The following is a 72,089-nucleotide window of genomic DNA, read 5'->3' as shown; positions in this document are numbered from 1 at the left end:
TCTGAGGAAGATCAAGACGGAAGGAAACGGGATTGATGACGGACAAGATCTTGTAAGGCCCAATAAACTTAGGACTCAACTTCCAGGAGGCAACCTTCAGTTTGATATTCTTTGTAGGCAACCACACCAGATCACCCACATTCAGGTCCGGACCAGGCACACGTCTCCTATCCGCCACATGCTTATATCTCTTACTCATCCTCTTCAGATTACCCTGAATCTTTTTCCAAATAAATGACAAAGACGAGGAAAATCTCTCCTCGTCAGGTAGACCAGAAGACCCCTCTCCAGAGAATGTCCCAAACTGCGGATGAAAGCCATATGCAACAAAAAATGGTGACTTATCAGAGGACTCCTGGCGACGGTTATTTAAAGCAAACTCAGCAAGGGACAAAAGAGAACACCAATCCTCCTGATTCTCCGCCACAAAACAGCGCAGATATGTCTCCAGATTCTGATTGACGTAAGTGCGGTCTGACCATTCGACTGCAGGTGAAAAGCAGAAGAGAACAACAACCGAATCCCCAAGCGAGAACAGAAGGCCTTCCAGAATCTGGAAACAAATTGCGTGCCCCTATCAGAAATGATGTCTTAAGGAATGCCATGCAATTTAACAATGTGATCAACAAACGCTTGCGCCAACGTCTTAGCATTGGGTAACCCAGGAAATGGAATGAAATGCGCCATTTTTGCTAAAACGGTCCACTACCACCAAAATCACAGTCTTCCCCGAGGAACGAGGCAGGTCCGTAATGAAGTCCATGGACAGATGCGTCCAAGGACGGGAAGGAATGGGTAACGGGAGGAGAGAACCCGATGGCCGTGAATGAGGGACCTTGGCACAAGCGCAGGTCTCGCAGTCTGCCACAAAACCCTCAACCGTCTTACGAAGAGCCGGCCACCAGAATCTCCGAGCAATGAGATCCACTGTGGCTCTACTCCCCGGGTGCCCAGCAAGGACCGTATCGTGGTGCTCAATAAAAACCTTGTGTCATAAAGCGAGAAGCACAAACAACCTCCCAGGAGGACAAAGATCAGGAGCCTCTGCCTGGGCTGCCAAAACCTCTGCCTCCGAATCAGGATAAAGAGCAGAGACGACCACCCCTTCAGCCAAAATGGGACCCGGGTCTTCAAAGTTCCCCCCTCCCGGAAAACAACGTGACAGGGCATCCGCCTTCACATTTTTAACCCCAGGGTGGAACGTGACAACAAAATTAAACCTAGAGAAGAACAAAGACCATCTGGCCTGTCTCGGGTTCAGATGCTTGGCAGATTCCAAGTAGGTCAGATTCTTATGGTCAGTAAACACGGTAATAGGGTGTCTGGCTCCCTCCAACCAATGACGCCATTCCTCAAAAGCTAATTTGATGGCCAACAACTCCCTATCTCCCACATCGTAATTTCTCTCTGCAGAGGAGAGTTTCCTTGAGAAAAAGGCACACGGTCGCCATTTGGCAGGAAAGGGACCCTGAGATAAGACCGCATCCCACACCCACCTCAGAAGCGTCCACCTCAACAATAAAAGGTAGAGAGACATCAGGATGTACCAAAATGGGAGCGGAAGCAAAACTCTCTTTAAAACTAGAAAAGGCTTTAAGCGCATCTACCGACCACGAGGAAAAATCTACCCCCTTTTTAGTCATATCAGTGAGCGGTTTAACAACAGAGGAATAATTCAAAATTACTTTCTGTAATAATTGACAAAACCCTAAAACCGCATCAGCACCTTCTGATTCTCAGGAAGCTCCCAATCAAGCACAGCACGGACCTTCTCAGGGTCCATGCGAAAACCAGAAGCGGAGAGAAGAAAACCAAGAAATTTAATCTCCGGAACCGCAAACACACATTTTTCCAGTTTAGCGTACAATTTATTCTCCCGCAGAATCAGCAAGACCTGACGTAGGTGGTCTCGATGAGTCTTGAAATCAGGAGAAAAAAAAAATCAAAATGTCATCTAGATACACCAGTACAAATTTCCCCATTAAATTATAAAAGATGCTGTTCACAAAATGTTGGAAGACGGCCGGAGCATTCATCAAACCAAAGGGCATAACCAAATTCTCGAAATGACCCTCAGGGGTATTGAAGGCAGTCTTCCATTCGTCCCCTTCCCTGACCAGGTTGTATGCCCCTCTTAAATCCAACTTAGAAAAAACTTTAGCCCCCAACAATCTGGTTAAACAGGTCCGGGATCAGAGGAAGTGGATATGGGTCACAAATTGTGGTACGGTTCAGCTCCCTGAAATCCAGACAAGGTCATAAAGAAGCATCTTTTTTCTTAACAAAAAAAAAAAAAAAAAAAAGTGGCAACAGGTGACTTCGAGGGTCGGATGTGTCCCTTTCTCAGGCTCTCAGAGATACAAGTACACATAGCGACTCTTTCAGGTTAGGAGAGATTGTATAAACGTGATTTGGGCAGCTTGGCGCCTGGGAAGAGATTAATAGGGCAGTCCCGGTGAGGAGGGAACTCCTGGACACCACTCTCGGAAAACACATCCGAAAATTCAGAGAGAAAAGATGGTACAGTCTTGGTAGAAACCTCTGAAAGACGCCGTGAGGAAATTCTCTCTGCAAAACTCACTCCAACCATTTATTTGCCTTGCTTGCCAATCAATGGCAGGGTTATGTTTAATGAGCCAGGGTAGCCCCAACACTAGAGGAGTAGGTAATCCACTTAGGACGAAACATGACACATCCTCAACATGAGCGTCACCCACAGTCAAACGGATATTGTGAACTATGCCCTTTAACGATCTTTGAGAAAGTGGAGCGGAATCGATAGCAAAAACAGGTATATCCTTTTCCAAAGTGCATACCTGGAAACCATGCGTTATTGCAAATTGATTATCAATGAGATTGACAGCTGCTCCACTATCTACAAAAATCTCACAAACAATGTTCTTGCTCTCTAACGCCACCCTGGCAGGTAGGAGAAAACGGGAACTACAAGTAAACGGCAAACCTTCAATTTCCGCATCAACCTTGCCAATAGTAGCAAATGGAAAGTTTTTAGAGGGTTTTTTCTTTTATTAATTACCCTCAGAAAACTCCATGAATCTCCTAGAGGGGCAAACATTAGCCAAATGATTTATACCCCCCACAACAGAAACAAACCCTCCTCTGAGAGCTGAATCCTCTACTATCAGAGGCAAGCAACCCCAGCTGCATGGCCTCCTCCTCTGAGGGGATTGAGAGAGACCTGAGACCCCTGCGCACTGAATGAGACAGCCCCACTGTCCTTGGGCTGAATATGACAGGAAGGAGTGGTCTCTCCTCTCTCTCTAAGACGCCTGTCAATACGAACAGCTATAAACATGGCAGATTTTAACGATGCTGGTCTCTCATGAAAATCAAATGCATCTTTCAATCTTTCCAAAAGACCATGGCAAAATTGACTTCAGAGTGCAGCATCATTCCAACCAGTATCAGCTTCCCATCTCCGAAATTCAGAACAATATATCTCTGCGGACTGTTTACCCTGGCATAAAAGACGCAGTTTAGATTCAGCCAGAGCAATACGATCCGGGTCATCATATAACTGCCCCAGGGCTACAAAAAATTCATCCACCGATCGGAGGGGCTGTGCCCCACCGGCAGCGAAAAGGCCCAAGACTGAGCATTATCCCTGAGCAGCGATATAATGATCCCCACCCTCTGCTCCTCATCACCAGAGGAATGGGGAAGTAGGCGAAAATGGAGTTTGCAAGCCTCTCTAAAGCGAACAAAATTCTAACTACCCCCGGAGAACGTATCCGGAAGCGAGCTCTTAGGCTCGGAACAAACTCAATGAACGCCAGCAGAACCGGTCACCTGAAACTGAGACACAGTTTTACGGAGATCTGCTACCTCTAGCTAAAGACCTTGCATGCGGTCCAATCAAGGCTGAAACCGGATCCATGCTTAAGACGGTTATGGCGGTTTATAATGTCACGGATGATGTTGCAGAAAGCTAGAACTTATAAATAAACATCCGACTGGCTTGACCCCAAACTAAGGAGCATATGGGTGAGCCCTATAAAACCCCTAGAGCTCTCCCTGACTGCTATGCCCATGCAAGGGTCTCTATGGTAGACTGATTGCATGCCCACGTACCTAATACTGTGTGACACGTGAAAAAACTATAATAGTGAGGGGACACGACCACCGACTCCCTGCACTTAATACGGACGGAGTCAGGGTCACCTAGAATCAAGCCAGCAAGGAAACACAAATAAAGGAAAAAGACTTATCTGAGGAAACAGCAGCAGCAGCCTCCAGCAGTGAACACCTCATCCAGGAAGTAGTATAAACCGCAAAGTGAGGCAGTATGGGAGGGAAAATAAAGGGAGACAATTAGTCTAAATAGGTGACACCTGGGAGGAGGACAGGAGATGACAAAGTGAAACCAAAGCAAAGAAGGTCATGCAAGAGGTAGAGAAGAACGTCTGCCAGACCTTCTCACAGAACTGGCGGTGACACATGGCTTCACTCTCCATTTTTCCCCTCACTGTTAACCTTTACACCTCTGTGGTTGTCAGCAGGTTCTCCTGTTCAGAAGTCGCATGAGGTAGGTTACACTCTCTTCTCTGGAGGAATGGCTAGGAGGAGTCTCAGGAGAAGATGTAGGTCACTACAAGGCACTGGATACTGTATCTCCAGTCTGCTACTGGTATCAAGTCTATTGGGGGCAAGGAAGAGGACATGTAGTGGTCTCTATAGGTGAAGAAAGTGAAGGCCATGGCTCTTATCCTCCTCATCACTCACCACTTGATCTGGATGTTGGCTAACACTTGGTAGGCTGCATTAGTAATCCAGCGCCACTGTGCTTCATACCGTAGATGTCTCGAAGCACTTTACATTGTTGGACTGTTGAAAGGTCCTTTGGAGCTGGTAGCAGGAGTTGGACCAGTGGTGATTACTTTGTTCAGCACATTATAAATGATAAATAAGTTGATGCCTGGAATACCCCTTTAATTAATTATCTCTTGCTATAACAATTGCCAGCATATCGCCTTCACCGATGCTTGTTATTCTCAAGAAAAATGTAGAAAATGTAAACGACTTCAAGGACAGAACATCCTATCAGCCAGAAATGAACAGCCTGAAGTCCAGACGTCGCTAAAGGCGATGTACACAGCAAAGTGTGTTACAGGAAAGAGAAGTGGAAAATACTTGTCGTCATTTATTACTTTGGTCATGGATGGTTCCCTCTGGTCTGGGAAGGAGCAATAAAATATATTAGAAACCCTCCAACATGAAGTTTTTATAAGGACGTTTCCACACTTTTCTTAATGGGGGGGGGGGGGGGACCTCAAACCTAGAAGTGGAGCCAGCAGGAGGAGATGTGCGAGTCCTTTCTTTGTTTCTCCCATTCCTTTGGAATCCGCTTCTAACTTTGGCTAAAACAAAAAAGCATAAAAAAAGTGTCACAAAAAACTGCTCCTCCGCCCTCCTTGTTCCTATAATGTAAAACTCCTCTGACTCACACTGCCTGTTCATACTATTTGAGTTTGCTGTGTGCAGAATCTCCAGTGTATCCTATTAGATGCAACTTCACACTGCTTCCTGCTTTGTAAGAGATGACAGGAAGAAACCTATCACAAGCAGGAGGCAGAGGAGACAGGCTGAAGCTGCATAAGATCCATATCCGCAGTTCTGGGTCACTGATCTATCACTTGCTGAACTCACTGCTCTTTATCACCAGTAATTTTATTCCTGTTGTTCTGATGAATTATAGGAGCAGAACAATGAAAATAACGGAAGTGCCGGATTCGGTACATAACTGATAGGAAGGGAGCCAAACAGATCCTATTGACAATAATGGGATCTGCTCAGTTTGGCAGAACTCTTATTAGTGCAGGCAGGACTTTTCTCTCCACCATTTTTGACTAAAATCTGTGACAGAGGCCCCGAATGGAGCCTCCAACGCAGATGTGAACATGCCCTTAGAACTCTGTCCCCTGTGTTTCTGAAGACTGCATTAGGGGTAGCACATTAGTGGAGAAGAAGGAGGCAAGATGGCAGACAACCCGTACATCAGGTAAAACAGGTATACACAAGAGCCTCTAGATTTTTCTTTACTAATAGTCCATACTGCAATAGATAAAATGTTGTTTACTTCTCGTGATCCCTGATAACGTATCGGATCTGGGTAAAATGTGAAGGAAGCGGTTTATCATATGTAAGAAATTACTTTCATAGGTGACGATAATAAACTGCATCCTTGCTGTCAGGGTAGAGGTCACTTCTCACCAGCCCTGCCTGTGAGTAAAGGTAGAGTCCAAAGTCAGGTAGAAGGTATAATCTAGGTTCAGTTTAGGGGAGCTTACACTAAATACTGTATATACTGACGAGAGTCATGCACACAAACGTATTTTCTTTCCGTGTCCTATTCCGTATGCATTCCATTTCCGTTCCGAAAATAAATAAATAAAAACAGAAAGACCTATTATTGTCCGCATAATGGACAAGGATAGGACTCTTGTATTAGGGGCCAGCTGTTCCGTTCCACAAAATACGGAATGCACACGGACGTCATCCGTATTTTTTGCGGATCTGCGTTTTGTGGACAGCAAAATACATACGACAAAAGTAGGGCATTTTTTTGCGGAACACACATGGAGTCATTTCCATATTTTTTTTTTAAACACCACTAAAATGAATGGTTCCACATACGGACATGTAAAAAAACGCAACAGAAACGGAAGAAAAGTCCGTGCCTGTATTGCAGCCTGCAAAATCACTTGAATGGGTACTCAATCCAGAGGATGCGGAATGTAGGCACGGAACCCCATGAACGCACTATGGAGTACTTCCGTGGGGTTTCTCTCCGTGCCTCTGCACAGCAAAAAATGAGTTAATTATTATTTTTATTTCTTCAATCTTTTGCGTTGCTGACAGATCACAAACCCATTGAAGTTGAATAGGTCTGGATCCATCTGTGGAATTCGTACAGATGTTGCCCTTGCGTTGGGGACCGCAAATTGCTCGGCCGGATGCATGAGCCCTTAGGCCTCATGCACACGAACGTTGTTTTGGTCCGCAACAGAGCCGCAGTTTTTGCGGCTTGGATGCAGGCCCATGCACTTCAATTTGGCAGCAAAAGATGCGGACAGCACTCTGTGCTCCGTGCCGTGGTCCGCAAATAAATAAATAAATATATATAAAACCTGTTCTATTCTTGTCCGTTTTGCAGTCCAGAATAGGCAGTTATATCAATGGCTGTCCGTGCCGTTCCGCAAATTGCGGAACGCACACGGACGCCATCCGCAACGGTCGTGCGCATTTAGCCTTAAGCAGAGTTTTAAATTCCCTGAGAAATCACCACAAGACACCAGGCAGTTTTATGGCAACGTATGTCCCATCAAGGCCTCACGCACACGACTGTATGCCATTTTGCATTCCTCCGTTGCAGATGCAGCATTTTTCTACTAGAACTGGCTATTACTGCCTGCAAAACGGATAAAAATGTTCTATAATTTGGAGAACGGCCTCATGTTTGTGGATAGCACCCGGATAACTGCAGTCCGCGTTTTTTTGCAGGCCTCATAGAAATTCATGGGTCCACGTGCGATCTTCAAAGAATATAGATCTGACTCGGACTGAAACTACGGTCATGTGCATGACGTCTAATGGACCATATAAGTTGGATAAATGTCTGTCAAACTCTAATGTATATGGAGGCCTTCCAGATCTCCTCCTAAGGGCTTAAGCACAATTGCGGATGCATGAAATACGGATACCGCCCGTGTGCATTCCTCGTTTTGTGGAACAGAAGGGCCAGCTTCTAATAGAACAGTGCTATTACTGTGCAGACAATAGAAACATAGAATGTGTCGGCAGATAAGAACCATTTGGCCCATCTAGTCTGCCCAATATACTGAATACTATGGATAGCCCCTGGCCCTATCTTATATGAAGGATGGCCTTATGCCTATCCCATGCATGCTTAAACTCCTCCACTGTATTTGCAGCTACCACTTCTGCAGGAAGGCTATTCCATGCATCCACTACTCTCTCAGTAAAGTAATACTTCCTGATATTACTTTTAAACCTTTGCCCCTCTAATTTAAAACTATGTCCCCTTGTAGCAGTTTTTCTTCTTTTAAATCTTCTCTCCTCTTTTACCTTGTTGATTCCCTTTATGTATTTAGCAGTTTCTATCATATCCCCTCGGTCTCGTCTTTCTTCCAAGCTATACATGTTAGGGTGCTTTTATCTTTCCTGGTAAGTTTTATCCTGCAATCCATGTACTAGTTTAGTTGCTCTTCTCTGAACTCTCTCCAAAGTATCGATATCCTTCTGGAGATATGGTCTCCAGTACTGAGCACAATACTCCAAATGAGGTCTCACTAGTGCTCTGTAGAGCGGCATGAGCGCCCCCCTCTGTCTACTGGTAATGCCTCTCCCTATACACCCAAGCATTCTGCTAGCATCTCCTGCTGCTCTATGACATGGTCTGCCTACCTTTAAGTCTTCTGAAATAATGACCCCTTACGCTGGGTTCAGACCTGAGCGTTCGCGATAGAGCGCTCTGTATGCGCGATTGTACCAGCGTTTGCAATCGCGCATACAGAGACAAGCGAACGCCCATCGTCGCACGTTCCCGAAAGTCTATGTACGGGAACGCGCGACAAGACGCCCCAAAGAAGCTCATGTACTTCTTGGGGCGTCGGGCGTTTTACAGCTCGATTGTACGCGCTGTAAAACGCCCAGGTGAGAACCATGCCGATAGGGAAGCATTGGTTTCTCCTTGTTGAGCGTTTTACAGCACGTAGAAACGCGCTGTAAAACGCTCAGGTGTGAACCCAGCCTGTATCCCTTTCCTCCATGGGCGTAGGAATCCAGGGGGGGGCGGGGGGGGTAGGGGGGGGGGTGCCAGAGAAAGTACCCGGAATAACTGAAATATATGCCAAACGTTTGGTTAATTTCTGTGAACTGATAAACAAATAACTGGTCCTTTTGCATATTTTTTTTGTTGTGAGATTTTTCACACACACACACACACACACACACACACACACACACACACACTTAAAATTTAACGATATAAACTCGCAGTTGACTGAATAAGAATATACCCGGCGAGCAAAAATGCTGTCCCCCCCCCAGATTTTTGGGGGTTCCTAGACCCATGCTTTCCTCAGATACTAAAGTTAGGACTGTGTCACTGATTTTATATTCTGCTCTTGGGTTTTTACGCCCCAGGTGCATTATATGGCACTTATCAACATAAAATTTTAGTTGCCAGATTTTTGACTATTCCTCTAGTTTTCCTAAATCCTTTTCCATTTGGTGTATCCCTCCAGGAACATCAACCCTGGGGCTCTATTTTTTCGCGGAATGGCCATGCGGACACAGAATGCACATAGAGGCATTTCCATATATTTTTTTTTTACAGCCCCATTGAAGTGAATGGTTCGACATATGGGCCGCAAAAAAAATAATAATAAAAAAAGTTCAGTTTTTTGCATTCCGTATACGGAACCACTCATTTCAATGGGTCCGCCAAAAAAACGGAATGTACTCTGTATTCATTCCGTTTTTCCATTCAAAGATAGAACATGTCCTATTATTGTCCGCATAACGGACAAGGATAGTACTGTTCTATCAGGGGCCAGCTGTTCCTTTCCGCAAAATACATAATGCACACGGACGTCATCCGTATTTTTTTGCGGACCGCAAAATACTGAAAAAGCCATATGGTCGTGTGCAAGAGGCTTAAGGCAGATTTTAGAAAAAATAAGGATCAGGCAGTTGGATTTTTATCTGGCCGTTCCCTTTGTTTTCAGGGAGATACGCAGCTGAGCAGTCTGGTAGCAGCTCTCTCTCTTCTCCGTGGTCAGGGCACATACATACTCTATAAATCACTGAAGAAAGTGCACCAAACGGATATGCCACTGACTATACTAGCTGGTCATACAAGCAGATATTAAAAGCTGAGACTTTTGCCAATATATTCCTGTCAGGAAGATATCGGAGCCCATCATGCACCACGTCACGGTCCTCAGCATGGCAAGGGGTCATACCACTGCGCTAACTATGGTGTGAACACGGTCTGAAGGTGATGAAATCCAGCTCACAGCCAGGCTTCCACACAACCGCCTAGCAGGACAACTAATGCAATGTGGACAAAGCAAGACTGTGAGCCACACCCATATCAGATCATGTGATGGAGGTTACCAGGTGCAAAAGAATGTTCAATTGCCAGATGAAGGCATATTCAATACTTATAAAACAAAATCACAGACATATAGTGGCCAATATGGGGGAACTGCCCAAGCTCCAAACACTGTAGCGTGTTTCTCAGTGGGCGAGCAGTCCCACCGCATGTGAACCACAGAAATACCACAAAATATCAGTTTGGTGCACTTTCTTCAGTGATTTATATAATTGTATTGTCATCCGCACAATGCTCCGGTCTGTGTAGGATGCTTTTGTGGTGCATGTGGACCGCGCTGGCGTCCTCCTTTGTACGCATAATTGCTCGGGATGGTCGTTTGCTGCGGTCCACATGCGGTGGGACTGCTCCCCCAATGAGAAACACGCTACAGTGTTTGGGGTTTGAGCAGATCCCCCATACTTGCCACGGTATTTCTGTGGTTCACATGCGGTGGGACTGCTCGCCCAATGAGAAACACGCTACAGTGTTTGGAGCTTGGGCAGTTCCCCCATATTGGCCACTATAGGTCTGTGATTTTGTTTCACATACATACTCTGCTGAAACAGAGGCGGTGTTAGTGGATATGGGATACAAATAACTATTGCTTTTTTTTTGGGCATTTTTTTTTTTAAAACAGCGCCACCCCGGTTCATGGTTTGAATCTGGTATTGCAGCTAAACCCTATTGAGCTGCAATACCAAAAACAACCTGTGGACACATGTGGCACTGTTTTTTCTGAACCTAGACACCACTTTATCCCAGAATTTCTTGGTATGGTTTTAAACGGACTACTCCATTTTAGGCATATCCATAGGATGGTCTCTGTCCTGTGCATCCTGCCGCTCTGTTGGCTGCAACAGATACTGACTATCAATATGCCATAGGTATTTGTTGATAAAATCCTATTAATGCATAGACAGGTTTTCATTTTCAGTGTGTATACTAGTTTCATTCACCGACAGCAAGCAGAAATCAGGAGAATGGCGAGGAACTGAATCACAAAGTACATTGAGATTAGGTGCAATCCCTTTAAAGGATCGATCCACTAAATTCATGAACACAATGTACAAGAGCAGCCATCCGGATGACAAACTTCATTAATTTGTCCCAGCTACGAATGGCACAAGAAATACAGTATGTGACATAGAAATCTCAAGACCTGTTCACACTGTGGCAGATTTACGTGTGCAGATCCTTACACACAATGCTTAGTTTATGCAGGCGTAGTACCTCAGACCTGAAGGTACTAGTCACGGTCCCTCAGGTGACTGATGTCAGGAAATCAAGGAGATTGGCTGAGCGTGGTGGAATCTAACAGCCTCCTTGATTTCTTTTGATTCAGTGTTGATAGGGTTAATGACCACTTCCCTTTTCTCAGCTGTTGCTCAGTGGTCATCACTTCTACCCTTTAGGCTAGGTCTACCAGTTTAGTAGCTCAATTTTTATAATGGCAGTCTATGGTGTCGCACTGCAACATGCTGCGATGCAACATGTTGCATGTTGCAGTGCGACACCATAGACTGCCATTATAAAAATTGTCGCGCGACATTGGTGCAACAAAATGACGAGCGACAAATGTCGTCGGGTAGACCTAGCCTTATAGTCTGACCCCACCCTTCTGACTATGCGGTTGATAGCTTAATTTGGGTTTGGCAGAGCTGCTGTGAGGTTGTCTCTGGTGTTCCTGTTATTCCATCTCTACAGAAGTTAAGTGTCGCGTTTGTTTGTATTTGTTATATTCCCTGTTGTTGTACCTTGGCCTGAGACAGAGACTTCCATTTGTCCATCTGGGGAGGAATGGGTTATCTCTGGTCCTATACTTCTTCCAGGGCCTTATAGGGAATTCAGGGCCTAGGTATTCTGAATATTCCTACCTTCAAGGTCTATTCATATTGTTAGGTAGTCAGGGCCCGGATTAGGGTTGTCTAGGAGGTGACCTGTTTCTTCCCTAGTTTCCAGGCAAAAAAAGTGCATTTTGTATTTTGCATAACGGAACAGCTGGCCCCTAATAGAACAGTCCTATCCTGGTCTGTATTGCGGACAATAATAGGACATGTTCTATTTTTTTGGGGAACGGACATATGGAAATGGAATGCACACGGAGTAACTTCCGTTTTTGTGTGATTTATAACTCCCCATCAGCTTTCTGATTACCCTAGAAGAAAAGAAAACATAGTGGGAAGTGAGGTCACTGCATACCGTCATGGCAGAAGAGAGACACCCCCTGCTTCTGAGAGAAATGCATCTAGCTGTGCAGCTGAAACAGGGAATAATATCATAGTTATGATTGTACAAAGAAGCACAGCTATTATGCAAAAAAAAAAAAAAAGGTTTACAACTTAGGTACGCTTTAACATCAAGAGAAAAGAGGAGAAGGGCAGAGAGACTTCAGCAACAGGAGCAGAGCTCTGACAGATTTATCTCAGATTCAGCAGCACCAGAAGATAGGTCAGGTATATATGCTCAAAATGGCTGGAAAGTTGCTAAGTTCAGCATTCATGAAGCATATGATATTAAAAAACACATATATATATATATATATACATACACACACACACACACAATGTATACAATTCACACAAATTAACTGGGAAAGGACAAATGCTACCATCTATGTCAGAGGAAGCGGCTAAGTCTGGTGGCGGTAACAATAGGGTCACAACAGGAAGCCTGGATTTAGAAATTCAAGGAATTGTTAGATTCAGACAGTTAGAATAATAAATAGGCTACTAAACAGGATGAAGAGCCGCAGCACGGTAAGTGACTTCACACCTCAGAGCACGTCCCATTCATATCTTCACATTTCTAGGACGTACTTGGCTCCTTTTTCCTACTCCCTTGCTGCGTGTTAGTATGTCAAGTGATAAACCAACAGCTGACAAACTGGGCCTACATCCAAAAAAATGAAAAAAGCAACCAGGATCGGATTCTAAAGAGGACACTTTCTTTCCTAGTTTGGGTCAAATCTATCTCCTATGTATACTACCTCTCGCATCCATCCGTCTCGCTTTTCTCCTTGAAGAAAATTTTATATCATTTTATGCTGTGAAATTGTAGGCAGGTCCAAATTGATAGAAGGCGGGACAATATAAGTAGGCGGGGCCAACAATACCTATATGGGGCACAAGATACTGCCCCAGCAGAGCCAAAGACCATAATGCAAAACAATGTACTGCCCCAGCAGAAGGAAATTTCACAGTGCAAAAATCAGCCCATGGAAACTGCGTGTACCCGCCACTTGCATACCTACCAATGTTTAAGTCGGTAAAATGGGGGCATCCAGAACCCCACCCCTGGGAACGCCCCAACTCCACCAGGACCACCCACTTAGGCTATATTCACACGACCGTATGTGTTTTGCGGTCAGCAAAACGCTGATCCGCAAAAAATACAGATGACGTCCTTTTGGCATCCGTATTGCATCATTTTTTTTTTGCAGCTCCATTGTAACAATGCCTATCCTTGTCAGCAAAACAGGACAAGAATAAGACATGCGCTATATTTTTTGTGGGGCTACAGAACGGACATGCGGACAGCACACAGTGTGCTGTCCACATTTTTTGCGGACCCGTTAAAATAAATGGGTCTTCATCCAATCTGCAAAAAAAAATATTAAAATAAATGGGACGGACACTGAAAGAAAATGCATTCGATGTGCATAAGTCCTTTGTTAGCCACGCCCATTTTCAGCCCTAATTTGGCAGGAATGTCTCTGAAAATCAGGAACAGTCCCTGCAAAATTGGGACAGGTGGAAACTATGCGCTTGTGTCTGTACCATACGTGTATATTTATGGCTTAGGAACCTACAGTAAAGGCTAAATTTAGAATATTTTAAGGAGGCGACATTTCAAAACTTTGCCACCATCTTCATATGCAACATAGCTCCCAATTACCATTCCAGCTAAATCCGCTCTCCAAGGCCCTTTATTATTTTGGTGTGACTGTCATCATGTTATATACTGCTATATGTAAGCTTCAGTATATAAACATTTATTCCTGAAGCATACATATAGCGGTACAGAGCAGCATATAACATGGTGACAGTCACACCAAGATAATAAAAGGACTTTTTTTTAAGGCAAGTGAAATGTCTCCATGTATAGATAGATAGATGACAGAAAATGTCTCTAAATATTACAAAAATTGCCCTTTATGGATTATATATAAAGCACTCAAGAAGTATTCCCTTAATTTTCCCCCTTCCTGTCACACAGGCAGGCAGGCGGCCATTTGGTGAGGTAAAGCACTGACATGGCGGCGAGGACCATCCTGACATATTTTACAATATGGAGGGATATTTTCACACGACTTCTGTATTTCTTACCATTATAACCATCACAGGTAGAAGCTCCATTTGGTGCAGACCATTAATAACTGTGTAGAAATGGCAAGTTCCAGTCAGAAACCAGTCTCTCATCCCAGTCAGAGAGATGGGGAAATACAATCCTCCTCACCGCTCATTGCTTTTCTCTTCATGTGACTAGCCTGTGAGGAAATTCCCTCTCCCTTTTCTGAGGAGACGACATCCGCTTTTATATCACATGGCTGACTGGGTCAGAGCCCCCGGATAATGTGTAGGGCCCCCCAGAGCGATCAGCTTGGGGGACTCATAAGGACACAGTCCCTGCAAATTATTGAGGTAATTTGTGGGGTGGTTTTATTGTTCTGGCTGGTAGGCTGTGGTACTGCCCCCCCATTTTGTGTTCTGTTTCCACAGGGCTTACCTGAAGTGTGAATTCCAGTTCCAGCCGCTCCAGGATCTTCCTTGCCCAGCAACGGTTCCTGATGGGTCAGCAGCTCATTGGTTCCAGTGGTCAGCAGCGGGAAGATTCTTCGTAGTTGATTGGCTGGATCCATTTGTGGCGGGAAACCTGACGTTTAATAAAGAGGACATCACTGTTAGTGCTTGTAGTGGAAGAAGAGCGGGACCAGCTTCCCGCCCTCCCTCCCTTTTATCAGTCATGTTGCCTTCATTTGGGGGATTTTGTCGCCCAGCTAATGCTGGGTGGACTTTTGGTCTATACTTATTGGTTATTGCTGAGATTAAATGATCAATTCATGATTATTTATTGGTTATTTAGTTAACTATTTATTGGTGCAATTTTGGGTAGCCAAGCAACACGGCCTGTTTTAATCCAAACTTATGTGTGTGTCCATTTTTATTAGGTGGTAACGTTATTGCTTGGTGGTTAAGGGCTGTTTCACACGAGCGGATGCCGTGCGTGGCATCCGCTCCGTGAAAGAGTGCCAAGACCCGATGCAGACTGCACAGGCACGGAGCATTAACATGACTGATAATGCTCCGTGCCTCTGCAGTCTGCATCGGGTCTTGGCACTCTTTCACGGAGCGGATGCCACGCACGGCATCCGCTCGTGTGAAACAGCCCTAAGTGTTTAGTTTTGGAGTAAGATGTGACTTGTGTCACCATGGAGGTTCACCCAGTAAAAGCAAAATGAAGAAAAACTGTCCACACAGAGCCTCAGGTGTGCCCTGCAACACGAAAATTATAACCCACCACCACCACCACCAATGCCTCCCCTCCCCCAAATATCTCACAAAATGGCTGACATCATAAGGAGAACATGACAGAGACCATTATAGTCAATGGGGCTGTTGGTTTCCATCATGTGACAGACCCGACACTTCCCTAATTTTGTTGTGCTGCTTCTATGACAGCACATACGTGAACAGAGCCTTACACGGACTCCTATAATAATGCTTGATAATTAGCTAAATTCACGGTCCAGTCATTATAGTAGCATCTCTTCATAGTAGCTTCATGGCTTCTGTCTAAAATAAAAGCCATGATACATCCGACACCTAATGGATAGACACTGGCTGATGGACCCCACTGACTTCTTTCATATTTCTGTTTTTCACATACGTGTACTATCCGCATTTTCCACAGCACACCTATCCAATGTGTCTGGTCAAACATCAGTATTTTTTTTTACTGACCAAAGGGGGGGCCATCAGTGTAAAAATCATGGAGACATGCACTACTTTGGTGAACCAAACACGGCCATTGAAGTCTATGGTTCTGTGAAAATCACGGACACAACACGGATGGCATCAGCATTGCATTCGTTTTTCACTGACCACTGATAGGAGATGCTCTGATTTTTATTTTTATTTGCAGCTGAGCAGCATCCGTGGAATACAGATGACATACGGAGGAAAAAAAACGGACACACAGATCCTTCAAGGAAATTGTCACGGATGAAATACGGACTGATCTTTTTCAAGGACATCAAACAGACACGGAAATGTGAACAATGCCTTAGGCCTCTTTCACACTGGCGTGTGCGCCCCGTTGCCGTATTGCGGCCTGCCAAATGCGGGCCACAATGCACGAGCACAGTCCGTGGGGCAGCGGATCGTGGACCAGTTCCGTGGTTCCGTTCCGCATCTCTGGATTTGCGGACCCATTCAAGTGAATGGGTCCGCATCCGTGATGCGGAATGCCCACGGAACGGCACCCATGTATTGCGGATCCGCAAATTAGGTCCGCAATACGGCAACGGGGCGCAGACGCCAGTGTGAAAGAGGCCTTATTCAGACATCAGTGACTCACGGACGTGTGCCGTGTTCTCCACAGACAGCACACGTATCCATCGGTTTTTTTACGTGTGCATTTGCACATCTGTGATTTACCGCAGTCTGGGATTACGGAAGCATGTCCTATTTGTGTCTATGTTTACGGACACACGGACCAAACACGGATCCTTCTTGGATGAACCACTGACCATCTTGTAACTGATGTCATCACAGATGTGTGAATGAGGCTTTATGATGGGGAACGACAAGGTTCCATCAAGGTTTTCACGATTTTGACAGATTTTTATTTTTATTTTTTTCTGGTTCATCTGTTTAGATTAAAATAGAAATCAATGGAGACAGACGTGATCCAAAGGCGTCCGTTACACGGACCTGTTCCAGTGCCATCTACAGAGAGTTCAATTAGAGCGAGACATTGATGAAAATAAGGCAATTTTGAGCTTTTGTATGTACTAAAGAGCGAGGATGCCAATGCAGATTACGATATGGCGCCATTAGTGCTTGGCTCAGGCCGCAGACATCCATAATGTATTATTCAGAGGCTTGATGATGAGACTTCAATAATAAATGACTGATGATCAGATTAGAACAAAGACACACGATTGCCAGGTCCTGCTCCCAGAGGTGCCGAGCATCTCTTCATAGCACCTCCTGCAAGATACTGGACAACTGGAATTAAAAAACACTCCTACAGAAAAATGTTATTCTCTGACCTGCTAGAAAGGTACAGGATATAATCTGTAGTGAAGGTAATCTCACTAGTGACTGTATTTTTAAGTTAAAACCTCCCTTCTGATCCTCAGCTGTGTCATGTGACCAGCACTCGGACTCTCCAAATAACACAGCATCTTATGTGTGGACAGGAAGCTGATTTCTCTATGTATTCCTATAGGAGCCTCGATGTCAGTCTCATAGGAATGAATAGAGAAGTAACTGACTTCCTGTCCTGGTCACATGACACAGCTGAGGATCTGAAGGGAGGTTATAACTCACAAATACAGTCACTGGTAAGATTACATTCACTGCAGTTTACATTTACGTAGCTTTCTAAAACATACATTTTTTGAGGTAGTGCTACTTTAACGGTGATGGCTTTGGCAACAGAAAAGTGCATTTTAAACCTCAGTACAGGACATTCTCCATCGCATGCTCATCTTGGCTGCAGGAGGACCACGCTGGCTTTTGCTTTGGGTTCAGTGACCTGTTCATGTGACCATGTTTGTGAGGACACAGATACATGTGACAGGGGCAGTGTCATGATGTAAGAGGATGAAAGAAAGATGTAGGATTTCCTAATATCATTGAGTAACCACGCGGGGGGGGGGGGGGGGTCTGTCTAACAGAGGGAGGAACATGGTGCTATCTAATACCCAGTGACATAAGGCTCAATACTTCAAAAAGAGTATTTCCAACTCTTGGCGGACCCTCCACATGGTCCTCATCCTCTAGGTTTTATACCAGGCATGTCTTATATAGGATGCAGGATGTGGGGTAGGTAGGCAGCTGCCTAGGGCAACTAAATGAATGATTGTTCATCTAAAACCTGGCCATACAAATTAGATCTACAGTATGTAGGTCGAACCTGCTGTTTTTTTTTTTGTTTTTTTTTTTATAAATTCTTTATTTTCAAGATTTTTTTCATAAAAAATGAACAAACATGAACAAACAGAACCTGCTGGTTTTAACGGGTTCGGCAGACCATCTGATGTGTATGGTGCCCGCCCAACTCTCCCCAGATGTCGGATGAGATATGGATCAACTACTAAGGCACACGGCCGTTGTTTTGGTCCGCATCCGAGCTGCAGTTTTGGTGGCTGGGATGAGGACCTATTCACTTCAATGAGGCCGCAAAAGATGCGGACAGCATGTGGCCCCGCAAAAAAATAAAAACAACATGTCCTATTCTTGTCCGAACTATTAAAGGCTGTCCGTGCCGTTCCGCAAATTGCAGAACGCGCACGGACGCCATCTGTGTTTTGCGGACCACCAAACACACAACGGTTGTGTGCATGTAGCCTAACAAGTAGTGTAGTTACCGGACTTTATATCAAAATTACTGAAAACTCACAAGGGGTTGTCCAGCTTTTTGGATTTTTTTTTTTTTTTTTTAAATGGTCAACCCCAGCCTTCTGTACATAAATTATATATATAATTTTTCAAGGAAAATGGCGGCACTGGTACAAACTCAGGCGAAGTTAGGGTGCACGTCCCAAGGGGAATAGGCTTCTTACCCCAATGTATAAATCCAGAAAAACGGACGGCACTCCAATGGATAAAAGTAAGTGAACCTTTATTCACCCAGGTGGTGCAACGTTTCGGCTCTACACTTGAGCCTTTTTCAACCAAGCGTGTGTGCGCGCATATATATTACACACACACACACACACACACACACACACACACACACACACCGGCTCCATTCTGCGGATTTTCTGTTCCAGTCCTGTAAACTTTCGGACTGATTGGGTCACATGCGCTGCTGCAGCCAGAGACATGTGCAGAGGCCATTAGTTGGCTGTAGCAGCGCAAGCTCAGGATGGGGACAGGAAGACCGCAGAAGGGAGCGACAGGGTATTCATTTTTTTTTTCCAGCAGGTACAACAGGCTAAAAATTTGGACAACCCTTTAAAGAGGTTGTCCCCCAAAAATATTCTACATTTTTGAAACCTGGATCTGAATACTTTTGCAATTGCATGCAATTAAACATTTTGTGTCGTTAAATGTATCCGTATTCAATAAACTGTATCTGTGCAGTGCCACCTGCCGTTTGCTCTTTTTCTAATTTCTCTGTCCTGCCGACTGAGATGGAAGCACATGCCCAGTTCTATCCTTCAACTGCCACCAGCTGCAGCAGAAAGGAGACGCCCCCTAAACTGCCAGCTTGAAATAAATCTAGCAGAATAATTAGAACAATGAATGAAAAGATCTGCAACTGTTCTGTGTTTTTGACCCTCACCTGGTTTTGGCTCAGGGTGCATTCACATGACCGTAAGTGTTTTGCAGTCCGCAAATTGTGGATTCACAAAACACGGATACCGGACGTGTGCATTCCGCATTTTGCGGACTGCACGTGGCGAGCTGTATATAGAAAATGCCTAGAACATACTCTATATTTGTGTGGGGCTGCGGAACGGACATACGGATGCGGACTGCACACGGTGTGCTGTCCACATCTTTAGCAGCCTCATTGAAATGAATGGGGCAAAATTGTGGACCCAAAATTATGGTCATGTGAATGCACCCTTAGGCCAAGTTCACACGAACGTGTGCGACCCGTGACCGTGCTGCGGCCCGCAAATTGCGGGGCGCAATGCACGATCGCCGGCCGTAGGTCAGCCGCATCGGATTGCGGACCCATTCACTTTAATGGGTCCGCGATCCGCCCGTTCCGCAAAAAGATAGAACATGTCCTATCTTTTTGCGGAACGGAAGTACGGGACGCAACCCCACGGAAGCACTCCGTAGTGCTTCCGAGGGGTCCCGTTCCGTGCGACCGTTCCGCAATTCCGGTTTTGCGGACCCATTGAAGTGAATAGGTCCGCATCTGTGATGCGGAATGCACACGGAACTGTGGCCGTGTATTGCGGCCCGCAATACGGCCACGGATCACACACGTTCGTGTGAACTAGGCCTTACTGATGGAAATAACAGACCAAACAACTGAAGTGTGAACTTTGCCTAAGGCCTCTTGCACACAAACGTATTTTCATTCAGTGTCCGTTCCGTTTTTTTTTTTGCGGACCGTATACGGAACCATTCATTTCAATGGGTCCGCAAAAAAAAAACGGAAGGTACTCTGTGTGCATTCTGTTTTCATATTTGCGTATTTCTGTTCCCGTAAAAAAAATAGAACATGTCCTATTATTGTCCGCATTATGGACAAGACTAGTACTGTTCTATTAGGGGCCAGCTGTTCTGTTCCGCAAAATACTGAATGCACATGGATGTTATCCGTATTTTTTTGCGGATATATTTTTTGGGCCGAAAAATACATACGGTCGTGTGCAGGAGGCATAACTGGTTGCTGTGAGCAACTGATCCACTTTTCCTTTGCACCGATGCCGACAACCCTGAGTAAAACGTGCAAGTAGCAGGACCGACTGCCCAAGATCCAAGCGCAACACTATGTTCGTTCCTAACTCGTCTGAAAAAACGAGGGCCGGGAAGGTCTGCACTACTGACATCACACCTTGTAACCCCCTCCAGGCCATCTGAAACCTTTGGTCAAGTGATACGGATATTAAACTTGTATCAAGCGCTGATCTTATCTGCTCCTCATTTCCATGTAAAATGACAGGAAATTACAAAGAAAAAACTAAACAAAAAACAAACAAAAACAGGAAATCCTAAAGGCACAAAATAGTTAGAAATTAACCGCTTATTATTTTCATGTGAGATGATATTACTTGCGGGAACCTGAACATTGGACAATGATTTACTGGTGTCCAGCAGCGACTATAACCTGCCGCTGACGTCAGCGAGTGATGGAGGGACGGGACACAGGAGAAGCAAACACGTGGCAGGGAACACAATGTGATTGAATCCAGCACTACACCCAGTTCTGATTGTATGTACATAACGGGCAAAAATACGGTAACACGCGTGGCATCACAGGAAAAAGATCCGCTCTATAGACCTCTACACACCATTAGGTTAGCTGCACGCGCTGCGGTCGGATTACAAGCCGATTCTTGCACAAATAAAAAAATATAAAAAAGCAGAGTACTCCAGTACCAGCAAAAGTAAATAAGATTTCACAAGTCTCGTATACACTTAACTTTTTTATTGCGTTCAGAAATTGACCTGTCATGTGGATTTTAAAAACCGCACAAAGCCAGCATTTTCCGCTGATTTTTTAAGTGCACATTTCAGCTTTCACAATGCAAATGGTGAGATCGGGGGAAAACCGCATCAAAATCTGCAATGCGGTTTTTGGTGCGGAACCACACAGAAATTTGCACGAAAATCCATGCAGCCCCCATGTGCAGTACGCAGAGGGCAAGTTCCCATGAAGGATTCTGTCCGCAACAAAAAACCGCTACGTATCCCACCGCTGCCGTTTCTGCCACGGGTTTTCCTTTTGAATGGTGCGGATCCGCTCTTGGTTTAATTCTACTGAACGGAGCTAAACCACGAGCAGCCTTCTGCTGCAGCTTTTGGAGTGGTCCAGTTCATGCAGCCGAGATTTTTTGCAGCGCGGTTTTCCAGACCGCCCAAAAAATGTACAAAGCCCTTGGCTGCATGGACCACACGTGGCCTCCTATTAAAAACAATAGGAGGGGGTTTCAACGCAGATTCAGCCAAGTTTCCAGCACTGAATCCTCACCCAAAAAAAAAAAAACTCGGTCTGCACATGCCCTCAGGGTGCACTCACATGCCCTCAGGGTGTACTCACATGCCCTCAGGGTGCACTCACATGCCCTCAGGGTGCACTCACATGCCCTCAGGGTGCACTCACATGCCGAGGATTTTATTGCAGAAAGCAGAAATTTCCGCAAATGAAAGTCAGTTCTATTTACCGTGCAGAAATCCATGTGCCTGCCACCCCTTTCAAAAGAATAGAACTCATTCCGCAGCGTGCGAGTGCACCTTTAGGCTACTTTCACACTCGCGGTTTAGGCGGATCTGTCATGAATCTGCAACGGATCCGTTACCATAATACAACCGCATGCATCCGTCATGAAACGGATCCGTTTTGGACCGCTTGTGAGAGCCCTGAATGGATCGCACAAACGGAAAGCCAAAACAGACCCTAAATACTACAAAGTTTTGGAACAGCATAGAGGCAAACTGAGAGAAATCTTCCGACCTGTCCTGGGTAAGATCCTTGGAACGATCGCAGCACTCCTATGGATGGATGGCGTGGATCCTCTCTCGGATGCAGAACATCTACAGGTCTGAATGATGATAATATACCAGTATGGAGGTGCCGATCACACTGATGCACTGGGCTGTGAAGCCTCCCAGAGCCATAGGTGTTTTTAATTAGAGCAGGACGTAGCCAGGTTCCTACCATATCATTAGCTGCAGCATGGAGGGAGGGGAGGACCTCGAAATAAAGATCTGTGGGGGACACATTCATACTTGACAGTATATTCACATGTGGCAGGTGAGTTGCGGTTTTAGGCTAGGGCTAGACGGCAACATGTGTCGTGCGACATTTAAAAATAAAAAAGTGCAACCAATTCCCTATAAAACAAACTGCTGAAAATTGCTGAAATTTTTTATTTATTTTTTACAGGCAGATATCACACAAACCTCCGTAAGGATGGACTTCATCGCTTCGGCGGCAGGTTTATTCATGTATTTACACCGGCAGAACTACATTTTTATAAAACCTCTGCTTCACATTTTCCAGTGCATACAATATTATGTGGATGGGGCTTCAGGTTCAAGTAAGGCCTCATGCACACGACCGTTGTGTGCATCCGTGTCCGTTTTTCCGTGATTTTCTGCGGACCCATTGACTTTCAATGGGTCCGTTGAAAACTTGGAAAATGCACAGTTTGTCATCCGCGTCCGTGATCCGTGTTTCCTGTCCGTCAAAAAATAGGACCTGTCCTATTTTTTTGACGGACAACGGTTCGCGGACCCATTCAAGTCAATGGGTCCATGAAAAAACACGGAGGCACACAAGATTGTCATCTGCGTCCGTGATCCGTGTCCGTTTTTTTCCTATCATTTTCAAGGCAAACTTGTCTTAGATTTTTTTTTTTTCACTTTTCTGGTCTCGTGATCCTCCAAAAATCAAGGAAGACAATGGAACCCCATTTTGCGGACCGTGAAAAAATACTGTCGTGTGCATGAAGCCTTAAGCCGACAAATCCGCATGTTTTAGGCCGCTTTCACATAGAGAGATTTATCAAAACTGGTGTAAATTAAAAGTGGCTTAGTTGCCCATAGCAACCAATTAGATTCCACCTTTCATTTTCCAAAAGAGCTCTGAAAAATGAAAGGTAGAATCTGGTTGCGATTGGCAACTGGGGATGAGCGAACGTCATATTTTGAAGTTCGGGTATATGCTAAATTGCGTTATGGATTCCGTTACCACGGACCATAATTCAATTCCATGACAGAATGCCTTTAGAGGCATTGCGTTATTCATTCCGTCGTAATGGAAGTCTATGGCCTGGCATAACGGATCCGTCCCGTTTCCGTTATGCAGGCCATAGACTTCCATTACGACGGAATGAATAACGGAATGCCTCTAAAGGCATTCTGTCATGGAATTGAATTATGGTCCGTGGTAACGGAATCCATAACGCAATCCAGCATATACCCGAACTTCAAAATATGACGTTCGCTCATCCCCAGTTGCCAGTAGCAGATTCTACCTATCATTTTTCAGAGCTCTTTTGGAAAATGAAAGGTGGAATCTGATTGGTTGCTATGGGCAACTAAGCCAGTTTTTCTTTTACACCAGTTTTAATAAATCTCCGCCTGACAGAGTTTTTTGGAGCGTTTCGGCCTCAATCAGCTTCAAATCAAAACCGCCTCCCATTCATTTCAATGGAAAGCCACACTTTACGTGCAAAATAGAAGCAACGTACCCTGTCCTGGGGCAGAATCGGCACTGAATCGCCCACTGAAATAAATAGGAAGCAGTGGGCTTTTTTGCACGTTTTTTGGCTCAGAACTGCTTCACAAACCTCAGGCTGAAAATTGAGCTTTGTATTGAACACTTTTTTCACGCTGAATAAAGACGTGTATTTTGCGCAGATTTTTTTTTTTAAGCGTGTAATTTCAAAATCAGTCGTGGGAACTAGCCATTACATGGGGATTTTGCTGCAGATTTCACCCTCTGCATTACATCACAAAGAGTAATATCCGTAACCAATCGACATCAAAATCTCCATGTTAGGCCCCATTCACACTAACATATTTTTGTTGCGCATCTGATCTAAATTTTTTTGCGGATTGGATGCAGACCCATTAATTGTATTGGGTCCGCAAACAATGCGCACAGCACACTGTGCTGTACGCATCCGTATGTCCATTCTGTAGCCTGCAAAAATGATTTGCGGACAAGTATAGGAATGGTTACAATGGATCCGCTAAAACAATGGATGCAACACGGTCATCCGTATTTTTGGTGGATCTGCATTTTGCACAACTGCAAAATACATACGATCATGTGAATGCATCCTTAGGCCTCATGCACACGAACGCATTTTCTTTCCGTGTCAGTTCCGTTTTGTTTTTTTTAAGACCATATACGAAACCATTCATTTCAATAGGTCTGCAAAAAAATTGAAGGTACTCCGTGTGCATTCTGTTTCCGTATTTCCGTTCCGTAAAAAAATAGAACATGTCCTATTATTGTCCGTATTACAGATAAGGATAGGACTGTTCTATTAGGGGCCAGCTGTTCCGTTCTGCAAAATACAGTCATCTGTCTTTTTTGCAGAGTACCTTGTGGAATCCATTTCCGTATCTCCTTATTTCTGTTCCGCAAAAAAAATAGAACATGTCCTATTATTGTCTGCATTACGGAGAAGGATAGTACTGTTCTATTAGGGGCCAGCTGTTCCATTACGCAAAATACGGAATGCACTTTTTGTGCAACAAAATGTATTAAGTCTGACATGCCAAATCCCGCCAGCGTAACATGCAACGGAGGTAATAATTGTAGGCGCATCAACAAGTGTTCTGTGCACCGGAAAACTAAATCTACACCAGTAAGTGAGCTGGCCTTGAGTTCTCATCTAAAGTGCGTCGTAGTTCTTTGATGCCAATGTTGCCAAGTGAAATAGGATATAGAGGTCCAGTTTCTTCATGCGAACCTGGCGAAGGAAAGTGCAAATTTTGGTGCAAAAACGCCACTTGCACCAAAATTTCCCAGATTTGTATACCTGCTGGCATAGGCAATTGATCCATTCCCATATGTCAGCATATGGAGTGCCAGTGGGTCTATAAGGACTTTGTAAGCTGCAATAAGTGAGCTGGCCTAGAGTTCTGGTCTAAAGTGCGTCATATTTCTTTGACGCTCGTGTTACTAAATGAAATGGGATGGGCCTGTCTGTGGTCCGTCTCTTCCTGCAGAACTGACGAAGGGAGATGAAAAAGTGCAAATTTTGTCGCAAAAACAGCGATTGATCCATTCACCGCTATATGTCAGCATATGGAGTGCCAGTGGGTCTATAGGGACTCTGTATGCTGCAATGTGTGCACGGATGCTTGTGAACATTCAGAAATGTACCTACCCTGCACGCAACTTTTCATTTATCAAGATGCAAAAGTGAAACAGTCGAGATTCTAGGTCATGTGCTTTTTTTTTTTTTTTTGCACAGCCAGGCAAGCAAATGGCCCTGGACATGAGCCATCCACTTCAGGTAGGTTTACACAGTGACGTCCGGATTATTCTTATAACCGGCTCATTGAGCTGCTGAGGTCACTGAAAGGGAGTTAATACCTAAGGCTCTGGCCACATGAAGGCCTGAAATAGAGCCTGAGCCAGCTGCTAACTCACTAAATGTCATTGATCAGGGGGTTCGCCTGCAGCTCAGTCTGACATCACAATACCAGCAAAAATGCACAATGGTCGTCATCACTTTGAAATTTCTAGGGTTCGTGAGTACTCTAGTGCTTGAGCTAGGAGGTGATTAAAGGGATTGTCCAGGATTAGAAAAACATGGCTGCTTTCTACCAAAAACTGGCACACCTGTCCATGGGTCATGTGTGGATGGGGCTGAGCTGCACATTACAACACGTCAATAGTCGAGGCAAAGAGGGCAACACGGGACCCCCTCATTCTAGTGGCAGTCAGATCCCACCAATTAGTCACTTATCCCCGATCCTGTAAACCATGACAACCCCTTTAAGAAATCTCATGCAAAAAATAAATTTGCAGCATAAATTGACCTGTGGCGCAGATTTTACCTCCACAGAACATCAATTGATGCTGGGAACCTTCACTGCGGATTTCACCCTTTGCAATGCACAGGGTGACCAATTGCATTAGAGCGGAACCGTTGACCATGCAGTGTATGGAGAGGAGGGGGGGGGGGGGGGGGGGTCTCGCGTCTCTCCACTGATAGAAGTTGTCAGAAGAGAAGGATTGTGCAGATGGATTTCAAGAAGCTTGATCATTTTATTTTATTCCTTCCCCCAGAGGGGTCTAACAGGAGCTTTCTGTGCTCTCCTTACTGAGAACACATGCATGCTTGGCTGAGCGTGCATGTGTACGGGGGTGATCGGGAGAAATGCCAGTTAGTTGGAAGGACATTCGGCTAATAAGCTCTAATATGTATTGCCAGCATAAGGCTACACGCAGACGACCGCGCTGTGTTTTGCGGTCCACAAAATAATGATGCCGCCCATGTTTGTTCCGCAATTTACGGAACACAGCAGGCAGCCCATTATAGAAACGCCTATTCTTGTCTGCAAAACAGGACAAAAATAGGTCATGTTCTATTTTATTTTGCAGGGCCACAGAACGGAGCTACGGATGCAGACAGCGCACGGAGCACCAGCCCCATTGCAGTGAATGGGTCCGCATCATGAGCCGCAAAAAAAAAATAAAAAATTCGGCATGGATGCGGACCAAAACAACGGTCGTGTGCATGAGGCTGAGGAAAAGGGAGAGTCATATGTGAAAAGAATGATTCTGGGAGTTGTAGTTTCAGAGCAGCTGTAGTACCAGAGGTTGTACTACACCCTTGTCAGTAAAGGGTTAAACTGATCTCCAGGCTCCCCCCCCTGTAAGTACCGCAATGAACGGATTATCTTTTTCTTACTGGTGATCTAAATGCTACTGGTTTATAATCTCCTCTTACTGTAACCGAGAACTCTCCATGCAGACCTCGATGAGGAGCAGCAGCAATCAGAGCTGCAGTGTAAAGCATGGCAGAAGAGACCAGTTCTTTGGCTGAAGCAAAATACAGTACGTGTGAATCTCCTCTTACGGACAAGCCAGCGAAACTACAGCAGGTAAGTATTAAAGGGAACCTGTCACCTGGAAAATACAATTTACACTAATCACAGTACCCTAAAGTATCTCTCATAGTGTGCCCAAAGAGGTATTCGTATCTTCTTTCTGCGTTGTGCCGTCTCATAAAATCGACTTATAAAACTGTGTTTGGCACCTTTTTGAAGTTGTGCTGAAGTCACGGGGGCAGCGGCCTCCTTGACTCAACCGTCGGATAAGCTCGCCCCTATGCCGCTCCTCCGCATATTGATGGACATTTTTCCCTGTAGCCGTGACCGCGCTCTTCTCGCGCCGTGCGCGATCCCGGCTATGGCTCCCTCCTTCCCTGGCATCTGCATGTTCACTGCGTCGTTCCTATACAGCGAGCTCGCGCCCAACGCTTCTCCTCTGCGGCGTGAGCACTGTCTGCTTGCACTGCAGCGCAGGCAACATGCAGATGCCAGGGAGGGAGCAGTAGCCGGGTTTCGCACGGCGCATGCGCGAGAAGAGCGCGGTCACAGCTACAAGGAAAAATGTCCATCAATATGCGGAGGAGCGGCATAGGGGCGAGCTTATCCGACGGTTGAGTCAAGGAGGCCGCTGCCCCCGTGACTTCAGCACGACTTCAAAAAGGTGCCAAACAGTTTTATAAGTCGATTTTATGAGACAGCACAACGCAGAAAGAAGATGTGAATACCTCTTTGGGCACACTATGAGAGATACTTTAGGGTACTGTGATTAGTGTAAATGGTCTTTTCCAGGTGACAGGTTCCCTTTAACCACAAGTGGTGACTAATATTATGTGTGTGGTATAATAATACATGAGATCAGCCACTTCTATACCTGTAATTACCAGAAAATGAGTCATAGGTTGCAGCATCACCAGACACGTTCTCATTTCTCCATTTTTTTTTTTTTTAGATTTTTTCTGTTAAATGTCCCCCTAATGAAAGAACTGTAACACGGGGGGGATCAGATTCAGCTGGAACAGAGTAAAGCAACGTACAAATGACCACCAAGGTGATTAAAGGTGTATTCTATTTGTTACAAGTAACACCCTAGCCACAGGATAGGAGATAACAGACTGATGGTGGTCCTACCCCTGGGACCCTCTCCATACCGCCCTCAGAGCTGCAGATCAAACATGTGCACCTCTGCTCCATTCATCTCCATAGGAATTCCTGAAAAAGCTGAGCGCTTTACTCGGCCTTCTCCACAACTCCTGTAGAGATAAATGAAGCGGCAGTGCACATGCTCGCTCTGAGCGATATGGGGTCCCGGCAGTAGGACCCCCACTGATCTAATAGTCATCTCCTGTACTGTGACCCGACGTCAACCTATGTCTTGGCGCTGAACACAGCGCCTGGAGAAGACTGGCGAGTAATACCAGCGCTACACTCACCGCTCCCTGGTCCTACTGTACTAATGAGCGCTACCATATTAGTGGCGCAAAAATTCAGACCTGATGGATTTTCTGTTGCAAGTTGACGCCATTGACTTTAAAGGGGTTGTCTCATCTCAGACAATGGGGGCATATCGCTAGGATATGCCCCCAATGTCTGAGAGGTGCAGGGGCCCGCACCTATATCAGGATTGGAGCCATGCAAAGTGGTGGCTGGAGGACTCCGGTCCAGACAACACCAAGCGCTCTCTTAATTGAAGTGAATGGGAGCGCACCACGCACAACCAGCCACCGCTCCCTTCTATGGGCCGAGCCAGCCCCATAGAACATGGAGGTGTGCGTCCTGCAAACACTTTTAAGGCTCTGTTCTCGATATAGGTGTGGGACCCGCACCTCGCAGACAATGGGGGCATATTCTAGCGATATGACACCATTGTCTGAGATGAGACAACCCCCTTGTATAGGGAATAACGATTAGATCACAAGAACAGGTGCCACCAGTCTTTTTATGAATCAATACTATGCCAGCTTAGATGGCTGAGGAGAGATGAAGGGCTTCTGGCTTAGCTTCTTTTAGAAATCAATGGGGGAAAGGGGTCCTGGGTGCCGAGACCCCCCCCCCCCCATCAAAACGTATGACATTTCACAAGTGGGAATATGATAAGTAACCCTTTAAGGAAGGGGGCGGCAACTGGCACTCCAGGTGTTGTGAAGCTACAACTCCCAGCATGCACAACTGTTCTTGGAAGTTCCACAGAAGTTAGAGCATACTGGAAGTTGTGGTCTCTCAACGGCTGGAGTGCCGGAGGTTGCCAATCCCTGCTTTAAAGGGTCACTAAGTTTTATAGACATATCAAAAGTTTTGATCGGTGGTAGTCTAAATGCTGAGACCCCCCCCACCGATCGCTTGGAGGAGAAAAGAAGCGCTCACATATCATGCTCTCTCCACACTGCAGAGAACAGAATAAAAATGGAGATGTGCCCATAGACTTCTACTGAGCCCGTTTCCTGCAGCGAGCGCATGATATGGGAGAACTTCTCTCTTCGTTCTAGCTCAAAGGGCGACACAAGTTTTTAGGATCTTTCTAAGGCCTCATGCCCACTACCCTTGTTTTGGTCCGCAGTTCTGGCGGCTTGGATGCAGACCCATTCACTTCAATTGGGCCGCAAAAGATGCGGACAGCACTCAGTGTGCTGTCTGCATCTGTGGCGCCGTTCCGTGGCCCCGCAAAAAATATATAACCAGTCTTATTCTTGTCCGCGCTTTGCGGACAAGAATAGGCAGTTATATTAAAGGCTGTCTGTGCTGTTCCGCAAATTGTGGTACGCGGACGGACGCCATCCATGTTTTGTGGATCCGCGATTTGCAGACCGCAAAACACACCACGGTCGTGTGCATGAGGCCTAATGAGGATGAAGATGCCGAACGGAAGAAACATCTCTATATTTGAATATGGGTTTTGTAAACCAGAGTCATGGAAGATGACTGATCGCTGGGTATTTAGGCCTCACCCCCTTGGTATGTACAGTGTTTGTGTAGCAAGGTCTCACATTGCAATGGATGAGGTCCTCATGTGTACATGGGATGACGTCGCCATTTCTGCCCAAAAAAATTGCTCATGAAATCGCCGCTGGCTGCAGGTTACAGATTAACAGACGGCTCATTCCAGCTACATCTCGGATACCAGCGACTTGGAGACTCGTCTCGGGTTTGGACGATCTGGTTTTATGCAGGGCAGACTGGAAAGGAAAAGTCTTGAGGCTCGTTAAGTGCTTAACCCATGAAAGAAATTCTCGGAACTCGACGCTCTGGGTGGGGATATGGATATGTATGTTTTATGTATATTAATAAAATGGATATAAAAACCACAAAGCACATGGATAACAATATAAAGACCTTTATTACACGGACTCTAGCACAAGCGCTCTCGGCAGGAACTGCATTCCGTTAACAGGCAGGATTTACAACATTTTCTCACTTGTTTGCATTGATTCTTGCCTAACATTTTATGGACTCATTCACCATTTTCCTTTAAGGGTAAAGGGAGCTGAAATGAATTCCTTTAAGCGCCAAAGCTAAATGTGGAACTGCAAGTTCCGGCAAGTGTTAACATCCTGTGCATCATTGCTGGGACTTGCAGTTCTACAACAGCTGAGCTGAGAGTTGCAGGTTGCCAAAGCCTTAAGATACTAGCGACCATGCAGAGTAGATGCAGAGCTTCACAAAGACTTATTTAAAGGGAAACTCCACCTTTAAGCACTCGGTCACACACAAGTAGATTTTCTAACCTTGTAAAATCTCCTTGTGATTGAGGCCCTTTCCATTTCTCACAAAAAGCTTGAACCAAAGCAAAAGACGGTTGTCCAAGGCTGTACCCTACATGGCATCAAATCTGCCATGTGTGAACATATCCTTCCCGACAGTAACCGCAGAGGCAATTATCCGTGTTAATTGCAACCTTTGACCAGCAGAAAATACTGCCCTGCTGCTCAATGGGATGGACAATGCTGTCCCAGTCTGTACTGGTTAGGTCTGAAGTAGCAGAAAATATAAAGTCTGATGTCTAAATCCCAGTAAAATCATGGAGGATCATTCCCCATCTCGGTCATTGTATTTAAAAGCTCTGCATCCGGTCTGAAGGTGGCAAACACCCCACCTTATACATGAACCAACAGCTCGGCCGAGCGAGCCCGAGTTCAGAATGGGAATTAAGACCCTTTTACACGGACCAGTTATCGGGGGGTGGACGCATATGTAAAAACGCTCACTGCCAATAATTGGCCTGTGTAAAAGGTGTAGGCGATTACCCAATAAACAAGCAAATGCTTGTTGACTGGGTGATTGTCTATCAGCTGGCACCCATTATTTACCAAGAGCACCACACAAAAAAAAAAAAAAAAAAAGTGCAAGACTCCATTTTGCAACATTAATGCAAGTGCGACATTAATTAAAGGTTTTTTCGCACCGTCCTCGCCACTTGGGACAAAATTTACCATCTTTTATGTCTGGAAACAGAAGTAAAAGAGGAGTGAAAACTACTCCAGTCGAGGGCAGTAGTTTTTACTCCAGGTACATGGACTGCCAGAGTTGCACCTAATTTAGGACTAGGCTTCAGTCTTGTCATAAATTAGGCACTTTCTCCACTAGCACTGGGGGAAAAACAAAGGGGACTTTGTTAATGACCCCCCCAATGTTTCTGTGCAGCAAATTGTGCTCCTGGCCCCCTGTAAAATTATCTTAAATACCGTCAGACACCTCTGGCAGCAGATTACTTTCAAAAGATGTTAAAAAAAAGTTTAGCTCCCCCTTCCCCACACATTTAAAATCAGGGAAGACACCTCCAGGGGATTATCTGGTCCCACTGACCTCATGAACATGGCTGTTGCTCAGCCGTGCCCATATTGCGGCCTGCAATCTGGAAGGTCTGGTGCGGAACGGAACCCCATGGAAGCACTACAAAGTGCTTCTGTGGGGTTTCTTTATGTGCCGCCGCACCGCAAAAAAGTTGTGTATGCACTAATTTTTTGAGGTGCGGACAGATCACAGACCCATTCAAGTTGAATGGGTCTGGATCCTTAGGAATGTTGCCCATACATTGGGGACCGCAATGCATGGAACGGCCGAGCGACAGCCATGTGCATGAGGCCTAAAGGGTACGGCCAGCTTATGATTGTCCAAATAAAATCAGGCTTTTAGCAACCGGCATCTCATCGGCTACATCTCCCCCCCAAGCATGCTGGGAGTTATACTTCTAAACAAAGAGCTGCAAAGGCTGCTCTGTTCATATTTTCCAAAACTGGATACTAAAACAGGCATAACAAACTGCAACATGGTAAAAAGGGGGGGGGGGGGGGGGACAAACATATAAAGCACCAAACCATTCACTCTAAACTCTCCAGACATCCTATATAAAGTGCAATTTTTTTTTATATGAGGTCTAAAAACAGAAAACTATCTGTTTGCGAATCCCAGAAACGTTCCTGGCTCCCAGAGACCTAAGAACTCGCTAACAGCCACTGATGTACAATGCAATCTCCGGTTAGGCAAGCTCCACAGGTTAGAGTCCACTTTTCAGCGGGGAAGAGCCTGTCTTTAAGCAAGAACATTAAATTAGGGCAGAGGTTACTGTACGCCACTGACAAAAGTACCTACTGCCTACAATCTGGTCTGACTCAGAAGGAAAAGAAGAAAAAAAAAAAAAAAAAAAAAAAAAAAAAAAGGGGAACTTACAAGTTAGTGAAATTTAAAAAAAAGCCATAATACTCTAAATATAATTAACATTTGTAAAAATAGCTCAAACGTAACAAATAAATATAATAAATATATAAGCTAGGCAGTAAGACAAAAAGGAATGTGCAACAAACGCTGTCCTGGATGGACACAGATAACGACCCTGTGTATGGATGACAGCGTTTGCATAAATTAAGACACCTGCTGTGGATAGGTAACCGTAGTCTGCATACCAGTCCCAACAGCCATGACACAGGGTGGGCCGATTCATTTGGGTACACATCACCTGGTCTCAGTGGAGGTCATTCATTTACTAAGAAGGAGAGGCAAAACTCCTAAGATATCTGGCACAAATAGCGGCCATGATCACTTCCTTCTGAGTAGACAGGTCAAATACTGTTGGAGGCCACTGTAACCTTCACCGGGTAGACGTGACTGGTAGATGTGCATATGGGGAAGTCTATAGGGCATTCGACCCAGACGAGCATGATTGGAATGCAGAACGCCCGGGTCGATATGACATCTAGAGCCACCCCCGTGTCACGTGTATCTCAACCTACAGTACGGTTAATTGTCAAAACAGTAAAAAAGGGAACAGGCCTATCGGCGCCAATTGTGACGCCCTACAGCTTTGGTTTGTGGAACCGGAAAACCCCAAGATGGGGTAGTGCAATTTCACAAACCCAAAGCAGATAACATTGTCTGGTGTTAAAGTGCAAACACCCATTGGCTACTGCACCTTGTCAATATGCATGCTGCAGGTTATATAGTTTCAAAACTATATTACATACATTCAAAATGAGAGATGCTGTCCTTTAAAAAAAAAAAAGGACACTGTACATAAAACTGTCAAAACATGTAAAATGCAAGATAAACTGAAAGAATAAAACGCAATGTAAACACGGCTCCGGCTTGGAAGAAGCTAGTGGCCCCAAAAAAGAAAGGGGTGGAATAGGAGCAACTCAGGTGACGAGCTCCAACGTGCCAAGACCAAAGTGTCACATCCTTCTGATTCTCGGGGGAAAGGGGGGGGGGGGGGGGGGGGGGTTTGCACAGCTTTACTGTTGCCTTTAGTGTTAAACACATTCACAGAATGAAGACGGGGCCTTTTCACATCCAGGGAGGTGCGCCCCAAGACTGCAGTCCAATCACCGCGTTTCACCAGTGGCTCATTACCGAGAGGTCACCCCAAGTGTGAGCTTTAGGTTCTCGTATACCACGTAGCTGATGCTCACGGCAGGGATCACCTTCATGAAGTTGGGGGCCAAACCCCGATACAGTCCAAATGCTCCTTCTGTCTTTATAATGTGCTTGAACAGTTTGCTCATGGTCGCCTGTGGTGCGCCTTCGACAGAGGCTGGAAAAAAAATTAAAAAAAATGTACATACTATTTCAGCCTATGCGATTACACCTCGTATAGTGAACTGATAATTTAGAACCCATCCAATGTCCCATCACAACGATGAATTAGTGCTAAGACTTACCTTGTGCTTGCATGCGTGTCCTGACCAAGGCTAAGGGATAGCTGGCAAGCTGCCCACATGTACTGGATATGGTCCCACAAGCCAGTAACACAAATACGCCTGGGTCAGCGCTACTTGTGGCGTATCTGTTCAGCCAGGCATTCTTCAAGGTCTTTATAAGAGGGAGAAAAAGAACAAATTAGCACTTGATAGTTACAAGCAATATGAAAAAGTAGGAGATTAACAAGTAGATTCTTACAAACAGAAATCATTTGAAAAAATAAATAAATAAAAAAAATCAGCTTCCTTGAGCAGCGAGGTGCTGCCCAAGAGACTCCACATCCTCTTTGATTGACCGGAGCAGACATCTCACCAGGACCTGTGCCAAAGCGACGAGTAGCATCGCAAGCGCAGATGCTGACTGTACCCAAACGTGAATGGCATATGCTCAGGTAGTGGCAGCAGTGCACATGCAAGATTGATGGGGCCAGGCGAGATGTCCGGAGGAAACGGAAGTCTCTTGACCAGCAGGGCCAGCCCCTCGCTGCTCAAGGAGGCCGATTTTTGAACAATTCGCTCATCACTATTAAAAAGTTATTCCCATCCCATAAAGTTATAGCATGTCGCCATTGCTACTTTATGATCAGTCGCGGTCTGACCTGTGGTCCTGAAAATACAATCAGCACTGTGGCCTCCTCACTGGTTTTCTCTGCACAGGGGACTCAGCTGCACAAGAAAATGGAGCTAATGTGCGGGAAAAAACACGCCAAACGCATGCTGTGGTACCTTCATTAGCAGTATTAGGGCTCATGCACAGGACTGTTTTCTTTCCAAGTCCATCTTTTTTTTTTTTGCAGCCCGTATGCGGAACCATTTACTTTAAAGGGTCTGTAGAAAAACGGAAATGACTCTGTGCATTCCGTTTTCGTATGTCAGCAAGTCTGTTCCGTAAAAAAATAAAATAAATAGAACATGTCCTATTCTTGTCAGTTTTCCAGACAAGGACAGGTATTGTTACAATGGATCCGCCAAAAAACTGATGCAACAAGGACTTCACATGGATGTCATCCATTTTTATTTTCAGGCTGCAAAATACATACGGTTGTGTGCATGCGCCCTTAGTGCGGGGCATTGCTTTTTGAGACCAGAATAATCATGTGACCACTTTCTCTAAACACTATAACAAGTGCTATTACAATAACTTATAGATCACGATTTTATTTTTTGTTTTTTATACATATCATTCAGATAGTCAAGAATCTCACCTCATACACTGCCAGGTCAATGCCTGCATATGGAATAATCCCCAGCATATTCGGGACATAGCCTTTGTAAAAAGCAGACATTCCTTCCTTCACCAAGATTTTTTTCCCGCAATCCAACATTCCTCTGTACTGACCCGTCTTGCGCAGAGCCATCCGTGTTTTAAGAACCTGCAAGAGTGAACAGGTTAGTCTTTCCCAAGCACAGGTAGTCTGTGCATCACAAAACTGTGCTGGGGGGGGCAAAGACTCACCTCCATAGGGTAGATGCTGCTTTGAGCAATGACGCCAGCAAGAGACCCAGCCACTAGTCGCTCCCGGATTCCAAGCGTCTCCTGATCGCTGCCCATGAGGCGTTTAATCTGAGGAAACCAAAAAAGTTATAGGACTATTGAGTCATCAGTAGAGCCCCAAAGACAAAAAAATTAACCCGATTAAACTAACCATTTAGGGTACAGGTCTTGGCCTCACCTGTTCATAAGCCATGAACTTAATAGCAGATTCTGGTGCAATTTTGATGACGTTGATGCCGTTGCCTCGCCACAGTGAGCGGAAGCCTCCCTCGCGGATCATCTGTGTGAATCCCCCCAAGATAGACATGTTGTTGTGACGGGTAGCGTGGACCTGGTAGAGGGAACACGAGACCACAGGCTCAGAAACCAGTGCCAATCCCAAAAGAAAACAAAAACCATCTTCTGCTTGTTTGTTGGAGGGCTACATAATCCTAATAGGAATGTTCAGCGCAGGGTACTTTGGCTAAAGCCTGAGCTGCCAGTGCGTCATTGCTATAATACTTTAAAGAACTTTTTTTTTTTTTAAAGACAAATCCGGACCACCTGCGAGTGCGACAGAATATCAAAAAGGCATAACCTGAGAGAAGGGTCATTTATTACATCAGCTAAGACTGACGTAAAGGAGTCACAGGCGCCTGCCACACTTGCAAGCAATCATAGGTGGGATATTGATCATCGGAATTTATTAACACCGGTTGTGGTTCGGTTGTTGACGTAAAAATTAATTCTGCTTGTGAAAAAATGGGCGATGACTTCTTAGGGTATGGCCGCGCAGTTTTCTTTTGGGATGAGGCTTTGAGGCAGATCTGACTGCAAGATTTTCAGCCAAAAGCAAGAAGTGAATCCACCAGGAAGGAGACACATAAATCCTTCCTTTAGATTTTCTTTTCAAATCCACTTATGACCTTGTCCAAAAAAACTGCGTGGCCATACCCTTACTGTGCTGGCTTTCAAAACCATGAGAATTATTTCATGTTGCCAGTTTCAGCAGCAACCATATACGCTGGCCAGGAGTCTCCAGTGATTTTGTTACGCAATGTCCTGCACTAAAAATGACCACATGCCAGAAGGCAGTTTGTTCTAGGGCACATGCTGATCTGTAACAGCCGAGCGACACCTAGTTCAAAGTACAACATTCCTATCATTTATGTCTGTTGTAAAAATTACACAAGCCTCAATGACATAAAAAAAATTTGCACAATTTTACAGGTATACCATGGACGTGTACGTACAGTAATGTCACGCACCTGCATGAGGACCTTCAGGCGGTCGAGGGGAGCTGTACAAGTTCGAGACACTGCACCTGCTCCGCCACCGGCGACTAGATGCCTCCACCACATCCCGGTTTGCTTCTCTTCAACTGTAAATTCATCCGGGACAATCAGATTTTCTCCCACATCAAAGATCTGCAAAGGGAGGAGAGACACTGGGTCAGCACCGGTAGTGTCCAGCGAAAACGGATAAGCCATGCTTCACGTAAGGCAGCCACTGCTGTCACCAACCACTGCTGCAAGAACTATTGCTAGACTGTCAATGCAAATTTTTTCCTTCTAGTATATATGTAAGGCGGCAAGAACTTCCGGTTGTCTGAATACTAATAAACCAGACGTCGGGTGCTGCAGTGGGCGGAATAAACCGGCTCAGACTGAATGGGATCAGTTACTGACGAGGTGCAACTTGGTGCCAAATGTTCAGCATCTGAATTGCTCCAGATGCAGAAATGCGTCTCGTTTCCAGCTGTAAGGAACAGAGATAAGAAAAGGCAGCGTACCGTAGAGTGCTTCCAGTACAGGATGATTTCCGGAATGTTTTCCGCAGGGTGCAAGAGGTGATAGTCCCGCCACTCGTTCCAGTCTATTGTCATTGTGCCGTTCTTATCCATGCTGCAATGACAAAAAAATGGCCAGAAAGTCATACAGATGTACGGGCACATATTGGCATATAACATGTAGGAGCCACGAGACACAGCGAGGGGGACACAGATGTGATGAGCACATACTTACTGGGTGACAGGACCCCAGCGGTAGCCCGTCCTAATTCTGATAGTCACACAGACAGAAGCAAAGGGAAAAGATAGCACAAATAAGAAGGTTATTCCCTGCCAATTCTGTAACACCACAGAATCCACAACACGCCTGGCAAGGAGCATACAAGCAGTTTTACACCCCCATTCGTTTTGACAAGAGGTATATGGGGATTGTGTCAAGTGTAATGGGGTATTAAAGGGGTATTCTGGTCACGTGACGTCATTAGATTACTGGGACCCCCTCTGATCACAACAGGTACCTGGTACCCCCCAGGAGTACTGCTGCTCCATTCATCTCTATGGGAGTTTGGGAGACAGCAGAGTACAATGAATGGCAATCTCCAGAACCTCCATAGAAATGAATGGAGCAGCTGACCAGCCTCTCCACGGAGTGCGGGATTCCCCCGTTCTTCCTACTGCCTGGACCCCCACTAATCTAATAGTCATCTATCCTGTGTATAGGTGATAACTTCTTCACGTAACCGGTATACCTTTAAATCTACTTTATTGCAAGGGGGGGGTGGGGGGAAGAGAACATGAGACACGGATAACTTAAGATGGGACACAGATGACAGGACACACACGGGCTGACGGGGACATTTATCGAAGGCTTACCGCTTCAGGATTTTCTCGGCCTGCTGCTCAGAGATGTTCACTCCTAGGTCTCGGAGAGACTGCATTATTTCCTGGACATCGATCCTTCCTATTGGATAAAAATAAATAAAATAATGTAGGTTTCCTTATACACATGGAACTGCAATGCTGCAGATCTAGAGGTACTGCGCCCATTCTTGCAATTTATTATGTACCTCGCGATTAAAAAGGTGCCGTGTCCAGCTAATGGGGCCAATATAATCTCAGATCAACTAAGTAAGGATTTGCATGTCCCATACAAAGCTCAACGTCGGCGTCATGAGGAGGCTATGCCCGGGTGCAGGTGTAGCTGAAGGACATGAATGGAAATACTAACCGTCATTCTTCTTGTCCAGGCTCCGGAAGACTAATCTCAGTTTCTTTTCATGGTCACGGAGGTAGTGGACAAACTCCTCAAAGTCCAGCTGTCCATCCTGGTCCTTATCTCCGTCTTTCACTATTTTCTGTTGGGACAAACCAGAAAAGAGGGCGTTAAGTGACATCCCAGAAATAGGACTCCTTGCTGCATTATTTAAAAATGTCAAATACAGATTTTTTTTTTATGTCCGCCTCAGCTCGGTGTGATCCCCCGTCAGGCTGAATACACTGTGCTTAGGACACAAACTGCAACCCATTGCTTGGGTAAAACCGGTAACAACAAGCGAGTACCGACACCTGCAAAACCCAAACCCATCAAGCTGGAAATGTCAAGGATCTCCTGCAGTTGGCATTGTCCTAATGAACCCACAAGCCTATACGGTACACTGCGGCAGTGGAGGGGTTAAGAGGGCACCCGTCACGGTGCCAAGTAGAAGGTAAGAGGAGCGCGATCGGCAGGGAGAGTTACACTGACCTTTGTAAACTGTCTGAGCTGCAGTCACAGGACCCTCTCCGGGGACACCGAGCGCTGCAATCTAAAGATAGTTGGGTGTGACATTGGGCACCCTGACCGGCCACAGAGCTGGCGATCAAATGAACAATTCCCATAAATCAGACTACAACTGATATAACACAGAACATCCATCTCTCTGGAGACCTCACACTTGGCAGACACGCGCTATATCTTGGGCCTATCGCTTCATTTATCAGGACTGGACAATCCCTTTTCGGAACAATGATGCATCTATGGCTACGATGAGGGCGCTTTCACACGTGTTTAGTGATGCATTTCTCCGATGCAGTTTTTAAAGCAAAAACTAAAAGCAGAATAAAATATTATTTCATACATAAACCTCCTTCATTTATGATCTATTCCTGATCCAATCTACATCCAAACAGCACAACCTAAGGCTACATGCACACAAATGTATTTTATTTGTGTCCGTTCTGTTTTTTTTTTTGCGGATAGGATGCGGACCCATTCATTTTAATGGGTTCGCAAAAAATGCGGACAGCACACCGTGTGCTGTCCACATCAGTATGTCCGTTCCGTAGCCGCCGTTTTGCGGACAAGTATAGGCATTGTTACAATGGATAACCAAAAAAAAAATAAAAAATAATGTAAAATATATATATTTATTTATTTATTATTGGCATGCAAAGACTGTTTTTGCACATTCAAGACTGTCAGTTTTACAGGATTGCACTTCTGAAGATCAGTATGAAAAAAGCCATGAGGGAAGTAGGTCAAAAAAGGTACAAAAACACCAGAAAAGGAGTTAAAAAAAAAAAAAAAAAAGGAGAAAAAAATTAAAATGCATGCTTGTACTACATTTAATAATTTCCATAGGCTTACAGGAAACACTGGTGGCATTTTTTTTGCAAAAAAATAAAAAATAAGACAAAAGCACCACCATAAAAGTCCACAAAGACTTGAAACCAGCCTTACAATTAGAGATCAAACTAATTCCTAGACTCAGATCCACACCAGTGCGACCACTACTAGACACCAATCTGCGTTATACCATGCAATCCCAAGATCTAAAACGGAGGGACTCACCTGCCTCCAGTCCCGGTAGGTAGAGAATTCCTTAGACGGAATGAGAACGCTGAGCCTGAAAATAGACTTCAGCTCTGACGGGAGGCCATCGGATTCAAAGTACTGAAACTCCGCCGGAGACTGATCGAGCACCGGCACGTACAAGCTGAGACAAAGCATTGTGAAGGCGCAGCGCACTCCTGCACGCGTGACAGCCTCTTCCCTGTGATAATGCAGCTCACTTCCTTTAGTGAAACTGCAGAAGCCGGCAGGTCCCAAGCCTTAGGTATCTGTGCCCTGCAGCGATTGGGTGCCTCAGACCTGCCCCCTCCCAGACCCAGCTGATGGAACCGGCCTACTAAAGCAGCCAATGGAGCGGGAGGCAAGTCCTCCAGCGTGACCAGGGATTCTCCAGCCATGTAATTGATGCAGACCTCAGGGAAGGAGATAGGTGCCAGCGGCAGCAGACAGAAGACTGACCTAAGGCAATCCCAAATGCCATGGTTCTGGCCTTGTAGAATGTGCTGAATCTAATTAACCCTTTCCATGAAACCCTGTACACAAGTCACGCAAATGTTCCACAGACATACTGACAGCTGCCCTGACCAATCAGTATATAGTATATATCAGGGGTAGGCAACCTCCGGCACTCCAGCTGCTGTGAAACTACAACTCCCAGCATGCATAATGGCTCAGAGCATGCTGGGAAATGGGAATTGCAGTTTCACAACAGCTGGAGTGCCAAAGCTTGCCAACCCCTGGTAGACATGCTAAGGGTGCGACCATGTGGTCTGGTTTGGAAGCCGAAAATCAGGACTGGATCAGAACAGGAGGGAATGTATAAAGGACAGATACTTCTCTTTTTTGACTCCAGTCCTGGTGTTGGCTTTCAAAACTGCATCACGAAACCTGATCGTCTGGAGGTACACTAAAGGGCCAATGTTTGGGCAGATACGGATGATAATTAGCGATAATCAGCATGGTTAAAGGTGGCGCTTATTACCCGACTAAGGAGCCAACTACTCGTAAATTGGGGTGGTCACTTAAATCATCATTCCTGGGCAGCAGATTGTTGATTTTATATACTGCCCGTTTACAGGGGTGCCGACCACCCTGCAATAAAGCAGTGGTGGTCGTGCTTGCACTCTATGGGGAAAAGCGCCTGCCTCTCTGGTGGCCAGGAACGCACACAGGCACGGATGTGCTGCATCTCCCGTTCCGGCCACCTTGTATCTGTCGTGGAGTGGTGGTTGTAACCCCTGGAAACGATGCAGTGTATAAGGTGATAGAAAAGTGAATGAAGCCAGTAGCGGAGGCAATATGGGCAATCACAATACATTAGTAAGTGTCTCGTATTCACTTTCTCTACCTATTAAATGCCATTTGCTGAAGTGAGACAACCCCTTTAGGCAAAAGGGATTATGATAAAGACAGGACTTGTTCGCTGAAACAAAGCCTAAAACTGGAGCGGTAGAGGGGGGAGCGATACCTGCCCAGCGAGGAGATGAGCCCTCTTGGATGTCAGCCGTTTAGGATTAGGCAGGGGACATATTAAAGAGATCAGGTCTGCAGAGATAAAGCTGCACGTGAGGTCGGGCTCAGCCAGAACACAGATGAGGGGTTAACTGACGGGCGCACTGCCACACGCAATGACATTGAGGAGATCTGGAGGCATCCGTAAATCCCAGAAATCTCATTACTGGCGCGCTGCGATGAAGGAGCAGTGGTGAGGCACTTTCTGCAATAGTCATACAACCAAAACCAGCACAATCTGCATGAGGACTTCTGCGCTGACGCGTTTGTGAGTTAGCGACGAGGTTTTCATTACCTGCTGCAGGAGCTTCATGGGTGCCACCACCATCAGAATCACCTGGCCCTCAGATGGGTTTTGGTCCTCTTCCTCTGACCCGGGAGAGCTAGATTCATGGTCATGGCCAGGGTCCTGACATGTAGCGCCAGGTAAAAACATGCCTAGGGCCTTCCGTATAAACGAAGTCATCCTTCCCTGCGTGCTCAGGACCTAAGAAGATGCAGCGTCACCTGGAACACGCCCTAAGCTCCTTGGAGATCCTTGGCAGCTGTGATCTTCTCAGAGAACACGTGAAGAGACAGCAGGGCTGGAGCTAGGCTGCCGGCATCTTCTACAGGAGCGTCGTCTGCCTCTGAAGCCGGCTGCTCTGACTCTGCATTCACACTGCAGCAGGGCTCTGGCCAATCACAGCCGCCGACATTAACACGTTGTCTGGTCAAACTACTGAGCATCCTGCAATCCAAGAGAAACCCCTGCATCACTGCTGGCCCGTCACCAGAGAAACGTCTGCTGAGCCCCATCGAGGTGACAATCAGGTTAAAGGGGTTCTCCAAGAGTATAAGATGCCCCTTATGCGCTGGGCACCCCACATGGAATATACTTACCCCGGTCCCCGAACCGCCGCTTCTCCCTGCCCACGGATGAAAACGGAGCAGCCAATGACCGGCGGGGCAAGCCTCCCCAGCTTCGCGGGTGATGCTAGCGAGGCTCGACACAATCTGCCATTGGTTGCCGCCCGACACCGGATGTTTTCATCCATGTGCAGGGAGAAGCAGCAGCGGCGGCGGCGCGGGGACCGGGGTAAGTATATTCCATGTGGGGACATTTTATATTTTTGGAGAACCCCTTTAATGGCTCATGCCCATGAACGCATTTTTTCCCCCACATCCCATCCACTTTTTTTTGCAGGTCAGATGCGGACCCATCCACTTCAATGGGGCCACAAAACAGGCATCCGTAATATAGAACATGTCCTATTTCTTGTCTGCATTACTGACAAGGATAGAACTGGACGTTCGGCTGCACAAAGTGCGAAACGCACGCAGGCCGGTATCCGTTTTTGCGGATGCCGCAGTTTGCCGACCACAAAACAGGCAACGGTCGTGTGCATGAGCCTTCACAAGAACACGAGGCAGCACATACTGCCCTGAGACAGTGGATCATTGATGTCCTCAGCCTCTTCTGCAAGGAATGATCTCAGGCTGGGGATGGAATAGCAGCAGAAGCGGAGAAAGACGCCGACCATTATTTATAAGGGGGCTTTACCCCTAAAGGTGTTACTGTGCAATGAAAAAGGAGTTTCAAAACTGCAATATATATGCAATATTTTTAGGAACGCTACATTTCCCCCTCTCTGGTAGCGCCCCCTGCTGTTTCACCGATGCCCAAAATTCGAGTCCACCTTCTCTTGCATTCAGTGGTGGTCCTGCACGCTCAGTGCTGGTGAGGAGACCCAGACACCTTTCCTTCATTCATCCCTAATTCATAGAAAATTATGGATAGATATAGTAACCAAGAAGAGTGCATCCTCTTCTGCGCAGGAACTGGACCACTTCAGCCACCGTCCTGCGCACAACAGGAGGCAGCCAAACAATTACAGCCGTTGTAATATTCCATGTCAATATCTATTAAAATAAAAAATCTAATCCTGCCGTTTTCACACTGGCCAATAAGCCCAATTATTGGCGCCACTCAGTCTGTAACGATCACTGTACTGCAGCCATCTGCTTATCATTATAGGCAGGATTACAATGACAGATATCACACACATATTACACAAACACGGGATCCACCATTCACAATAGGTAATATCATAGCTTATCTTCTCCCCCTCCCTGCACAGGTCACAGAGCATGCCTACAACACTCTCCCATAACTCCTGACTATTGTCCATGGACCATAGTGGGTGTTGTAAAGCAAATCTCTAAATGCCGTAAAGAAAAGCTCAGGCAAGATGGCCGCCCCCATCGTATTGTTCAGGAAACAGAATAAATAGTCTAAAATCTAAATTTACAATCAAAAAATAAAATCAGATAAATAAATAAAAGAAAATGTTAATCTAATTTTAACTGGCAGAAAAAACACATTCCCTTTAAAGCCTCTTTCACACAAACAATACGGATTAGGTCCGGATGCATTCAGGAAAACTCGCAGGCAAGTTTTGGATGCGATTGCATTCAGTTTTTATTGCGCGAATGCGCATTGGTGTGTTTTGCGCGCACGTGATAAAAAAACTGAAGGTTTACAAATCTCTTAGCAACCATCCATGAAAAAAAATGCATCGCATTCGGACTTGCTTGCGGATGCAATGCGTTTTTCACGCAGCCCCATTCACTTCTATGGTGCCAGCTTTGCGCAACCCCCCCCGCAGCATATAGAACATGTTGCGATTTTCACGTAACGCACAAGTGACAACGCTCATGTACACAGACCCATTGAAATTAATGGGTCTAGATTTAGTGCGGGCGCAATGCATCATGCATTGCACCCGCGCGGAAAACTCATGTGAAAGAGGCCTAAGAATCATTTAAAAAAAAAAAAAAAAAAAAAAAAAAAAAAAAATCGATGTTTACGTTCCATATACAAAACCATTCCTTTCAATGGTTCCGCAAAAAATAAATAAAGGAAGTGTACTCCGTATACCTTCCGTTTCCGTATATCCGTTCAAAAGATAGAACATGTCCTATTATTGTCCGCATAACGGACAAGGATAGTACTGTTCTATCAGGGGTCAGCTGTTCCGTTCCAGAAAAAAAAACTGAATGCACACGGACATCATCTGTATTTTTTGTGAATCTGTTTTGTTGCGGATTGCAAAATACTGGAAAAAAAACGTACGGTCGTGTGCAAGAGGCCTAAGAGACTATAGCCAAACAGTCATTTGCAGAGAAACCCAGATTTCCATCACTGCAGGAACGCAGCCTTATCTGGCCAAAAAAAAGCTGGAGGACGTAGGCGGAGGTCCCCCTGTTCCCGGTGAATAGACGCAGGACACAGAGGCTATTGAGGTCTGCATCTCAGAGGACCATAAGGAATGTGTATAACGGCACAGCTACGAGCCAAGAAACGCATGGGAAAGCGAATGAAAGACGTAGGCAGCAGGGCTGCAGAGTCACTGGGAATGTTCCGGCTCAAGCTTAAAAAAAATTCATAAATTTAGAATAGAGAAGAGTTAGTCAAATATATTGTACGTTCCCTACAGAGATAGGCGGCCGCAATACGGTATGGCCTCGCTCCCTTCTACACGAACCGTAATATGGCCATGTGCATGAAGACTAAGGCCAGTGTCACACTGGTGATTATCTTGTCCGGCAGGGGAACAGCCTGCCGGATCCGCACTACAGCGTGCACACGTATGCTGCCGGAAATCTGTCTGGCCCCGTTCACTAACGCGGACCGGCTGGAGCACAGCAAATAGGCTGAGGCAGCCGGACAAACAGATGCACGCAGCGTTTTTTTGTCCGGCCGTCTCTTGGGCCCGGGCAGACTTCTGGCGGCACATGTGTGCACGCTGTAGCATGGATCCGGCTGGCTGTTCCAGAAAAGATAACCAGTGTGAAACTGGCCTGTATGCGCTTGGCGGTCCGCAAAACACAGATAGCGGCCTGTGTGCGTTTTACATTTTGCAGAAAGCCGGCAGCCATTTCTATGATAGAAATGCCTATTGTCCACAATTGCAGACAAGAATAGGACAAGCTCTATCTTTTTGGCGGGCCGCGGACCCACGTGTGCTGTCCGCATCTTTTGCAGCCCCATTGAAATAAATGGTCAGCACTGGTGCGGACCCGTACATACGGCTGTCTGAATGAACCTTAAAGGGGTCGTCTCATCAAGGACAATGGGGGCATATCGTTAGGCTATGCCCCATTGTCTTAGGTGGGAACCACACCTATATCGAGAACGGGGCCCCGCAAGTGAAGGAGGGCGCACTGTGCATGCGCAGCCGGCAAAAATAGCTGAGCGCTGTCTTGGCTATTTCAGTCAGCCCCATAGAAATGGATGGGAGCGGAGGCCGCGCATGCGAGGTACGCTCCCATTCACTTCTATGGGGAGATGGCTTGGTGGTGGCCAGACCTTCCAGGGCTCCGTTCTCGATATGGGTGCGGGTCCCAGCATTGGGACCCGCCCCTTTAAGACAATGGGGGGATATCCTAGTGATATGCCCCCATTGTCCATGATGAGACAGCCCCTTTAAGGCTTAGGCGTCCAGCACATAACTATGTTTGGGCCACGCCCGATCTGCATTTTGCAGACCCATCCATTCCCACAGGATGCACACGGCTGGTATCTGCATTTTGCGGATCCACGGTTTGTAGAGGCCTAAACCTTTCGACATCTGAGGACCTGCAGCAGTGATGCCCCACAGCAGGTATATTCTTGCTACCTAGTCAGTGCCCTACATGAGGAGATTGTTTTATGGGTAATCAGTCAATGGAAAGTTGAGCAAGAAGACGGAGAGAGAGAGCGATACGGTAAGGAAACAGATCACTGTCTCTTAATATCTTAACTGGATTAGGGAAATGGTGGACGCACAAAGCGCGTTAGCCAGGCTAATCTCCAGACAACAAGACATCCCGATCTTGTGCTTACAGCTGCGTTCTATAAAGGGAATGACCCCGGGAGATGAAAGAAAGCAGTTTAGTCACATCATCAAGATCAGGGCGACAGATCTTCACAATGAATCGGCATCAACTCTGGAAAGAAACGTGATGCAGATATTGATATCAATTTTATGGAGGATCCGACACAATGGGGGAGATTCATCAAAACTGGTGTAAAGGAAAAGTGGCTTAGTTGCCCCTAGCAACCAACCAGATTCCACCTTTCATTTTCCAAAGGAGCTGCGAAAAATTAAAGGTGGAATCTGATTGGTTGCTAAGGGCAACTAAGCCAGTTCTACTTTACACTAGTTTAATAAGTCTCCCCCAATATACCAATCTGCCCTGCGGAGTTCTGAACTCACTTGACATCAAGGCAGGAAAAAAAAAAAGTAATAATCTATGATAACTCCGCTAGATAATGAACAGGACGCAAACTTTGACCTTTGCAATAATCAGCATGAAATGTGCAACGTGTGAACTTAGCCTTAAAGGGGTTGACACATCTCATACATTGGACGGTGGGGGGAGGGTACAGCTAGGCTATGCCCCCAGGGTCTCACAGGTGTAGGTCCCACCACATGCACAGGTGTGGCCACGCTGCATTCATTTCTATGGGACCCCCAAAAAAGCTGAACGCTCAGCGACTTCAATCAGCCCCCTAGAAGTGAATGGAGCACCATTCGTGCTTGTGTGAGGCTCTTCACATGCATTTCTATGGGGCTTCCGAAAATAGCCCGGCGCACCGCTCGGCTATTTTCTGCGTTCCTATCGGAATCAATGGAGATCAGCCACACATGCACGGTCCATTTTCCTTCAATTTGTGGGCTCCGTTCTAGACATAGGTGCAGGTCTCAGAAGTGGCATCTGCACCAACCAGACATTGGGGGTATATACTAGCGATGTGCCCCCGCTGTACGAGATGGGCCAACCCCTTTTACGGAAGCTTAAAGGGTCGCCGAGTGTCATAGTACTGAACGAGAAGAGCTCTCACAGCGCGGCCTCCCTCCTCGCTGCAGAAGGACTTAGTAGGAAGTCTATGGTCCCGTCTCCTGCAGCGCGGACAGAGTGCGATATATGAGCGCTTCTCTGTCCGTTTTAGCGATTGGTGAAGGTCTCAGACTCCGCGCTCCCACCAATCCAAACTGATATGTTTCTAAGACATACTAAAACAGGGCTCAGCACTCTCCAGCACTCCACCTGTTCTGAAACTACAACTCCCAGAATCCTCCCTTCTACAGGAGTTACAAGAATCCCCGGGTAAGTGTGCAGGCTGGGAGTTGTAGTTTCACAGCAGCTGGAGTGCCGAAGGTTACTGATCCGTGTACTACGAGTTCTCCAAAAACCAGAGTGACCCTTTAACATGTTTATTTCCACAGCACAGATGGGACATACCACACTTCAGTGCAGGGGGGGGGGGGGGTGTCACCCCGCTGCCCCATCAGGAAGGCAGCGCCGCGTCTTCTCCTGCAGCAGCTTGCTATGGTCTTCAAGTACCAAGAAACCTAAAGGACTTCTCAGTCATAAGGAGCTTATCTGGAAAGGAGATACAGCAAGATTTCCTCTACTTCCTACAGAATCCTCTGTGGAGAGGGGGAAGCAGGGCGGCACAGGCAGCGGAGGGGGAAGCAGGGCGGCACAGGCAGCGGAGGGGGAAGCAGGGCGGCACAGGCAGCGGAGGGGGAAGCAGGGCGGCACAGGCAGCGGAGGGGGAAGCAGGGCGGCACAGGCAGCGGAGGGGGAAGCAGGGCGGCACAGGCAGCGGAGGGGGAAGCAGGGCGGCACAGGCAGCGGAGGGGGAAGCAGGGCGGCACAGGCAGCGGAGGGGGAAGCGGGGCGGCCCAGGCAGCGGAGGGGGAAGCAGGGCGGCACAGGCAGCGGAGGGGGAAGCAGGGCGGCACAGGCAGCGGAGGGGGAAGCAGGGCGGCACATGCAGTAGAGCTGTCAGCATCCCTCTGCAGCTGCTCATAGAATGTAGCAGACTGGGCACTGCTACATCGTGGGTATGACCTGGTGTGGCAGAGGGCTTATTCCCGTCATTATACACACGTGCCGGAGCCAGGACGTCACAATCACTGGATGTGTAATACTATACATGACTAATCATACCAGAGAACTGACTCATCGCATAGCAGAGCAGGCCACAAAGACAGATGGGAGGGCAGCAAAGCTCCACGCAATCTACATTATAAACATATGCAGCGCTGATGACAGCTGCCACTTTTTTTTGGGTCAGGTGCATTGTTACCACGGAGACCTAGTGCCGATTCAATGTGTCGAAATCACATTACACACTCGTTACTGCTGTCCAGTCCAAGTAGGGCGTAGCGTAGGTATTTATGCTTCTGGCGATTCAGATCCGAGCAAGGTCAGAGGTCTTGACATGATTGGATCTCAGCACAGAAGTATTGATGGCACTCGTCAGCAGGATCAACCCCATTAAACCAGGCGTATTGCCCCGTAGGGTTGGTCCTGCCGATTAAAGTGAAACCTTTAAGAAAACCAGTTGTGTTCCCAAGACAAGACTTCGAGGGAGATTTATCAAACTGGTGTAAAGCAGAACTGGCTTCAGATTCCTCCTTTCATTTTCTAAAAGGAGCTGTCAGAAATGAAAGGAGGAATCTGACTGGTTGCTAGGGGCAACTGAGCCAGCTCTACTTTACACCAGTTTGATCAATCTCCCCTTATTATTTATGTAAATGAGGGCATCAGTGCACTGAGGGGCGGGGCCAGCTGTGGAAAGCTGAGGTGCACTAAGAGACTAGTCTCAAGCCCTCGGTGCACTGAGGGGCGGGGCCAGCTGTGGAAAGCTGAGGTGCACTAAGAGACTAGTCTCAAGCCCTCGGTGCACTGAGGGGCGGGGCCAGCTGTGGAAAGCTGAGGTGCACTGAGACTAGTCTCAAGCCCTCGGTGCACTGAGGGGCGGGGCCAGCTGTGGAAAGCTGAGGTGCACTGAGACTAGTCTCAAGCCCTCGGTGCACTGAGGGGCGGGGCCAGCTGTGGAAAGCTGAGGTGCACTGAGACTAGTCTCAAGCCCTCGGTGCACTGAGGGGCGGGGCCAGCTGTGGAAAGCTGAGGGGCACTAAGACTAGTCTCAAGCCCTCGGTGCACTGAGGGGCGGGGCCAACTGTGGAAAGCTGAGGTGCACTGAGAGACTAGTCTCAAGCCCTCATCTGCACAAAGAAGAAGCCTTTTCCTGGGAACGCTGCAACTCATTTTCACAAGACAGGCATCATTGTAATCAGTAGGATCGACCCTACCACGCAGTATGCCTGGCTCACTAGGGTTGATCCTGCTGAAAGGTGCTCTTTAATACTCTATTCATTTTAGTCTTGGTCTCCTACTAGGGTAACACATGAAGGGTGGCACCCATTATACAGCACGTCACAGGCTCTAAATTACACAGTTGTTATAAAGCAAGCTGCACGGTCACAGGATAACCACGGGCGGGGCATGGCGATTTTTTTTTCTCCAAAATTGCCAATTTCTTTTCTTTTTTTTGCAATGGTAGCAAGAAAACGTGCAGCTTTAACACTAGGAAGATATAATGTAACTAATGTTGTAATCCCAGGATTACAAGGTGATCCACAGGCCACACAGTGTTATCGTGGGGGAATTGGTGTCACCTACCCTATAATAGACCATGAGAGATAGAGATGTATATCCTCTTCTGGAAACAAATCTATGATAAAAGCACTACATGTCAGGGATCGGTGCAGTCGGTGGCAATGATGCATATGCTTAGGTGCAAGAATAAGTCCATCGATTCACACAGACATTCAGTACGTCTATAGCAAAAAGGGCAGAGGAAGGTTGTCGGATTTTCTGTCTATCCTATGACGTGACCAGTGTGAATCTATGGCACAGACTATATGGCGGCATTGTAGGCGAATGCATCCCAATACAAGTAAACCTGGTTCTAGTCACCCTACGCCCTCCCGGAGCTCACGGGAGGCCTGAATGACTGTTTCCCCCCCTGATCTGTCTGTTAGAAGGGGGATGGGAAATTTATTAGTATTAGAAGAGTCATTGCAAAGTTATTTCAGGCATCCCCGGCCCTCCTGACCGCTGCTCCCATCGCCCAATAACTGCACAATGCAATGGAAGGGGGGAAATGCGTAAGAGGTGATCTGCAAACAGTGCGGGCACCATGCCACCCCCTGCACCTATGGATATGATACATCTATAGAAAAACAGTGCAGGCACCATGCCACCCCTGCACCTATGGATATGATACAAACATCTACAGAAAAACAGTGCGGGCAGCATGCCACCCCCTGCACCTATGGATATGATACACATCTATAGAAAAACAGTGCGGGCAGCATGCCACCCCCTGCACCTATGGATATGATACACATCTATAGAAAAACAGTGCGGGCAGCATGCCACCCCCTGCACCTATGGATATGATACACATCTATAGAAAAACAGTGCAGGCACCATGCCACCCCCTGCACCTATGGATATGATACACATCTATAGAAAAACAGTGCGGGCACCATGCCACCCCCTGCACCTATGGATATGATACACATCTATAGAAAAACAGTGCGGGCACCATGCCACCCCCTGCACCTATGGATATGATACACATCTATAGAAAAACAGTGCGGGCACCATGCCACCCCCTGCACCTATGGATATGATACACATCTATAGAAAAACAGTGCGGGCACCATGCCACCCCCTGCACCTATGGATATGATACACAGCTATAGAAAAACAGTGCGGGCAGCATGCCACCCCCTGCACCTATGGATATGATACACATCTATAGAAAAACAGTGCGGGCACCATGCCACCTTCTGCACTTATAGATGAGATACACGCACATAACTATAGAAAGCACTGTGCCAGCAATGTTTATCGAGCGAAGCAAACATTTACGCTGCGGCTTTACTCACCTGCCGCCTGACATGAGCTAATATTGAATTATTGATCATGACGCAAGTCACTCTGGAAACCCGGAGCAGTGTGCACGGCTCATGTAAATGGAGGACAGGCCTGCCCAAATACCTGCCCCAGTGTCCGCCAGCTCAGCCGACACCGCAGCACTGTCACAGAGCGAGTTGCGCTGCGCTTTTTTCATGCCCACCAATGGATTACAACTGGGCCCGATGATGCAAACCTTCCTCATGGCGAGTCAGGTGAGGACTGCGTGATTTGGGGTGCAGCAGCAAGTTTAATGGGGTTGGCCCATCTCATCGCTAGGACATGTCATCAGTCTGGGTAGCAGAGGTGGGAGCCCCGCACCCATCTAGAGAAGAGTGCTCTGCAGTGAAGGGGGGGGGGCACACCATGCTCTCCATTCTTCGCCATAGGAGTTCCACACATGGCCAAGCGAGCGCGCTCACCTATTATCGGAAGTCCCGTAGAATAAAAGGTAGAGTGCACCGTGGCAAGCGGGGCCACCTCTCTATTCACCTCTATGGGACTGCCGAAATAGCCTAGGCAGACCTCCCATAGCAGTGAACGGAGGGACCCGCACGTGTCTGATGTGTATAGCCTACCCTAGCCAAAGGCCAACAATGGCCCAGATGGGAATACCTCTTTTGAAGGCCACGTAATCAAAAGGCGCAGGTCATGCTGAGAGTTGTAGTTTTCTATGCAGCAGTGAGGTTGGTTACCCTAGAGCGGTTCAATCAGGTTGTCAGACAGTGACCCTCATCTTAATACTATCATAGTCTATGCAATATCTAGGGGGAAGGGTCACAAACATTACCTGACAAGATCATAAACCATACTGTCCTAGCAAAAGACCAAGATCCTCACCCTCTCCCCCCACCAAGATCTCCAACATGGAGCTCACCTGCTGCTGCAAAACTACAACCCCTAGCTGTCAAGATGAGAGTTGTAGTTCATAAACCATACTGTACAGGCAAAAGACCAACGTCCTTATCCCCCTAAGATCTCCAACATGCAAAACTACAACCCCTAGCTAGCATTATCAAGATGGGAGTTGTAGTTCTGCATCAGCCAGAGAGCTGAGGGTACAACCAATCTAACACAAAGGCCTAATATGTCTCACAGCTGAGGGTCTGCTACAATTGTCCAGTAGACTTTCCGCACCCACGTGCCCTGGCAGTTTGTTACAATGTATCAGTATGCTAAATCGACACAAGTGTAACAAACCATCAGGGCTTTCAAGGATGTTTCCATTCACTGACAGCAAGTAGGAGGGTGAAAGGATCGCAGCAGGCAGTGAACTACAGTGTCCAGCATGGCTGGTCATCCAGGGGTCCTAGCGCCCTCTCCTTACCCGCAGCTCCATCTCGGTCCGGTGGACCCCGAGCCGCCGGAGCCCCACAGCCAGGTCATCGATGCAGATGGCGCCGTCCTTGTTGACGTCCAGCTCCTGGAAGAGAATCTGCAGCCGCCGTTCGTGCTCTGGTCCGCCGCACAAGGCCCCTCCGCACGGGTCCGCAGCCAGGGCAGCCGCCAGGGATGAGGGGGCCGGGGACTCGTGGGTGTAGGGGTTCCCTCCCAATGTATCGCACTGACAGAACACCCCGCTCAGCAGCGGTGAAACCAATGTGCGAGGACGGGCCATAGACGGGAGCACTGAGCCGTTAGCAGTCGAGTAGATCCGGGAGTCGTCAGCCACGAAGCTCGCAGTGCTCATTAAAAGCCGGTATATGGCGGCAGGAAACGCGATACCTCACTGACGTTGACCAGGAGCTTCTGTCCCACCCTCGGCCAATCAAAACACTTCTCCCACACCAAGGACCAATCAGAAGCGTCGACCTTGGGGGCTGTGCCCGTACGATAAAGCTGTGTTCCTATTGGCTGTCAGGAAGTGAACTACAGGCGGGACAGCCAATCAGATTTGACGTATTAGGAGGGAAACGGTAGACGACTAGTTTTAAATTTACAACCCTCTCCGTATTTTCAGTCACTTTTCTCCACACATTATCCCGTTCCTTTCATCCTTTTCATAGAAACGGCTATATCTCCCTTTCTGTAACGGCGCAATTTACTTCACGTTTTTTTGTAAATGAGTTGACCAATAGAAAGGCAGAGCTACTGATTGACGCGACCATTAGCCAATCATTAAGCAGAAGCCCGAAAAGAGAGGCGTTACTTAGAGTGGTAGCTACAGCAACCAATGATCGCCCAGTTCACGGGAATGGGCGTGTCGTCTGCGCAATAGTGCGTACAGACGCGATAAAGAGGCAGATTCTCGAAGCCGTTACGCTGCGTAGCTTGCTTGCCGCCCCTGCTTACGCACTTTACGTATTGCGGCCTATTCACACATCTTTTTAGTGGGGGCCATGGCTACGCCAGCCAAGAAAAGAAAGACGAATTTCTCAGAGCAGGAGGTGGAAATCATCATGGAGGAGATGGAGAAGCAGAAGCACATCTTGATTAACCATTACAACGCCGGGGTGCCACTGCTGACCAAAAGCAACGCCTGGTACGACATTTTAAAGCGAGTGAACGCCATCAGCACGTGCCACCGGGAACTGGCGGAGGTGAAGAAGAAGTGGTCGGACCTGAAGACCGAGGTGCGAAGGAAGATGTCGCAGGCGCGGGCTACGGCGGAGGCCGAAGGAGACGTCAGCACCCCGCCTGTCCTGCTCACCCCGCTGCAGCAACGGATATGCAACTTGCTGGGCGAAAGCGCCATCCTCAGCATACCCGCCCAAGAATGCCCGGCCGAAATACCCGCCCAAGTCTCCATCAGCTCGCCTGGCACCGTAACTCTGTCGCAAAGTGAGTCAGGGCCACGTCCTTTACCAGGACCACCGTGGGTGCCAAGGGGCCTAAGAAACTGAAGGGTGCCAACCGTCCTCGCGGTGACTTCATGTTAGGCGAAGATTACATTGTTAAGATTTGGGATGCGTCGGCAAGACGACAAGGCATAGGGTGGCAGAGCATGCTGAGGGTTGTAGTTTCTCGTTAATGTCATTGGGGGACACAGCACCATGGGTATACGCCCAGCTACCACTAGGAGGCGACACTAGATAATAAAAAGGTGGGCTGTACCCTCTCCACAGACTTTAGGCTAATCAGTTTTAGTCTAGTGTCCGTAGGAGGCAGACACGACCTGCTGTTTTTTTGCAGGTCTTGCCGCTTTTTTATTTTATTTTATTCCTTCTTCTTTTCGTCTGTGGGTCTCGGCCTGCTGCAGGATGGGGCTCCATCGTGGATAATCACTTTAGTTGCACCCCCTGCGGGCGCGTACTTTGAGTACCCCGCCGGTCACCCAGTCCTCCATTACTGCATTGGCATGCCGGCAATCCCACGGAAGTGCGAGTTTGCCGAAGGGGTGGACCCTGCGGCGCCTGAAGAATCCGGACGGTAAGTATTACCCCCTGCGTCCCTGTCCCATGGGGTCTCAGGTTAGTTCCCCTCCTTTGGCCAGGGGGTGGGTTCACTTTATTCAGGGGGTTTGGGAAGGTTCCCTTTTTCCCCCCTCCCCCCCTGTTTTTTCCAGGGGGGGATACATTTCTCCACACTTGTGAGAGGGCCCTTCTTTTTTCCCTCCCTTCAGTACCCTTCTCCTTCTGGCCACCCACGCCCCTCCCCGACCTTCCTTTCTACTTTAGCCCCGGCTTCTGCCGGGACTAGGCCGCATCTTCTCTGGCCTGTCCTTGCGTCCCAGGTGCACCTTTTGCCCTGTTTTTCCCCTCCCTGAGAGCCGCTCCTCCTCAGGAGCCCCCACGCCAGTTTTTTTCTTACCGGAGGGCCCCCGGTTTCCCGCCAACGGCATACTTTTTCAGGCCGCGTCATTAATCGAGGCCCCGGCTCTTACCTCGACTAGGCCGCATCCTCTCCCGGCCCCCTTCTGGCTTCCTGGGCTTTTTTCCTGTCTCCTCTCAGCTTTTGGGAGGCGTCTCCCCCCCCCCTTTCATTCAAGCGCTGTCTTTAGCCCTGTGGGCGCAGTTTTCACTTAACTCCTGCTTTATGGCCTTTATCTTGCCAGCATCGAGGATCATCTCCTGCAGGGTACGCTCACGCTCTTCTGCGGCTGCTGCAGCACCTCTTCAGGGATATAGCACCTGGGGTCCGGTAGGACAGCCTCTGGCTGACTTTTATTTTTTTTATTTCAGGCTTCCAGGCTGGCAATGCTGAGAAGTCTTCCATTCCTAGCCCACCCTCGGGGTCGCCACGTACTTTTCGTGTGCCTGTTGCTGTAGAAGTCGCCATGCAGTCAGCCTGACCTTGTTTGTGCGCAGTGCCTGGTCTTCAGGCTCCCCCAGGGCTCCCTGCCCCCCCCTTTCTGCGTAGGTCGCTCCTGAATAGGCCCCTTCCCTGTCCCAGGCCATAGGGAATCTAGCCCTACCCTGCCAATCCATGGTGGAGTTATTGGACCAGCTTGCCTGCCCAATTGTGGCCGCCTCTGCCCCCCCCCCCCAGGGACTCCTCGGCTGCAGAGTATGCTCAAGCTCAGACACCAGGTCCAGTAATCGACCTAGGATTGTCTCAACTAGGTCCTGCCCCTTCTCTTGTGTCCTCGGGTCACTTCCAGGACAGAAATCCCTGCCCTCAGGGGGCAGAGTCCAATAGCGGCCTAGGGTCTCCCCTTATAGGTCCTGCTCACCCCCTGCATCCTGGCTTACTCCCAGGACGGGACTAACACTGAGGGAAACACCTCTGGGGACACCTTTGCACCGATTCTGACTTGGAACAGAGCATCAGGCGGTCTTCCACCATACAGAATCTCTCTGGGTGGTCAAAGACAAATGTCCACTGAGGAACCTCTTCTCTCCAGGGTTGGTATGCCCTTTACCGGATTTTCAGATGGCACTCCCCTGGTTGCACAGGTAATTATCCATACAGGTAAGTCACCTTGCCGCCTTGCCAGTAGGTAGTACTTTACCGCCAACCGTGTTTAGCACACCGGCACACCTATGTGGTGTCCCAGGTATGTACACCTTCCCCTTCACAGGGGGGTACTCGTACCACTGCCAAAGGCTGTATCTGGCAGACTTTCCTGGTTCCAATGTAAGCTGGAGTAATATAATTATTACCAGGGGCTATTTTCAACACACCCTCCTAGTCGGAGAGTGTTCCAGGCCACCGTATTACTTCTCCAGACGCTGTAGCCAATACACCATCCGGCTGCTAGTGTGCACCATGCAACCATATTACTCCCTTATTAAGCGGAGTACCTGTACCATCTTCACATGCTATAGCCATTTCACCTCTCTGGTTCTAATGCACCCCATGCACCATATTACTCCATTATTGGGTGGAGTACCTGTACCATCTCCAGAGGCTGTAGCCATTACACCTGTCTGGTTCTAATGTGCATCATGCAGTCATACTCCGCTTGATAAAGGAGTAGTACCTATACCATTTCCAGATGCTATAGCCATGTCTCCACTCTCATTATAGTGTGCACCATGCAGCCAGATTACTCCCATTCTCAGGTGGAGTATTTGTAGTATCTTAATGTGCTGTGCTCTATGGTACAATCTGTGGTGCTAGGCAATCACGTGGCCCCTGTTCATGCGAAGTGATGGTACCATCCCCAGACGCTGTATTAATCCCTCTTTTCTGGTTCTAGTATGCCTTTGGCACCCATTACCGTCGTCCTCGGCGGTGTACTTGTGCTATTTCAAGGCACTGTATCCGACTAACCATCCGGGTTGTAGTATATACCTGGTAACCATATGTCCCCCCTCTTCTTGGGTGGAGTAGAGTTGCAATTGTTAGATCCAGTATATGGCTGTTCAGATCTGACACCCGATGCAGTACCTCCTGAACCAGGCCCTGGCAGTACCTCCTGAACCAACCATGGGCAGGTTGTTGGCTATCATGCTAGGTTTGTTCTTTGTCAACCCTATAAAGTACTACTGTACTCCGCACAGCCGCGTTACCCCATTTCATGGATGGAGTACTCGCGTTGTTGTTACTGCCTTTCTGCTTTGTTTTCACACAGTTACATGGCCCAGTCCTGGCAGAGTACCTGGATCACCACTGGATGTTCTATCCTGCAGGGATACGCATCATTGTGAGCACCAGCCGCTACTGCAGTTCTTGGGCCATCGCTGGACGTCCTCTCTGATATGGCTGTGACAGGACTAGTGAGCGCCACTTGGTGGGTGGAATTTTCCGCTGCTCGCTCTGGTATCGGACATGCTCCCGTAGTTTTTCCGTGGTCCGGACGTTCTTGGTACTCCCTTATGTTCTCTGACTAGTGGTGCTACATCACAGAAGGGCCGTTCGCTTGGACCTGGCCGTTGTCTGCACCTGTCAGTTTCTTCCCCCTTCCTTGGGAGTGTCAGTATGCTCTGGTTTCTACATGTCAGTGTAGTCTCTCCCGGCTTCCCCTGGCGAATTCCGCCTCCTTTTCTGACATATGGATGTCTGCCGATTCTTTTACAAAATCCAGGGTGCTGTACTTGCCCCATGGGATGGTTGGTTAACCATGGCTGATGTTTTTTTCCCTATGGTTGCTACATTTCATTTTTCTTTTGATAATTTGGCTATTATTGTCGTCATGTGGTCCAGTTCTGTGGACCCTACTTGAGCCTCTCACTAGGTAATCCTGCTTGGAGTACCTGACCCCATTCTTTGTTAGACCATCTAGCTGGCCGGTTCCCTCTGGGGAAGCTACTCATGGCATCTCTGACCGCACATGCTCTGTATGACAGCTGCTTCTTGGGGCCCGGTTTGGTTCTTTTCACTCCTGGGTCCCCATAGGCTTGTTTCCCTCTTGAGATTCTAACCTCTCTTCCCGTCTCCCCAGGTTCAGGTCCTGGTACCTGGGAGTTTGTTGCTCCGGTTTGCAATTTACATTCATATTTGCCACTTCTGGGATGGAGCTTTCCCTCTAGTTGAGAACTGTTCCTCCTTAGGCTGTTTGAAGTCCTCTCTCTTCTACTCCAATATCTCTCAGACGAGTGTGTCTCCACTTGTATTACCAGGGCCTGCGACTGGTTCCTTTTTTCCTGAGACTTCATGTGGCCAAGGATTTCTCTGCTCTTACATTTCACAGTGCCATTTTGTTCCAGTTTTTCTGAGGCTCGATTCATGCCTTCTTTGTGTGGGAACCTTGTCTTTACGTTCCCTTCTTCTGGCCATTACCAAGGACCCCCTTCTCCTCCATAGGTTGGCTGCTTTCTCTGGCAGGATGGGGCTTCCACCTTCTAATAGGGTGTTTCTCTTTTCCCACCTGCCTTGCAGTGGAAGAAGGCTTGCTTCCCTTCCCATGGTGAGTCTTTGCTATTCTTTCTCTCAATCGTTCAGCCTCCAGTGCTTCCTCATTTCCTCTCTACCCTGACCTTTACATGGTGTTTGCCATGGACAGGCTATGTTTTTGGTCTGAGACAATTTAGGCCTCGTTCACACTTCAGTGTTTAGTCAGTGATTTCCATCAGTGATTTGTGAGCCAAAACCAGGAGCGGCTCTAAACACAGAACAGGAGCAGATCTTTCCCTTCTACCTCATGTCTGTGGAGGCTCCACTTCTGGTTTTGGCTCACAAATCACTGATGGAAATCACTGAAGTGTGAACGAGGCCTTAGAGTTTTTTCCTTGCCGGGTCCTCTTACTGGTTGGGTTCCTTTGCTTCCAGGCCTTATGGAATCGCCTTTCTTTTGCCGAGGGGTGGTCCACAGGGTCTTCCTTTAGCTTGTCTTCAGGAAGTTTTTTCCTTGGTTCAGGACTGCTCCTGTCCTTTTTCCCAGGCATTTTTTCTCCTGCCAGGTTCCCTCATGGTTTAATTTTTCTTGTTGGGTTTGTCCTCTTATACATCCTCCTCCTGGAGCCTCCTACTATATGCAGAGCGCTAGGCCATGACCAACAGACGCCTTCCGGTTGTGCTGCTCTCCTGTTTCTTCAGGGGGAGCCCTGGTTCTTCCAGATCCTTCCTCTGGCTCTCTAGTGCGCACTTGTTCAACTCTCAGTTCTTGCGCAGGACATCTAGCCCTGCTCCCTATCCTCTAGCTTCTTATTTTTCCAACCTTGGGTGGAGCTGGGTGCTTCTCTTTGTTCCTTTCTTGCATATGGCCTTTTTTCCCAGGCACTTGTCCTTGGGATGCTGGCAGTCTCCCATCATTTTCTTCTTTGGACTCTTCCTGGTCCTGGAGCCTCACTTCATTACTTTTCTACCATTTCATGGTATGGGCTCTCCTGGTCCTGTTAGGTCACATGGTTCTCCTGCAGCTGTGCACCCAACTTTTTGCATGAGATCTCCTTTCCACACTCGGGGACTGCTTTGGGAAGTCCCATGGTGCAGTGTCCCCCAATGACATTAACGAGAAAATTGGATTTTTGTACTTACCGTAAAATCCCTTTCTCGTTCAATTCTTTGGGGGACACAGATCCCACCCTTTGTTTTCATTTCTCTTTCTGTCACTGGGCTGCTGTTCTTCTTCCTTCCCCGGTCCAGGACATGTTGGTTCTCTGCTTTTGTCTGCTAGTGTCTGTGGAGAGGATACAGCCCACCTGGACGGAGACAACCTTTTTCATATCTAAGGTCGCCTTCCAGTGGTAGCTGGGCGTATACCCATGGTGCTGTGTCCCCCAATGAATTGAACGAGATTTTACGGTAAGTACAAGAACAGCTGGTTTAATGTCTACAGGGTGCCCCAATACATATTTTCTCCCAATCCTTTTGTTCTCCTGGGAAGTTAAGCCACCTCCAGAGGTGTCTGACACTGCTTTCTCCCTATTAAAGGGGTATACCCATCTTTGACATTGGGGGCATATCGCTAAGATATGGGGGCAATGTCTGATAGGTGCGGGTCCCAGAGGTGAGAGCCCGCAAATTGCTAGAGGGAGCACCACGAATGAGCGGCCGCCTTTGGTTTGCCATGTGACACTGTTGCCACACTTGTGGTTGCCCGCGGCAACGTGTTGTTGTGAGAGCATGCGGTGGCAGTGTCTCAGCCTTCTGTGTGATTGCCGTGACATGGTTGCCACGCATGCTGTTGCCGGTGGTAACGTGTGGCTTAGTTTGCTTGTGTGTGCACTTCCCCTTTAAGTGGCTTCCTTCCTCTGTCTGGTGTTGGAAGGGTTAACTCCCTTTCTTGTGTTTTGTGAACACTGGGTTTATGTGTTTGTGGCTGCTTGGGCTATTTAGTCTCTCCTGGAAGCCTGTAGCTTTGCTTGTCTCCAGCCATGGTGTGTGTTGGAGTTATGCTCCTGGCTTTACCATCTTTCCAATGAGGGTCACCCTTGTGGTCATAGATGTTCTATGTCATCCCGGTGTCTCCTTCCCTTCCTGTCCCTATTTGTATGGAGTGGGTTTTGTGCAGGGTGTTTGAATGTCTTGTTTGGTGTTACATGTCTGGTTGTGTTTGGTGTCATGTTTACTAGACATTCCCCTGTCTCAAGTTATTGCAGCTATGGATGTCCTGGGTTCCTGTGTGGTTTGTGGTGTGTGCTCTGTCCTTTAATGTTGGTGTGGACACTAGCACTTGTGCACGGGTTCCAGTCAGTGTGTCTGTGGCAGGTAAGTGTGTTACTGGTTTCACTTACCTGCCATCTCCTTTAGCTGTATGTGTTTCCCCTCCTTGCAGCTTGGCTGGTGGAGACTCCTGTTCGTCCGTGTTGTGGAGGAACAGGTCGTCTTACCCTGCTCCTAGTCCAGGGATTTCCTGAGGGTTAGTAGGGCCCTGAGGTTCTGGAGTATGAGCCCTCCTACCATCTGGGTTGGCTCATACGGTTAGGAATCGGGGTCAGAATTAGGGACTCATTAGGAGGTGACCTGCTCCCGGCATCCTGGCCTAGCAGCTACCCGTTATCCCTTTTATACCGCACTGTGGGGGGTTTCCCCCACTCCCCGCCGTGACACCGCCCATCATTCATTTCTGTGGGAGTACCGAAAATAGCTGAGCAATACACTTCCAATATATTTTAATAGGATTTCTGAAAATAGCCGAGCACACCGCTTAGCTATTTTTGGCGTTCCTGTAGAAATGAAAGGAGGGTGGGCGTACGTGCTCGGTGCTCCCTCCGGCACTTTGCGGGCTCCGTTCCAAGTATAAATTGGAGGTGGGACCAGCACTTATCAGACATTGGGGGCATATCGCAAGGCGGGATTACCCCTTTAAATGCACATACACGTTCAGCCGAGCAGGAGTTGGAAAGGGAACTTTTAACCAAAAGTTCATCCGACTGTTTTTGAATGCATATGGCTGCCCGAATAGATGATGGACTGCATGAATCGGGCGCGATACCTGAGAGAGAGCATGGCTGAGGGAGTGCAACCGTGTAGATGAGGTGAAAGCAATGTAGACCTCACATCAGAGCAGTATTGTCTCGGTAGACCATCTGGTGTAGTAGCACCAGATCGCCCTGTGTAGTTCTGGTGCCAGAGCTCCTGACAATCTAATTAAAGGGGTTGTCTAGTAATATTTATATCCTCAGGATATGTCATCCATATCTGATCGATGGGGTCTGATTCCCAGCAACTCTGCCGATCAGCTGTTTTGAAGAGGTCGGTGAACGCAGTGTCCTCCTCGCTACTTACCAAGCACAGCGCCGTCCGTTGTATAGTGGCTGTGCTTGGTAATGCATCTGAGGCCCGTTCACTTGAATGGGACTGAGCCTCGTCTAGGCCATGTGACCGATGAATGTGACGTCACTGTCCTAGAAAGAGCTGATCGACGGGGGTGCTGGCAGTTGGACCACAGAAGATCCAATATTGATGACCTTTCCTGAGGATAAAATCCGGGGCAACCCCTTTAGGTCCTTTAAATTTAGTAATGGTTGTGGAGCCTGGTACTATGTGATCAGTAAATTCTGCTTAGGGCTCATTCACACGACCGTATGAATGGGGCCGCATCCGTTTCCCAAGTTTTGCGGAATTGGTGCGGACCTATTCATTTCAAAGGGGCCGCAAAAGATAAGGACAGCACACCGTGTGCTGTCCTCATCCGTAGTTCCATTGCACGGCCCTGCAAAAAATATAGAGCATGTCTTATTCTTGTCTGCAATTGTGAACAAGAATAGCCATTTTCTATGAAAGCGGCGGCCATGTACGGTCCACAAATTGCGGAACACACACGGGCTGGTATGCATGTTTTGCGGATCCAGAAAACACTACGGTCGTGTGAATGTAGCCTTGGTTTAAAGTTTTACTGATGTAACAGGATTTGAGTCCAAGATGAAGAGTTCCACCATTGATGTGTTTAACCAAAAACGTGTCCCTTTCTTGTAGTTCCTACAGAAACAACCTATCACACCTTGGAGGAAAACGTAGTGGAGTACTGTACCACCGAAGCCCCCGGCGCCGTTACCTCTGAGACCCCTGTAGAAATCATCTCTCCTTCTGCTGAAGTCACGGGAAAACCTCAAGAACTGAAGAATCGGATCGCCCTGAACTCCGCCCGGCTCTTACAAGAACAGAGAGTGACGAACTTACACGTGAAGGAGATCGCCCAGCACCTGGAGCAGCAGAACGACCTCCTGCAGATGATTCGCAGATCGCAGGAAGTCCAGGCCAGCGCTCAGGAGAGGCAAGCCCAAGCCATGGAGGGGACCCAGGCCGCACTGAGCGCCCTCATTCAGGTGCTGCGACCCATGATCAAGGATGTGCGCAAGTACTTACAAAGCCGGACAGTGGACTCGGCAGCGACCAACGAAGCTGGTGACCCAGGAGCTCAAAACGGACAATCAAACAGTATCGGCCAGTGACCGATGTGGCGCCACTGCATCATATTATTACATGTAGGGCCCTATAGGATGATGGGCATTATAACCTGCTAACGACTACTGCCCAGATACAGGCGACATGGTCGCTTGATGACCTAAGGACACATCATGAAATATTTGACTTTTTCAACATTTTTAAGAATGGAAATGATGAACTGTAGAATTTGCCAGTGTAGGAACACTGCTTGCTTTTCTGGTCATGCGCAGAAAGGTTGGGTGGCGGAACTAAGGCCTCATTCACACGTCTGTGTGCATGATGACATCCGTGACGAGGTGGACAGTGTTTTGTGAAGGATCTATGTGTCAGCAGTGTTCCACGGACACTGCTCAGCTGAAAATTCGTTTCCAGAGCATCTTCTACCAATGGTCCATGGCCAAAACACACATGGCATCCATGTTTTGTCCATGGCTTTCATGGACTCATAGGCTGTAATGCCCGTGAGGGATCCGTAATCATGAACAAAATAGGGTGTGCTTCTGTGGTGTCACCACGGACCGTGGAAAACGACTGATTAAATGGCATCTGTCAGCAGTTTTGTACCTATGACACCGGCTGACCTGTTACATGTGCACTTGGCAGCTGAAGGCATCTGTGTTGGTCCCATGTTCAAATGTGCCTGCATTTCTGCGAAAAATGATGTTTTAATATATACAAATGAGCCTCTAGGAGCAACGGGAGGCGTTGCCATTACACCTAGAGGATCTGCTCTGTCTGCAACTGCTGCACTTTGACAGGGCCAGACAGTGAAAAGATAATCATGCCTGGCCCTATCAAAGTGCAGAGGGAGCGGCAGTTGTAGAAAAAGCTGAACCTCTAGGTGTAACGACAACGCCCCCGTTGCTCCTAGACTAATGAGTACATGTGCTATACGTGGAGACCACGGGTAGCCCACGTGCGTGATTCACTGACTGGTGAAGGAGGCCTAATAACGGCAAAATCAAGACACTAAAGGCTCATGCACACAACTATGTATTTTGTGGTCTGCAAAACACAGATCCGCAAAAGAAAGAAACGGATGACATCCGCGTGACGCGCAGTTTACATCCTAAACAATGCCTGTCCTTGTATGCAAAACAGACAAGAATAGGACATGTTATATATATTTTTTTTTTTGCAGTACAGACTTGTGGACATATGGATACAGAATGCACACAGCGTAATTTCCGTTTTTTTGTGGCCCTATTGAAATGAATGGGCGGCAAATAAACGGAACAGACACGGATAAAAAATTAGTTTGTGTGCACAAGGCCTAAGGCTGCATTTACAGGTGTGAAATTCATCCGAAACCTGTGTCCGATCCGACAACAGTCGTCAAGGCACGCATGCAAACGGACATACGCCACACCGTTTGTATGCAGCTGAAAATGGACAGATTTTGGATTTTTGGCACTATTTATTTTGGAAGGAAATGCCAAGAGTTAGACCCAAGGGCGAATCCTCATTCAGATCTGCGTCCGAAAAGTGAGGGTCAGCCTCGGAATCCTGCTGGAGCATTACATGTCAGATTTGAAAGCGATGTGTGAACATAGCCTAGGGAATATTGTGTTGTTTTATTATGGGCACATACAGTAGTTAATGTGCAGTATATGGAAATGATTTTCTCTTTCTCATCACTGTGCGGTTTTTATAATAAAATCATTGATCTGTGTTTTGCTGTATCTGTGCCTATTAGGCCTCATGCACACGGCCGTTCCGTGCATTGGGCACTGCAATTTGCGGTCCCCAATGCACGGGCAACATCCGTGCGGCGGCCGGGACGGATTGAAACCCATTCAACTTGAATAGGTCCGTGATCCGTCTGCACCGCAAAAAATATAACATGTTCTATTGTTTTGCGGTGCGGAGGCATGGACAGAAACACAGCGGAAGTACTCCGTGGTGCTTCTGTGGGGTTCCGTGCCTCTGTTCTGCACCGCAGCTCCAGATTGCAGACCCATTCAAGTGAATAGGTCCACATCCGTGATACGGGGAGCACACGGCCGGTGCATGAGGATAGAGATATGAGGGTTCTCATATGTATAAAGTGGTTGGCTCTTTTGGGCACATATATCTTCATGTGCTTTATCACTGACTCCGAAGACATATGTTAAAGGGATCTTCCAGTATTTGATGACCTATATGTTCGGTGGGTGTCTGACTCCTGGTGCCCCCCCATCCCCTTAAGCAATCAGCTGTTTAAGGATTATTGTACACAAACGTGTGCACCCCATGGCCGTATTGCGGATCTGCAATACATGGGCACCGTTCAGTGTTCATTCCGCATCACGGATGAGGACCCATTCACTTGAATGGGTCCGGAGATGCGGAGCGGAACCCTACAGAAGCACTACGGAGTGCTTCCGTCCCGTACTTCCGTTCCACAAAAAGATAGAACATGTCCTATCTTTTTGCGGAACGGCCAGATCGCGGACCCATTAAAGTGAATGGGTCCGTGATACGCTGCCCCACGGTGGGTGTTCGTGCATTGTGGCCCGCAGCATGGCCACGGTGCGCAAGAGGCCTAAAGGAGGTAGAAGTGCTTGATGAGTGCTGGAGCTGCATCCTGTTCATACTATACCAAGCACAGTGCCGTACATTGTATAGTGGCCATGCTTGATATTGCAAGCTGCAGAAAGGCCATACAGTCAGGTCCATAAATATTGGGACATCGACGCAATTGTAAAATTTTTGGCTCTGGTGCAGGAATTACAACAGTTTGCATATGTGCCTCCCACTTGTTAAGGGACCAAAAGTAATGGGACAATTGGCTTCTCAGCTGTTCCATGGCCAGGTGTGTGTTATTCCATCATTATCCCAATTACACTGAGCAGATAAAAGGTCCAGAGTTCATTTCCAGTCTGCTATTTGCATTTGGAATCTGTTGCTGTCAACTCTCAAGATGAGATCCAAAGAGTTGTCACTATCAGTGGAGCCATCATTAGGCTGAAAAAACACAACAACCCCATCAGAGAGATAGCAAAAACATTAGGCCTGGCCAAAACAACGGTTTAGAACATCCTTAAAAAGAAGGAACGCACCGGTGAGCTCAGCAACACCAAAAGACCCGGAAGACCACGGAAAACAACTGTGGTGGATGACCGAAGAATTCTTTCCCTGGTGAAGAAAACACCCTTCACAACAGTTGGCCGGATCAAGAACACTCTCCAGGAGGTAGGTGTATGTGTGCCAAAGTCAGCAATCAGGAGAAGACTTCACCAGAGTGAATACAGAGGGTTCACCACATGATGGAAACCATTGGTGAGCCTCAAAAACAGGAAGGCCAGATTAGAGTTTGCCAAACGACATCTAAAAAAGCCTTCACAGTTCTGGAACAACATCCTATGGACAGATGAGACCAAGATCAACTTGTACCAGAGTGATGGGAAGAGAAGACTATGGAGAAGGAAAGGAACTGCTCATGGTCCTAAGCATACCACCTCATCAGTGAAACATGGTGGTGGTAGTATCATGGCGTGGGCATGTATGGCTGCCAATGGAACTGGTTCTCTTGTATGTATGGATGATGTGACTGCTGACAAAAGCAGCAGGATGAATTCTGAAGTGTTTCGGGCAATATTATCTGCTCATATTCAGCCAACTGCTTCAGAACTCATTGGACAGCGCTTCACAGTGTAGATGGACCATGACCCAAAGCATACTGCAAAAGCAACCAAAGAGTTTAAGGGAAAGAAGTGGAATGTTATGCAATGGCCAAGTCAATCCCCGGACCTGAATCCGATTGAGCTGCATTTCACTTGCTGAAGACAAAACTGAAGGGAAAATGCCCCAAGAACAAGTAGGAACTGAAGACGGTTGCAGTAGAGGCCGGGCAGAGCATCACCAGGGATGAACCCAGCGTCTGGTGATGTCTATGCGTTCCAGACTTCAGGCTGTAATTCACTGCAAAGGATTTGCAACCAAGTATTAAAAAGTGAAAGTTTGATTTATGATTATTATTCTGTCCCATTACTTTTGGTCCCGTAACAAGTGGGAGGCTCATATGCAAACTGCTGTAATTCCTGCACCGTTCACCTGATTTAGATGTAAATACCCTCAAATTAAAGCTGACAGTCTGCAGGTAAAGCACATCTTGTTTGTTTCACTTCAAATCCATTGTGGTGGTGTATAGAGCCAAAAATGTTAGAGTTGTGTCGATGTCCCAATATTTATGGATCTAACTGTATAACCAACGCACGTGACGTCACAGGCTAAGGCCTTTTGCACACGAACGTTGTTGCGGCCCGCATACGGCGGGTCCGCAATACATGGGCACTGGCCCGTGTGCACTCCGCATCACGGATGTGGACCCATTCACTTGAATGGGTCCGCAATCATGGAGATGCGGAACGGAAGCACTACAGAGTGCTTCCGTGGTGTTTCTGTCCGTGCCTCCACACTGCAAAAAGATAGAACTTGTTGAATGGGTCTCGATCCGTCCACCGCATGGACGTTGCCCAAATTGCGGTCCCCAATGCACAACATTTGTGTGCAATAGGCCTTACGCTGGGTTCACACCTGAGCGTTTTACAGCGCGTTCCTACGCGCTGTAAAACGCACAACAGGCAAGAACCAATGATTCCCTATGGGAAGGGTTCACACCTGGGCGTTTTACAGCGCGTACGATCGCGCTGTAAAACACCCGACGCTCAAACAAGTACAGGAGCTTTATTTGGCGCGCGTTTGGGCCATAGACTCTTTGGACAACACTGCTGTCAATCACCCAAACGCGCGTCAAACGCGCGTTCACTATTAAAAAAAACGTGCGACAAAAACGCGCATAGAAATGCGCGTTTGAGAAACGCCTAGGTGTGAACCCAGCGTTAGGGGAAGGTTGTGGCACGCCGCTGAGTGTTGTAGCCACTTCATGCAGCGGAAGTCAGACCCCCACCATATGCTGATGTCCTGAGGATAGGAGACCACGGTGGCTTAGTGGTTAGCACTGGTGCCTTGCAGCGCTGGGGTTCAAATCCAACCAAGGACACCATCTGCATGGAGTTTGTATGTTCTTCCCGGGTTTGTGCGGGTGATTGCGAGCACCATTGGGCACAGTTGGATGGTAATGTCTGTAAAGTAGCTGCAGGAATATAGTAGCGCTATATAAGTGCATACATTAAATAAACATTTAAAGAGGACCTGTCCCCTCTCCTGACTGTTTTAGTAACTACTTGCATCCCCCGTGTAATAACAATTCTGGAGCATCTATTCTTATGACTCTGTGTTGTGCCGTTCCTCTATTATTCCTATTAGATGTTTATGAATTTCCAGCAAGTCCATCTGGATGTTACCTGTTGCGGCGGAGGGGGGGGGGGTCGTCTTCATTGCAAACTGTTGGCAATTCATTTATAACTTCTGGCAGGAATAATAGAGGAATAGCACAACACAGAGTCCTAAGGATAAGCTCCATGTTGTAGTTTTCCTAGTGGTTGTGCTTGGGATTACAGTCCTTTCAAACAGCCGATCAGCACAGGTGCCAAGAGTTGGACCCCCAGCAATCTGAAATTGATAACGTAAAGGGGTTGCATCATCTCATACATTGGGGGCATATCGCAGGGATATGCCCCCACTGTCTTTTAGGTGCGGTTCCCACACCTATCTCTAGAACGGAGCCCATGCATGCGCGGCCGCCCTCCATTCATTACTATGGGAGTTCCGAAAATAGCTTAGCGGCGTGCTTGGCTATTTTCGGATCTTCTCCAGAAATGAATGGGAAGCGCAGCCACTGCTCCTTTTTGTTCCATGGGGCTGGTGAAAATAGCCAAGCCAGTGCATGCGTGGTCCGCTATTCTAGTAGGAATAAAAGAGGAACAGAACAACAGAGTCATAAGAATAAATGCCCCAGAATTGCTATTAGACGGGAATACAATCTGTTATTAAAACAGTCATGCCAGGAGAGGGGACAGGTCCTTTTTAGGCCTCATGCACACGGCCGTTGTTTTGGTCCGCATACAAGCCGCAGTTTTGGCGGCTCGGATGCGGACCCATTCACTTCAATGGGGCCAGAAAAGATGTGGACAGCACTCCGTGTGCTGTCCGCATCCATTGCTCCGTTCCGTGGTCCGCAAAAAAAATTTAATAACCTGTCCTATTCTTGTCCGCCCTTTGCGGACAAGAATAGGCAGTTATATTAAAGGCTGTCCGTGCCGTTCCGAAAATTGCGGAACGCACACGGATGCTATCTGTGTTTTGCAGACCGCAAAACACATCACGGTCGTGTGCATGTAGCCCTAAAGAGGTATTCTGGTCATAGAAAGTTATCCTCAGGAAAAGGTATGAGATCGATGGGGGTCCGACTTTTGGGACCCCCACCGATCATGAGAGCGAAATGCCTGGAGCAGCAGGAGGTGACAGATCCTCTTAAAAAAAATGCATTACCTCTCGACAAAGTTTTGTGAAGAGTATTTGCGAGTTGCAATTCATGCATCTGTCTGCAGGTGGCATTGTAGTACTTGAAGATATGAGACAGTTAGATTTGGACCAGCAGGGGGCAGTATAAGACTGGAGCTGAATGAATACATGCAGTGTATTCAGGCTGAAGTTCGTTCCCTTTTTCCTTAAAAGGGTAAGTAATGGGAAAGCCGATAATTGCAGATATTTGGCACGTTCACAGAGCGTCCCATTTACTCCCAGCGCAGTGTGCTAATGGCAATACTGGAAATACATTCTTAAATGGATCCATTCAGAACAAATTTAGCTTCCAGCGAGTGTTCTGCCTACAAAGCAACTTCTGAGCCCTAAAAAGCTTATAGGCAACTACATTCACCATCAGATGAGCGCAGACGATCCTTCATCTGCTGTCTGCTCTGTACGAGCCCACGTATTTGGGATAATTAGTGGGGACAGAATCTAGGGAGACTGGGGCTGCAGTAAACGATTATTTTAGAAATCGAGTAATCTAATAAGAAAATATGAATTAATAGACTGTTTTCCTTTATAAAAACTCATCAGACCCCAACCCCCTTCGTTCCCCTCTGTGCAATTAGCCCAAGTGCATTAGTTCCCTCCAGTGCAATCGGCTCCACTATCCCCCAGAGCCATCAGCTCTTCCCCACCCCAGTGCCATCAGCTCTCTCCTCCTCCCCTTGTGCCAGCAGCTCTCTCTTCCCCTCCCCTTGTGCCAGCAGCTCTCTCCCCCCCCCCCTTGTGCCAGCAGCTCGCCTCCCCTTCCTTGGGCCAGCAGCTCTCCCCCTCCTCTTGGGCCAGCAGCTCTCCCCCTCCCTTTGTGCCAGCAGCTCTCTCCCCCCCCCCCCTCCTTGTGCCAGCAGCTCTCTCCCCCCCCTCCTTGTGCCAGCAGCTCTCTCCCCCCCCCTTGAGCCAGCAGCTCTCCCCCCCCCCCCCATGTGCCAGCAGCTCTCCCCCTCCTCTTGGGCCAGCAGCTCTCTCCCCCTCCCCTTGGGCCAGCAGCTCTCTCCCCCTCCCCTTGTGCCAGCAGCCCCCCCCCCTCCTTGTGCCAGCAGCTCCCCCCCCCCCCTCCTTGTGCCAGCAGCTCTCTCCCCCCCCCTCCTTGTGCCAGCAGCTCTCTCCCCCCCCCTCCTTGTGCCAGCAGCTCTCTCCCCCCCCTTGAGCCAGCAGCTCTCCCCCCCCCCCCATGTGCCAGCAGCTCTCCCCCTCCTCTTGGGCCAGCAGCTCTCTCCCCCTCCCCTTGGGCCAGCAGCTCTCTCCCCCTCCCCTTGTGCCAGCAGCTCCCCCCCCCCCTCCTTGTGCCAGCAGCTCGCCTCCCCTTCCTTGGGCCAGCAGCTCTCCCCCTCCTCTTGGGCCAGCAGCTCTCCCCCTCCCTTTGTGCCAGCAGCTCTCTCCCCCCCCCTCCTTGTGCCAGCAGCTCTCTCCCCCCCCTCCTTGTGCCAGCAGCTCTCTCCCCCCCCCCTTGAGCCAGCAGCTCTCCCCCCCCCCCCCCATGTGCCAGCAGCTCTCCCCCTCCTCTTGGGCCAGCAGCTCTCTCCCCCTCCCCTTGGGCCAGCAGCTCTCTCCCCCTCCCCTTGTGCCAGCAGCTCCCCCCCCCCCTCCTTGTGCCAGCAGCTCCCCCCCCCTCCTTGTGCCAGCAGCTCTCTCCCCCCCCCCCTCCTTGTGCCAGCAGCTCTCTCCCCCCCCCTCCTTGTGCCAGCAGCTCTCTCCCCCCCCCCTTGAGCCAGCAGCTCTCCCCCCCCCCCATGTGCCAGCAGCTCTCCCCCCCCCCCCCATGTGCCAGCAGCTCTCCCCCCCCCCCCCCCCATGTGCCAGCAGCTCTCCCCCTCCTCTTGGGCCAGCAGCTCTCCCCCT

At 47.6% G+C, this 72,089-nt stretch overlaps 2 protein-coding genes across 8 annotated transcripts; one reads left to right on the top strand and one right to left on the bottom strand.

Annotated features, from left to right (window-relative positions):
• Nucleotides 1–33,235: 33,235 nt before the first annotated feature.
• On the bottom strand, nt 33,236–53,912 carry SLC25A25 (solute carrier family 25 member 25). 7 transcript variants are annotated; one of them, XM_044306336.1, is made up of 11 exons: nt 53,506–53,912; nt 39,255–39,381; nt 38,900–38,987; nt 38,262–38,297; nt 38,030–38,141; nt 37,491–37,664; nt 36,437–36,589; nt 36,220–36,327; nt 35,969–36,136; nt 34,725–34,875; nt 33,236–34,597 (listed from the first exon to the last, which is right to left on the bottom strand). In XM_044306336.1, exons 1-11 carry the CDS (start codon nt 53,866–53,868, stop codon nt 34,413–34,415), a joined length of 1,665 nt encoding a protein of 554 aa, XP_044162271.1. In that variant the 5' UTR covers nt 53,869–53,912; the 3' UTR covers nt 33,236–34,412. The 7 variants fall into 7 exon arrangements, with proteins under 7 accessions (XP_044162271.1, XP_044162272.1, XP_044162276.1 ...); XM_044306337.1 differs by having other exon boundaries at nt 37,506–37,664; XM_044306341.1 differs by lacking the exon at nt 53,506–53,912 and adding an exon at nt 40,857–41,096.
• Nucleotides 53,913–54,440: 528 nt separating this feature from the next.
• On the top strand, nt 54,441–64,449 carry NAIF1 (nuclear apoptosis inducing factor 1). The gene is made up of 2 exons (XM_044268493.1): nt 54,441–54,959; nt 63,363–64,449. The coding sequence occupies exons 1-2, from the start codon at nt 54,518–54,520 to the stop codon at nt 63,836–63,838; spliced, it is 918 nt and encodes a 305-aa protein (XP_044124428.1). The 5' UTR covers nt 54,441–54,517; the 3' UTR covers nt 63,839–64,449.
• The last annotated feature ends 7,640 nt before the right edge of the window (nt 64,450–72,089 follow it).

This window comes from Bufo gargarizans, chromosome 9, assembly GCF_014858855.1.
Source record: "Bufo gargarizans isolate SCDJY-AF-19 chromosome 9, ASM1485885v1, whole genome shotgun sequence".
Classification (NCBI taxonomy): Eukaryota; Metazoa; Chordata; class Amphibia; order Anura; family Bufonidae; genus Bufo; species Bufo gargarizans.
The sequence above is the reverse complement of the archived record's forward strand: the minus strand, read 5'-3'. Positions and strand labels throughout refer to the sequence as shown.

Coding starts and splice junctions, on each gene's coding strand:
- SLC25A25 (XM_044306336.1), bottom strand. CDS start 53,868: ATGAGCACTGCGAGCTTCGTGGCTGACGACTCCCGGATCTACTCGACT. Junction 39,382..53,505: donor GGACCGAGATGGAGCTGCGG/GTAAGGAGAGGG, acceptor TTGTCCCAACAG/AAAATAGTGAAAGACGGAGA. Junction 38,298..38,899: donor GCCGAGAAAATCCTGAAGCG/GTAAGCCTTCGA, acceptor TGTGACTATCAG/AATTAGGACGGGCTACCGCT.
- NAIF1 (XM_044268493.1), top strand. CDS start 54,518: ATGGCTACGCCAGCCAAGAAAAGAAAGACGAATTTCTCAGAGCAGGAG. Junction 54,960..63,362: donor CACCGTAACTCTGTCGCAAA/GTGAGTCAGGGC, acceptor CCTTTCTTGTAG/TTCCTACAGAAACAACCTAT.